General features: G+C 44.6%; 1 protein-coding gene across 1 annotated transcript; it reads right to left on the reverse strand.

Annotated features, from left to right (window-relative positions):
- Window positions 1-33471: 33471 nt before the first annotated feature.
- On the reverse strand, window positions 33472-60680 carry LOC129380212 (uncharacterized). Its single transcript, XM_055076642.2, has 5 exons — window positions 60398-60680; window positions 58767-58918; window positions 48382-48449; window positions 35636-35722; window positions 33472-33669 (listed from the first exon to the last, which is right to left on the reverse strand). The coding sequence occupies exons 1-5, from the start codon at window positions 60512-60514 to the stop codon at window positions 33533-33535; spliced, it is 561 nt and encodes a 186-aa protein (XP_054932617.1). The 5' UTR covers window positions 60515-60680; the 3' UTR covers window positions 33472-33532.
- Between the last annotated feature and the right edge of the window lie 268 nt (window positions 60681-60948).

The raw sequence follows: 60948 nt of genomic DNA on the forward strand, positions 1-60948 counted from the left end.
CGGCGTCATGTTGCATCTATGAAGTTTTTTTATCTCCTCTTTAACGGACACATCAAAATCAGAAAAGATGACTATATTCAACCGCCTGGCCATCGGTCTAGTAGGACCAACCACGATAAGTGCATACTGCCATTTAATACGCATTGCAATACGTTTAAGTTTTCTTACTTCCCTCGCGCTGTGAACGCTTGGAATGCGCTACCAAGCGAAGCTGTAAATAATCCAAATTTTGATCAGTTTTGTTCTCTAGTGAAGCAGCTAATGGACCCTGTATAACTACTTTTCCTGTTGTAAAACGGCAGAAGGTATCTTGTAGTGTTGTATTGTTTTCGTCTGTACACTTTCCTCATGTATAGCATACGATCTATAATGCTAGATTTCCTCTTCTCGTGTACGCGAAACGTAACCATGTAGGTAATATTATATTGATGCACTTGTTGCTAAAAAGTGTTCTGATCTACCTCATATTTTCCTGTTGTCTTTTTTAGAACTTGTATCTTATTACATGCCTATGATGATGTAAGCCCACTCCCTGTATGGGTCTGCAGAAGACCTACAGTAGTGATAAATAAATAAATTCGCAACTAAACATTTATTTCGCAAACAGCAACGGAGGGTCCTGACTGCCCATATGTAATGCAGCATCTAGTTCGTTAACTTGTCTCCACTTGTACGTTAACGAGAGCAATATTGCATAAGGATTCAGGTAGTGATATTAAACGACTCACCGGTACTGCTGTCCTCAATCGCAGAATACGGTTCCCGTTTCGATGCGGATGCATGGCTCACGACCGAAACGTAGCTTTCGAGCTTACATGTCCGCTTGCAAACACGTCCGTTCACCACAAGTTAAATAACTGGAGACATCGAAGCGCAATAAACTAGTTTTAGCAACAAAGAAGCAACCAGTCTAAGTGTACGAACGAATGAATCCGTGCCGCCATGCACTCGAAAATACCGGTAAAAATTTTAAATCCAGGCCAGAGGTCACGTTGAAGATCGATGATGCTGAACGCTATTTACGTTTATAACGACAAAAACAGTAAACTTACCAATTAAAAAATACAGTATCTAATTAGCAATGATAAATCTATGGCCTATTTTATGTGATAAATATGCTTCTGCAATTGTAAGAGAAAGTTTGTAAGAAAAAATTGCGCTTATTGCGGTTTCCCTAGCGGGAGATATTGAAACTAACTCGAGCATCCCTTGAGTGACTCTACTATGCTTGTTTTATTACCAGCGGCGCGCGGTCGATTTTTTCGCCCTCTGTGGCCATTTCTTGAACTTGAGAGTATGTGGGGCCTGCGCCCCCTGCTACGCTTCCCTTGCCTTGGAATCCAGTCCATAACCCTTAATGACCATCGGTTATCTTCCCTACTCATTACATGTCCTGCCCATGCCCATTTCTTTTTCTTGATTTCAACCAAGATGTCATTAACTCGCGTTTGTTCCCTCACCAAACCTTGGTTGAGGGAACAAACGGTGAAGGGATTGGGTGTAATAGAATGAACGGACGCAAAAGGCAAACCCAATTTCCAACTCTTAACTGCTCTCACAGTTTAAAATTTCCGATACCACATTCTGTCGGTATGGGTGTATGCCAGCTTTAATCGCTTCTTGCTCTGCTTGTTTATCGACCATTTGCAGATATAGAGCACGCAACCAACTTCGACACAATGTCACAGAGAAACGCTTAGCTCAGCATAAAATTGTGGCGCTCGAACATGTGTCTAATGCATGGCGACGGTGAAATGACGATCGCCATATTACGCCGACTGTGGCCGACGATGACATGACGATGACGACGTGACGATGATAGCATGACGACACCGTAATGGCTGCGGGAAAATGTTTTTTTTTTTATTTTAGCGGAAGTTTACATCTCATGCAAGCGTAGCTCTTGGTGCGATGAAGCATCCTTGTTTATACTAAAACATTGCATAGATATTATTTCCGCTCTTTTGGCTAGGAACCTTATTCATGGATTTTGCACGGCTACTCAGATCTTTGTGGGAGTCACATTAGAAGTACCCCAATGATCAGTATTGGGCTGATCTTATTATCACTATAGGCGAATAACATTCCCTTGACTCTGAATTTATATATATATATATATATATATATATATATATATATATATATATATATATATATATATATATATATATATATATATATATATCTTCACTCCTGTCATGTATGCACATAACAATCAAGGGCTCCTAAACGTTAAGAAGACGAAATATATTGTGACTGATTCTTCACGCAAAGCTTTCGCATTGGACTCGTGTGTGCTTGAGGCTGAAGAAAAAACTTTAGACAGAATAAGTAACCTAACGTACTTAAACACCGTATTAGACCCTCATTTCAGCGAGATAATGCATATTCATTTTGTATGCGAAAATTTTAATCATTTATTTATTGTCTGTTCTTTACGCTTTAGAAATGTCGCCATTTCCTAGATGTAGCGACTTTGAAAACGATCTATCTTGCCCTATTTTATAGCCAACTATCATATTACATAAGATCTTGAGGTGATACATACATATTTTACATAACACCAAGCGCAGTACTCCAAAAACGCACGATTTCTTTTATGTCAAACTCAAAATTCTGCAACCCCTAATAAACCCCGCGCCATAGTGTTTATTGACAAAGTACACAAAGAACGAGAGGCCGAACTTGGTGTGGTAGTTAGAACCCTGCGAGCAGTCAGAAACGCCTTGTGCGCAAAGCACTGGTGATGCGCCAGACTGACTGGCATTTCTTCATTGTATGTAATTTGCTGGAGCCACGCCAGCCTAACCGGCGGTTCTTCTTCGTTACATTTATCCCCCGGAGAAAGGCGCCATCCTGGGGATCTAAGCGTACAATACCACAGAGGGATCGGAGAAGGGATTGAGCCGATCTACGGGAACAGTTTAGCAACCGCGGCGTCGTTGATGAGAAGACGGCGACACAGGTTCTACGGAATAGTTCCCGAGAGAAGTTTGTGCAGTTACAAAGTAAAGGCCATGGTATCTTAGGAACAACTTAAAGGAAAGGCTGGTAGCTAAAGGCGGAAGGCAAGCTTGGGTGGTCAGAACAACCACGACGATCAGTGGTGGTAAGGCAACCGGCTAGTTGTCTGCATTCTTGAGCAGGCTGCTACAGGAACACATTCCGATAAATCAGGCTAGTAGGGTAGAATTGTATCGATGGCCCAAGAAGGTTCGCGGCCATACAGTAAGAAAAACGGAGAAAAACCAGCAGTGAATTGAGTGGCAGTATTATAGGCAATCGTGACGAACGGAAGCACAGCGTCTCAGTTTGAATGGTCAGACGGGACGCACAGGGTGAGCATATCGCAATAAGTACGGTTTAAACGCTCCATCAGCCCGTTCGTCTGCTGATCGTATGCGCTTGTGGTCCTGTGGATGATGTCACACTCCTTCAGAAGCGATATGACGACTTCAGATAGAAAAGCGCGGCGTCGACCACTAAAAAGTTCCCTAGGGGCTCCGTGACGAAGATGCCACAGTATAAGTGATGCAACGTCTTGGGCAGCTGCACATGGGAGTGCAGCGGTTTCTGCATACCGTGTGAGTTGATCCACTGCAACGATAATCCAATGGTCACCTGCACCAATACAAGGACTCGGACCGTAAATGTTCATTTGGACCCGATCAAGGAGGAGGAGTAGATTTCAGTGAAGGGAAAGGAGGAGAGGTTGCTCTGGAGAGCGTGTCTCTAGCCTGCTACTCTTAATTGGGCAAAGGTTAAGTGGCAAATACAAGGAAAGGCAGTTGGCGGATGATGATGTCATTGTACAAGGTGCTACTATATTAACGTTGTCCAATATGCGGGTGTGCACTCTAGACACAATGCATGCAAGAGTAATCTTGTCCACACAAAAAGTAATCTTGTAACAAAAAGTTGTCGCGCAAACACGTTTCGAACTGACTGCACGTCTCGGAGGTTCTAGAGGCGATCATCTCAAGCAGCCTCACTTTGAAAGTTCAAAAGTGACTTTATGGCACGTTGGGCACTGTCAACGCTTCTCCACGCGGATGTAAAGGCGCGGATGTGGATCTAGGGAACGACTTTCGGCGCTGGCATTGCAGGCAGCAGCGGGTGTACTTGCGAACAAACTTGTACATGCCAGGCCAGCAATACCGGAGCCCCAGGGGGGTGTATTTCATTAACACACCACCGTGTGTTAACACACCACTGTGTAACACACCACAGTTGCACGATCAGCGAGAAGCTCCAAAAGCGAAGAAATCAACGGACCTTTGCTCTCTTCAGAGCACATACCATCGATGGCGAATTCTAACAGGACGAAGTTTAGTGGGCAAAGACAGCGTACGTCAGATGAAATTTGTGAGTGGGAGAGATCATCGGTATCGGTGTGCTGGCGTCCAGAGCGGTACACAATCCGGATGTCGTACTCTTGCAAACGGAGCACCATGCGTGTGAGGTGGCCAGAGGGGTCTTTCAATTAAGAGAGCCAGCACCACATCAAATGGGTGGCCGCATAAGTAAGGTCAAAATTTGTAAGGGCCCAAAGTATGGCTAACGAGTCCTTTTCTGTAACAGAGCAGTCAGCTCCAACTCAGTGAGTGAGCGCATAACATAGGCAACGACGTATTCCTCAAGAACATGTTTGAGTTGTGCGAGAAGCGCCCCAAGGTTCACTCCAGTAGCATCTGTACGGACTTCAGCTGGAGCAGCGGGGTCAACATGTCGCAGAATAGGAGAAGAGGTGAACACACGGCGCATGGTCGTGAACGCGTCATTAGATGCTTTCGACCAAACAGAGAGGGTGTTATCTTCAACCAGCAGTTGTGTCAGACCATCGATTATCATAGCGAAGTTTGGAGGGTGGACGTGCAGTGAAATGTGGCCTTGCAGAAACGTCAGCGCAGGTCAAGGGCGCTGCGATGGTAGGCTGTTGAATAGCAGCTGGCAGGCACTTAGTGACTTGTTCCTTGACGACAGTCTGTATCCCCTAGGCCAATGGGCAGTTTGGTTGTGCAAATAACTTTGCAAATCTTTCGACAGTCAGTGCAGAGCACCTGCTGTAAATGTACATTGTGTACAAACTTCGCCACAAACTACGTCGTCACATAAACATCGCACGATGCATGCATATTAATCACTAAATGTAACCGACACGTGTTCATTAAACGCTGCAGAAAATAACATATTCAGACATGCTTTATCTTGATAAACTGCGTATCTGGACGCCGAGCTCGAACTTTATGGCTGTCCTTCCATCAGTCAGATTATTTTTTTCTGTAGCATAATGAAATCATCACAAAAGGAGTCATCTTCTATCTACTTCATAAATATATCTACCCATGAACGCAGAACTCTTGTAAAGATTGCTGTTGAGAAACCACGGGCACCTGAATAACATGTTTAACCAGGATAATGAAAATCTGGTTGCAAACGAAGAATGACCTCGGACGGCCTTCTCTTTTCTACAGCAAATAATTTCTCCTTAATACAAAACAGGCTGTCATTTTTCATATACCTTTTTTACGTCTACCGCGCGCCTTTGTATTTGTTTACAGTCAACGATAATGATGATGATGATGATGATACACTCAACGAAGGTCCTAATTTGTAAATAATGAGGCATATACTTTGCAATATTATAATTTGATTATGTAACTAAAAAAGTTGCAAGCATTGTCACGAGCACGGAGGATCGGTCGCGAATGGTCGCGAGCTACAAGCGAGATGAGATGACGGCTGCGGCTATGGCACTGCTTCTGCTTACAAACGGATTCCCACACATTTTGTGTCCGTGCGCGTGCGCGTATGTGTGCATTTGTGTGTGTATGGTCACCATAAATCCGGGTGTTCATCGTTAATGTGTTTTGTTTTTTCATCGCACCTCTCAAGAAAATAAAGTTGCCGAGTTACTTCAGTACTGATGTTAGTTTCTTGCAAGAAGACGAGTCTTATTTCTTTTAAATTTGTTGTCTCGAAAGTTAGTGATTTGCCGATGGTGACCTGCGTGGTAGTGGCATGTTCATTTTTTTCAAGTCTCGACAAGGATACCATGCACAGGTATCTCTGTAGATTGTCTAATGAGAAGGTGGCGAAAGAGAGCGAGACATTATTCAGGCACCTCAATAATGTCTGCGATGGCACCTCAAATTAAACGCTGGTAGATGATCTTCGGAAGCCACTCCCACTCTCCAGAGGGAAGCGGACAGCACGATGTCAGTGATAGTAGCGGCGACAGGGCAGATGCGAAAACCGAATGCGCCATGCCCATTTTCAAGCCCATACCATATCCAGAATGTGATTGTGCAGTGACTGGCGAAAGTTACAGAGACTCCTTACGGCACTCGGCGGTAGACAGTTGATTTATTATGAGGCTGCTCACTGAACAGTTAAATCGGATTATCCATCCGATGCAAACGACACGGGCGGCCTCCTAAGAGCTTCCCCGAAAACCGTTTCAGGTATTGCCATGGGCAGGCTAGTAAACCTATTCTGGGTTCGTGTCTCGCCTGCCGCATGCGCTAAGGCACGTAGAAACCTTTCCTCCAGTGGTCCTGCTCACAGTAAACGTGGACGGGATTCCACTGACCGAAAGCTCTAAAACCTAACTCTGTTCAATTCAGTGCGACATTCATGACTGGTGATCTTGCACCATTTCTACTAGGGGCATGTGCAGGTCTCTCGAAGGCAACTTTTGCGAATGAATTGCTGCTCATACGCACATTCGAAAACATACTGAAAAATACTTCTGAGGTAATGCCGCTAATTGTCAGTCAATGAAAACTGTTAAATAACCATGTATTAAGCCTGGCCTGTTATTTATCAATTTTCAGTGGCTGTGTTCCTATGCCTCCAACTTCCACGTACTTCAACGTGAAGTACTGCATTGTTTTCCACTCGAGTCAATTTCAGCTGCAGTGAGCTGGCTGTCGGATGGAATGACAGCTACGTTAGAGGCACATATAAAATTATGGCTGCAATGTGCTCTCGAGCATCTCACAGAATGACTTGAAAAAGCCTCATAAAGTCTGTACAGAAATTTTTAAAATCAAAAATGTCTAATGCTATCGATTCCACTTTTCCATATTACACAAGAAAAACATTCCTACACAAAGGTTTAATAACACATCAGAGAAAAAGAATTAATGTACAGACTTTATGAGCAACTGAAGCTGGTGTCTTTACTTGACTGTTTGTCAAATAATTTTTCTTTTTTTGCTACGTTGACATTAAAGCGGTACTCGCATGTTGTTGTCGACTGTCGTTCTTTTTCGCTAAGGGGATGACTTAGACCTCTTAACTCTAGAAACAATTGTGACAAACCTCAAAGTGCTCTAGATATTTTGTTATATTAGCTTTTCTTTCGCCAATTTCGCTTTCTTCTCTGGTGGATACTGTTTGACGTAATCACACGGTATGGGGTCCCGTCAAAGCAGGACATTGTGACGTTTTGACACTCGCTCTTGCTTGCTTGGCCGCCTCGTATGCTGTTACTCGTCCTGAGAACCATTGTGGCGGCATAGTGGGTGGTAGAGGGCCGAAGCGAGTGTCAAAATATCACAATGTCCAGCTTTGACGTGACCCGATACTATGTAACAATGTCACAATTCAGTAGAAACGAAACCAAGACTAGCGCTAGAAAAGCTATTATATTAAATTATTTAGGGTGTTCTGAGGCTTGGCACTATTTTTCTGGGGTTTAGAGGTACTCTGTCTTCATTTAAAGACAGAAGGGAAGACTTCGAAAATTGGGTGATTACATATTCAATTCGTCTAATACATGGACCCTACGCTACCTGTTTTTTTTTTTTTTCCTCGCATTTTAGTTTCACAACGAGCTAGCGAGAATATACTGCTCACGGTTTATACCTAACGAGCTATATTGCATGGCAAAGTGCGACGTTTACGTTCACTTTGTTACTGTAACAGTGCCCAGATGACAATATGTGATATTTCTAATTTTACCAAGATATATTAGTGTTTTTACCCAAAGGGTCTGTCACACATTATGGCTCCCGCTCTATATATACTGCGCCGACGAAAGCATTAGTCACTTTGAGGAAGGAAAGTGCACTTGTGGAAACGTTGGCTCCCGCTTTTATCTCATTCTCGTTTTGCTGGTTGTCACACATTATACCCCTCAAATTTTTTCTGTGACTTGTGCCTTCGTTGGCAGCCTACGGATTCTCTTCACGTTAGATCATATACCAAGTCATAAATCATGCATGTTAGCATCATGATGCGCCTTAATTCATTTATACTAAATAGAATATCTAACCGACAACACAGTAGAGCTAGTTGTGTTCGCAAGGGTCCTCTCATAGTTTTCAAATTGGGCTTCGTCCAGGATGCGAAATCTGTGTGGCTTGAATAGTTCGCCTACCTCTATATAGAGGGCCACAACATCACGAAAAGCAATAAGACTAGGATTCCGGGTTTTGGGATCCAGAGCAACCTGAAAGACTCCCCACACTTTTCAAACCCGAAGGTCTGCCACCAACCAGATCGCTCGGATTATCAAACGAATAAGAAGAAGCCGCAAGGGCATGCGTGAAGAGGACACGCTTCGCCTCCTCCAGGGTCTGGTGAACAGCACAGTAACGTATAGCCTGCTGTATCAATACCACTCGCTAAACAAACGCGACCAAGAACAAGTCGATGCCATCATCAAAGGCGCGTACAAAACGGCCCTGGGTCTCCCTGCCACCGTCTCAAACAATAAGTTAGCGGCCCTCGAGATCCAAACCACCTTCACTGAGCTGCCGGACGTGGTTATGGCTTCGCAAAAAGCCACACCTCCACCGGACCTCCGCCGAACCGGAACGACAACGCAGGTCCGTGCCCTCGATGGGCAACAATCACTACCGCCTGAGGTCAGAGGCGAGATCAAGGCGATTCCCATACCGAAGCACGAGTCACTAACTCCATGAAGGACGACGCAAAGCTCGCGTCGACAGACAGCGCCAACAATTCAAGGGTGACCCGCACGTAACTTACGTGGACGTGGCCGCGCACCCTGTCGGGGGCCTCTTCGCGGTAGCCGCCGTGAACGGGAGAGACAACTCTTTGACCGTCGCGGCCTCCGTCAGGGCAGAGACCCCAGCTGCGGCTGAGACCATAGCCGCAGCGCTAGTAATAAAGCAACAAGACAGGGGAGGCAGGAAGTTCATGTCGCTACCGACTCGCAACAGGCCTGCCGTAACTTTACCAACGGACGAACACCGCTGCTGGTGGCTCAGATTCTACGCCCCAGGCTGCAAGAATCCCATGAAAACACGTGGACGCCGTACCGCGTGGGAGTGGAGAAGAACGGAAGGGCGAACACCTTAGCTCGAGCGCTAATCACCCGAGCGGGGCAAAACCAATATCTCACCAATCCCCATCCTTTACCATCGTGCCCCTGCCATCCAATTGCTGCGAGCGACTCGAGATCCAGCGACTCAACCGCAGGATTTATCCTCCCCCTCACAGGAAGCTCAGCACTGAAGAGGCAGTAGCTCTAAGACCTATTCAGACCAACACATTCCCAAACCTATGCAGATACAGCAAAATGTACACACATACATATCGCGGCCTCTGCCCCTGGGGCGGCGACACATGCCCTACACTCTTTCACATCCCGTGGGGGTGCGGGGGCAAACCTCAACACTTAAAAACGCCTAGCACGTCATTTGAGCGGTGGGAGGTAAAGCTGACCGGCAATATCCTGGCGGGACAAGAAGCTCTCGTCCAGCAAGTACGTCGAGCAGCCATGGCCAGTGGAGTCCTGGAGTGAGGACACCACCAACTCGACCTCAAGAGAAACGACCTCGATGGTCCAAATAAATGCTTTCTCTCTCTCTCGCCAATTGCCCTGATTAGTCACTGTAGCAAATTTAATGTTGATACCGAAATTTCTCAAGGCGCTTCGCAACGTGCAAACTTTTCGGAATCCCAAAGGCGTGTTTGCATGGGGGGGGGGGGGGCAAAATGTGTCATTTGGTGCCCCCCCTCACTTTTGAAAGTGGCACTGGCGCTGTCGGCTGCACGCTCATCTATTAAAACTACAGCTGAAGCTAAATTTTCTTTCTCACTAGAGTGACCCCACAACTAATGCTGTTCTTTACTACGTATATCATTGCTTGGACAACGACGATTGTCCTTTGTGCCTTCTCGGGACCCCATATAGCGGAAGACGGGCGGGATTCGCTACACGTGCTCGCGTTGCGGATAACTCCTGGCGCTGGGCAGTTCTCGTCCTAACAAACTATCAGCTTCCGCAACTTGCATCATGCCCACTTTTTTGGGACCACTGTGTTCGTATTCTAAAATACAATCAGCTTGTTACATTTAATCTGCGGGAGAGGGTGAGGTCCGGATAATGTATTATAAACTACCATGCTCCGCGAGTGGCTAGCATTACGGCCTGAAATTGTTGGGTTATCAAATGCTCTAACTGGTTAATCTCTTTCCGTTGCAACATTTCTGGCTCCGTGCCTTATCACTATCAGAAATCTTACCAAACCTTTTACACGTATAACTGTCGAATTTAATTGTGTAATCTCAACTTATCGTACATATGCTCGTGAAAATGGCCTCAGTGAAACTCGCAGAGCCATTTCAATACCAATTGAACACTGACTTGAATTTTTTCTAAAATCATGTGTCACTTCTGACTGATGATTTCCTTTTCAGGCTGTTTCTTAATAAGAGCTACATTATTAATTGTTTCCCGGGAGGACCAAACACTGCAGATATTTCGTATTTTGAAAAATGAGGGGACACTTTTTGGTGTTCTGTATCGAAATTGTGCACTGTGTAGGTTACTTATGCACTCTGAAAACAGTAAGCGACTGATCGTTTTATCCCAATTTTTATACAATATACACGGCATTTAGTTATTTCCACCCGGTATCCACGGTAAAATTTTTGGGAGATGGTGTTTATATTTATTCGACGTACGAAACAATGTTTTTAGTGACGAGCAATATATTTTATTTCGTTTATTGTACCCTCAAGGCCTGTGAATCCTTACAGAGGGGAGTGGGTTACAAGTAAATTCAAACAGTGTGTCTTACAAAAGAAAAATATACAACATACAAGTACAATTTGATAAATAATTCAGTAGGAATACAATGAGCAATTACAAAAGCTATTACAAAAAAGGACATGATATACAAGCACATTAAACAGCATTCTAGCAAGTATTGTTGGTTGAGGAATCACGAAACAAAAGATTATCACTGATGGATACAATGTTTGCGGAATAGTGGTTCCACTCTAGTGATGTCCGAGGTATGAATGACTGGGAAGTTGTATTTGTGCTGCAAGAAAGGACGTGAAGCTTGTAAGAATGATCGATGCGACGAGATACGTAAAGTGGAATATGGATGAATACATCACGCAGCGTTGTGTTTTTAAAAATTTTTTGAAATAATGATAAACGGGAGACTTTACGTCGAGCTGCAAGAGATGGAAGAGAAAGGCTAGTTTTCGTGGCCGTTGCGCTGGCAGTTCTGTTATAATTCGAAAAAATAAAACGAGCAGCGTTATTCTGAACTAAGTATAATGCGTTAATTACGTTTAGGGTATTAGACTGATGTAGCGTATTCTAATTTCGGGCGTATTGGTGTTTTATAAAGCAATAATTTCAAGTAGTAGGGAGCCTTAAAAATGTTTCGCCTTAAGTAACCAAGAGCGCGGTTAGCGTTGTTCACTATATTAGTAATGTGAGTTGCCCAGGTAAGGTCGTATGTAAGAGGAATTCCTAAGTACTTGTACAAAGTTACCTGCTCTAAAGAAAGGTAATTTGAATAGTACACCTGAGAGATGTTAGGCGTCCTAGATACACGTATAGCTTTACACTTGTTAACGTGTAATTGCATTAGCCATAAACTGCACCAGTTAGATATTATATCAAGGTCCCATTGAAGACGGTTAGTATCGCGATCCGTAGTTATTTCTCTAAAGATAACACAATCATCCGCGAAGAGATGAATGTTAGAAGTTACTTGGGAAGGAAGGTCGTTAACATACAAAGAACAACAAACGACCGAGATCCGATCCTTGGGGCACTCCGGAAGCAACAGAGCACACAGGTGAATTGCAGCCGTTAGCAGTAACGTATTGTGAGCGATGAACAAGAAAACATTCGATCCATTTTGAAAGATTAGCATCAATATTCAAATGGGTTAGTTTGTGGACTAGAATTTTGTGACAGACTTCATAGAATGCTTTTGAAAAGTCTAGAGATATGCAGTCGGCGCATGATGAATGATCAATAATTCGATGCAACTGATGAGCGAAGGATATGAGTTGAGTCTCACATGAATGTGATTTCCTAAAGCCATGTTCTGCAGCTGAAAAAAAAATGTGTTATCTTCAAGAAAGTAGACGAGGTTTGTGAATACGTTTCCTAGCAGTTTGCAGCATGTGCTGGTAAGTGAGATGGTGCGATAGTTGGTTGCTATGTTTTTGTTACCAGATTTATAGAGCGAAACCACCTGCCCGCGCTTCCACTCATAAGGTAAAGCGCCTATGCTGAGTAACTGTCGAAAATTTTTGGTTAGTATAATAGAACTGTACGCGGAACTGTTCTTTTGGAACTTAGTGTTAATTGAGTCAAAACCATGTGAAGAATTGTACTCGAGCTTGTCAATAAGTTTAGCCACACCAGATGCATGAACTATTACTGGAAACATGACTGGATAATATTAGTTACGTAACTCGGGAAGTTGCTTATTTAGAACTCCCGAAAATTGTTGAGAAGGGCTTCGTTAAGGCGAGTTGCAGCACTTTTTAGGAACGGGCTGCCCAGTAGAGTAGTTTAATATAATTAAGTTGTCAGAAAAAGGTCTAATCATTTTACAAATTTTTCAATGGTAGTTTTAAGAATAGATGGAAGAGTGACAGGAAGAAAAATTCGTTTCGCAAGTTTTAATGCTTGAATATATTCGTTAGAAGCCGCTTTGTATGCCGTCTAACGAGAAACACTCGTGGACAACTTAGCTGAGCGGTAGAAGCGCATTTTACAGCTAGAAAGTCGTTTATTTTTATGGTGTGTAGGTTCATTACAGCCTTTGTACAAAGTTACTTATTGAAGCGTTCCAGGGTGCCACACTGCCACTAATCTGGATGTTTCCTCGACTTCTAAAACAACGCACAAGAAATGGACCTGAAATTCCGTGAAAATACGAAAATGTTAAGTGCATAGCATTGCGAAAAAATGCATGTGTCGCAGATAATTACTGAACCCACCGTTTTTTATATATTTGCTTGAAATACCTTCAGTCATGAATTACGTTGGACTGTCGATAAATGTTCGAAATTTACATGTTATCCCAAGGTGCTCTGGGCTCCATATAAAAAGCAAGTCAAGGTGAGAGAATGACTCTCTGCGTTTTATAGTAACCTGTCATAATTACATAGTAGTTAAATATTCATTTATTGCACAGTCAGTCATGCTACGTTTCTCCGTCAAATAGATTTAATCGTCCGTTTGAATTACATGGACAGGTTAAGTATTGGGGACAAGCATTACAACAATCGAGGAAATAATCCTTCGCGATTACTACCGAAACGCCCCGCTTCAAACATCTCGACAAAGGCGATCGTGCCTTCATGAAAACGGTCGTGTGAAGCGATACCTTTCAGGGGGCAGTGAAATGGGTCTACGTTAAGAAAGCAGAATGTTGAATGTATTGAAAGCTTAAGGTTCATTGTCTTTCCCTTGTAACCACTGCACAGTAATACAAAAAAAAGTCGCGTTCACAAACGTGTACGCCGTGACTAAAAGAGATGTTACGTTATTCGTAGTTATTTCTCCGGTGTCATCCGTGAGCTAAACAAGGCATCTTGTATATATCTAGGTGAAAATAGGGGCATGGTATGAATGAGATGTAGGCAATGTTTCGAATTGGTGGGTCAAATGCGCACTTTCCAGAAGAATACGTATGCAAGTGGTACAAAGCGTTATTATTCTTTTTTACTTGTGGTGTAAAACTTAGACGGCTGCGCTGGCACAATTACAAGAACTGAGGTGAAATGTTGCGAACATAAGAGAATATAAGTTCATGTGCGATGGTAAGTACATGTTGATCAAGTACGGCGATAAAAAATTGTAAGCATATGTTCGAAAGTAATACGCTACTGCGGTTCGCTAGGTTTCCCAATGTTCCATGAGAACTCTCTGCATTTCAGGTATTTTATAGTTTGGAGGCAGCATTTTAAGTGCAGTGTGTCACGTAGTTTTAACCCTTCTGGCTTATTGAGAAGCATTACGTATAATTATAGAACTCTAATCTTTTTTTCTTTATTTTTACTTCTCCATGCGTGATATATTAATTTCGCCTGGTGTCCTCACTGAACTAAAGGAGAAACCTTCGTTATGTTTGATGACTGCAAGGAAAAGTTAATGGGTGATGTGGAAGTGAAGCTAAAAATATATGGGTAATTGGGGCTTTCGCAATAAATTACATATTCAAGCACTCTAGAGTGTTTGAGCGTGTGTAACGAACGCGATAGAATTACTCCCGCTGCCCTGGCAGAACTATAAAAGCCACAAATGCCAAATTTAGCGAAAATTTGTGGTACACTATGGAAGCTCTCTGTGTGAAGGTAAATGTGGTTGGATCAATAACAGCCTCTGCTCAAAATGTCTTATTCAGTTGTTATAGAGTGTGATATGGCCGCTATCAGCTATACTTCCCAGTGTCCCGACGTAGCTGTAGTTTACAAGAGGCTTATATTTCTTGAAAGGAGAGAAGAGGCACAGTAACTACTATGTGTGACAAAGTTTTTAAGATCCTGGTCCATTTAGAAGCATTGCAAATAATGAAAGAGCGGTCGTTTTTGTTTCCCTATTTTCAGGCGTCGTAACACGTTCCCTCTTAGTTTCAGCAGTGTCCTCGGTGGACTAAGCAAGGCATCTTGCTTATATTTGGCGAAAATAAAGGGCGCATTATGGACAATATGTATGTAAAGTTCTAAGATAGTGGACTTATTATGACATTTGTATAGACTAATTTAGCACTACAGGATGAAAGCGGTAATTTGATTCAAGAATAAAAATGTGCCGATGTTTTAAACAAGTACTTTACATTCGTATTCACGATTCCTCAAATATTCCTAGTATTGCTGACGTCAATTACAGGTATATGAACCGCAGTTAGTTAATCCTGGAAGGGGTCACTGCCGTAATAACAAAACTTAAAGTATCCGCAAGCTCCGGTATTTATTGAATCAGCACTAAAATCCTCAAACTAACAATAATCCCTTGCAGTTCAATCCTTTACCGTATCTTCACTCAGTCATTATCTGCTGGTACACTTGCACATGATTCGAAAATGGGCAAAGTGAAACCCATCTTCAAATCTGGAAATAAATGTAATGCAAATAACTATTGCCTCATATCGCTGACTAGCATTTCTTGCAAAATACTTGAACACATAATTGCCTCTAACTCTGCGCAGCATCAAAACAATAACCATTTCTTTTTTCACCAAGAACATTGTTTTAGATAAGGCTTGTCGTGTGAAACCCAGTTACTACAATTTACCCATGAGCTATATTCTAATACGGAAGGTAACACACAGACAGACTGCATTTATGTCGTTTTTTCTCAAGCTTTCGATCGTGTAGCACATTGCCGTTTAATTACTAAACTGTCGTTCCTTAACCTTCATTCTGTAACTAAATCTTGGCTCCGTAACTTGTTATCCTCAAGCAAGCAGTTTACTTTGGGTAATAATACCTCATCTACGTTAGCTGACGTTACTTTTGGTGTTCCTCAAGGCAGCGTCTTGGCTCCTTTATTGTTTCATATCTAGATTATTGACCTTCCATCTCATATAACATCTAGAATCCTTTTGTTTCCTGACGATCGCATAATATACCGCAAGATTATGACTCACACAGATCATCTGCTACGACAACAGAATCTTGACAAATTCACTTTCTGGTGCTCGCCGTGGCAAATGACAGTTAACACTGACAAATGAAAACTAATGATGTTCAACCGAAAGCAGTTAAACCCGACTTACACGTACTCTCTGAACAATAACTCAATATTGGTAACGCCCAGCTACAGGTACATTGGTATTAACTTCACTTCTAATCTTTCTTGGTTAATGCACATTGAAAAAAATTACTGCCAAGGCATCAGGCACGCTAGATTACTTGAAACGTAATCTTCATGCGGCACCTTCCTTAACACAGAAACTGGCATACCAGACATTTGTTCGTCCACAACTCGAATATATATCATCCATCTGGTCCCCTCACCCAGTCTGTCTAATCAACTTACTGGAATCTGTGCAAAACCGCGCCGCACGTTTCATCTCTCCAGATTATAACCGACACTCCCGTGTGACTAACATGAAGACTTCATTATCACTACCATCCTTGGAATCACGTAAGATGAGAACCAGTCTCTGTTTATTGCATAATATAGTCTACAGCGCGCACGCAAATACCTTGCCACTATCAAAACCACATCGCATATGTCGCAGGCTTCATAATCAACATAGTTTTACTCGTCTTTTCGGCCGTACCACAGCCTTCAACACATCTACGCTTCAACGCGGAATTGGTCAATGGAATGACCTCCCTGATGCTGTCGTCTGTATTCATGAGCATGTGCCACGTAGAAATAAAATACTAACCATCTATGACTGTTTTTGCTAACCATATGATCACTGGAAATCGTCTTTATCTATTTTAGAGGGTTATCATGTAGGCCCACTCAATTTCATATGAAACCTACTAAGTGTTTTATTATGACAATCTTGCGTCATATCTACGAGTACTACATTTTACCATTGTATAATACCTGCTTGTTCTATTTCTTTTGTTTGTTTTCGTGCTCTTGTTAAACATCATTGCCCAGTCCCCCTCCAATAATACTCCTACATGGAGCCTGTGAGTTATTAGTAAATAAATAAAAAAGATAAAAAAGTACGCATGTAAGCTATCCGGATCATTATGAATGTGTTAAGCGAACAAATAATTTATCCCGTTGCCTTGGAAGAAATGTGAACTCAACAGATATCAAATCTAGTGGAAATTGAGGGAGGAAGGAGGGGGCGTTATAAAGTGGGGACAATAAAGCATTACATACCCTCATCAGGAGTTGTAGTGGCGCTTTCCAGTTTGCTGAATATCCACTGTCGCAGCGTCGGGATGGCGAGTCAATATTTTTTGTGAATATTGCAAGTAATTTATGTTGATTATACGTCGTTGCGTATAACCTCGACAGTACTATTACTTAAGTTAATGATACATTTATGCTGTAGACTTAAACAGCAAGGACAATTCTTTGTTGGATTATTCAAATTCTTTGTAACAAATATGCGTTTTTTATGCACGCTGTACTGCTGTTACTGGCCGAGATGCGGAACACATGTGGGTCACTCATTGCCTATTGACCCTGTATTATCTTCAGGTTTTATATAATTTCAGGAAATAAATGGAAACTCAGATAATTTTTCGGGCCCCCATGGTTCACCATGTGTGATTGATAAATAGGTTCCTGTCTGTCAAATATAAATCACACACAACACACCACTACCACACGAGCGCCGTGGTGTGGTGTGAGTTCTTATCCTGTGTCCTCCTTTTTTCGCGGAGTTACAGGAAACGTCTAAAGCTATGAACCAACTAGCCCGCCAGAACGTCCTACTAAGTTGCATTAGGTGCATGTTAAAGAACCTGAGGCGGTAAAAAATTATTCCGGAGTCACCCCAGCAACGGTGTGCGTGGCAATCATATCGTGCTTTAGTACGTAGAAACCTCACAATATTTGTTATTTTCACATATTCACGTTATTTAGTCAAGGTATCTAAAATATATTATGCCACTCGTGTTTTTATCTGATTTATGGCATCTTTTCCTTCTAGTGGTCCTCTTCGAGTGAGATACTATTGTGCCACGTCATACCATAGATGTCGGTATCATATTTTGTTCTCTTAATTCACTACTTGCTACGACTTTGTTTATACAATACATGTTTATTTCTCTGGTGTAGCTTGTAATCAGTTTTCAACATTTGGCTTTTTTTGTCAAACTGTACCATGTGTTCAGTCACCATTGTTTGTAGTTTCTGTGTGGCCGAGAGCTGAACCACTGCACATATAGCCGCAATGCACCATGTATTGAATAATTTCTCTTTATGTAGTAAGGATTTATTGCTTGGCTACTCACCGTCTACTGTTGCTGTTTTTAATAATGAAAAGATGTGTACCTATTTTAGCTTGCTGATTTCTAAATTCACGATATAAATGGTTGTTTAGACGTGCACAAACCCCTAACAGCAAATACATAACTAAAGTTTGCACAAGCCAATAGTGGCTAAATATCTACCTGAACTGGGACAAGAGCTCTAGTGATAGAGTAAGCTGCACTATCCAAAAGGACTTCTTCTTGGGCAAGTTGGTGCTTAGATCTCCTAGGTATACTTTGTGGCGCAAAATACATTTTTTGAAAATTGATAGAAGAAAGGAAGACATTGAAGCGCCAAACTACCAACTGTTTATTGACAGCCTGAACAAACGTATAGAAAAAAAGACAACTACCGCTCGTGCGCAGGGAGCCAAGGTGTGACAGAACAACATGGTCATGATAACATACTTTGGATAAAGCACATTTCTGGGGAATATAACACGATAGATGTATCGCTGACAAAATCAGACCCTTTCTTTTTAATATAAAACGCTTTCAACAACTCCCTTGCAGTTTGGTCCCTACTTTTGCCAAGAATCAATACTTGTTCAAAGCATGGCGTACAACGACAGGCTTTGCAGTGCGCAGGAAGATGCGCCTTGTCACACTTACCGATACTTTTAGCGTGCTCCCTCAGTCTGTCATTTATACAACGTCCTGTTCGTCTGACGTATCATTTGCCGCAATCTAGGGGTATCTCGTAGACCACCCTTTCAACACAGTCCCTGAAATGTTTGGCGTGCTGCTTCTGGCAGCCCCACGGCCCCTCGCGTGTGATCCGGGGGCACAATTGAGCTAACTTGTTGGGAGCCGAAAAGACAACCGGAATGCCATATCTGGTAGCTACCTTCTAGAGGTTATGGCTCACACGGTGCACATAAGGCAGTACTTCTGGTTTTACTCGCTCCCTTTCCTTCGAGTGCGTTTTCCCACTCGCAGCGGTAGTTTTTAGCTTCTGTAGGAGGGACTCGACCACGGAATTCAAGACAGACTGAGGGTAGCCTGCTTTTAGAAGTCTCTTGAGTTGATGGCAAAAACTCGCCTGCATCCCATGCACACATGACTTGCGCAGAGCCGATTCCAGGCAAAGTAAGGCGATTCCACGCTTCACAGTCTTAGAGTGTGCTGAGTCATATTGTAGCAATTCTTTTTTACCTCGAGGGAGGTACGCACAGCAAACGTGATCACTCTTAAGTGTTAGGTTAAGTTCTAAAAACTGCAGCAAACTGCCTTTCGGAAGCTCGTTAGTAAAAGTAAGTCATTTTGCGTTTGCTCTAAAATCTTCTAAAAACTGCTCAACCACATCATGGCATGGCAAGGGGCACCTATTGTCAACAACAAAAAAATCATCAACGTATCTAAAAACTTTAAGAACATTAGGATGAGATGAAGTGAAAACACACTGTAGTGCATGGTCAAAGTAGGATAAAAAGAGGTCACATAAAATGGGTGCTATACGTGAACCAATGCAGATGCCCTCTTTCTGCGAAAATATGCCGTATTCAAAATTTACAAAAGTGCGGTTGAGATAGGCTTCCAAGAGGGAAACAAAGTTCGAAGCCGACATCTCCGTTTTAGACACAAAATTAGCTTCGCCACTTTCGTCAATGCACTGTTTAACGGCTTTTAGAAGCTCAGGATGCAGAACCGAGTAAAAAAGGTCATTTAAATGAACGGAGAACACATAGCCTATTTCTTGGCTGCCACGGAAATATTCAAAAACTTCATCCGAGTTTCTAGTCAAGAAAGGGTCATTGTGTTGAAGAAGCTGCAGGGATTTTAGCAAAAACTACTGACTTGATATTGCCACGTGTCCCGTTCACTAACAATCGTTCGAAACGGGACATCAACCTTATGAGTCTTGGCACTGACGAAAGCTGTAAGAGAATCTTTTATACTCTTTCTGACCTGTTTAGCTAATCTTTCACAGCCAATTTCTTCACCGAACAAAGTCATGGTTTTCTTAATTTTTGATAAGCTGACTTTTACAGGCTTAAAATTCTTTTTGACTGCCTCTAATGCTCTTTCGTTAAAGGCTTGCCTAGGAAGAGCTACAAAAGCGCCTTCCTCATCGGACTGCATTAGACAGAGTTCATTGTCTTTGAAAAAAGGCACCACACGTTGCGACATTCGCACCTGTCGACCAGTTCCGGCCTTGGGGGCACCTCTCTGTAGGCTGTCTACATATACGCCATCTAGCAGGCAACGCTCGCGCTGTTCCTGGGGCGCTTTTCTTGCGACTTGCCTATTCCATGCCAGAAGCTCTTGTGCTGGAACCTGGGGCTGAAGTCCGTATTTCGGTCCCTTGTTGAGAAGGTTGACTATACGGTTTGGAATATTGGTTTCACCAATAACAATCAGTCTCTCTGTCCGCCTGTTCTTGGTGGTTGCCGCGTTCACACTCCTCAGTAGGCAAGATAGCATACTGTTCCGTGTGGTTTCTATGGCAGTACTCACCACGTTCCGGTAGTCTCTTAAAGAACTTGTAGCAACCCACGCAGTGTAGCACCCACTCGCTTGTAGCACGCGCACTTGCGCACTTGTAGCACTTGTAGCACTTGTAGCACCACGCACTTGTAGCACCCACGCAGTGTAGCAACCCACGACCATGTTTTTCTGTCACACCTTGGCTCTCTGCGCATGAGCGGAAGTTGTCTTTTTTTCTATACGTTTGTTCAGGCTGTCATTAAACAGTTGGTAGTTTGGCACTTCACTGTCTTCTTTTCTTCTGTCCGTTTTCAAGAAATGTATTTTGCGCCACAATGTATACCTAGGAAAGCTGCAGTATATGCAGTAAATGCTCAGTAAACATTGAAGATTACTACTGCCAAATAGGAAAGTAATTTTTACTCTTGAGATGCAAATTATGTATAAACTAGAAGAATAGCACCGTGCATAACAGTATGTTTGCCGCTATTTTCATACGAATTCTTGCTCTTGTGCACTGCCTTTTTCTTTTTACATATATGTACTAGTGCGCCAGCGCCTCTTCTATGCTTCATTCACGCTTTATATGGTGGCATCTAATTTGCAACAGTAAGCGTAAAAACACTACAACGATGTTAAGTAAAGGTTATGCAATCTGTTCACGTTAATGCAAATTTCAGTATTATTGAAATTTTGCCTATCGCACATGTAAGCGGTGACTTGTACAAATATTCTTGATAATGACTGTATACTCGAGCAATAAATGACACAACACAACCAGCGAAAAAAAAGACACAGCTGGCTCTGACAGAACATAGAGCCTGTGCAGAAAGACAGTGATGGACAAAGAAAAGAAACTGGTGTTTTATTGGACAAATTTGTATGGAAATTCAAAAAACAACAGTAACCATTATTTAGATTACTGCGACTCTTCTGGTGTGCGCGTACTTTTATTATAGAAAATCAGTTTCCCAGTTGGCAGCTTTCCTGTCCACTCGTTGCCGGTCATACATCATGCTTTTTTAGCATACAGATTCTTCATAAAAACAAGCTCTAAGCGTAGCGAACTTGGCATTTCTGTAGAGGAGTTCCTATGTGAGCCAGACATACATTGCCCATGATAGCATTAGTTTTAGAACAGTTAAGAAACTTGTTCTAGTTTGCGTTTTTATTAGTGTTCTCAGGATAGTTAGACTGACAAACTTGCAGCCAGTCAAATTTTAATGCACCCTGATAAAAAGAATGTATAAATTAGCGCCTCACTCAAGGTATTCACCAACGAATTTCAACGCTCAATCCTGGCAATATCGAAAACAAGCACACCGGGAGCATGGAAAAAGCAGCCCAGCTATCATAAGAGATAGAAATGCTCCGTATCGAAAACTGGGAGCGAGTTCGTAACTAAACATCATGACAAAAGCTTATATGGCACGTTTTTCTGGGCAAACCTATACCGCAACGTGCAGTGTCATTATTTGTCTCCACACGCCATCCTTCAAACTCAATCACAGGACGTTTCCGTGTGACGTCGTAGCGAGGCATGCTCGATTTCGATATTGCTTGGATGGGACTTGGCATGCAATTAAAAATATCATGAATTAGGCACGGTTCTAAGGATTAAAAAAAATGGGAGTGCATTAATATTTGACTGCGTCCAACTGCCCCCACAGGCAATAATAAAACAGTCATTATTAATTTCGGTTTATTGATCTGTAATTCACATTATTAGCGGCAAAGTGCGTTCGTCTCGCCTAGACCTCCTTTACAAGTGTCCGCAGAGGATCCGCTACTTTGACGTCCTCAGAATGGACATTCGAATATCCCACGGATGGTGGTTGGACGTGGTGAAAAGCGCTAACAAAAATTTGTAAACGTCCGAACGTCCGTTTTTGAACTACGTCGGACCAGCCCAGGATGTACAATTACTTTGCACCTTATGGTCTATCGGAGGTCCATTAGTACATCCCGTGGATTTTTTTATGCATCCCGCAGACGTTCCGGAGTGATTCGGAGGATGTCCCAGGGTCATCTGTTGTCCATTGAGTTATAAATTAGACAGCTGCGATGATGACACTTAACTTGTTAAGTAGCGATCATGAATTTCACCATTCGAGTCTTATGCCATACTAATTCAAACAAGACGCTATGAATGTGGTACCTTTTGAGGTCACTAGCAAATAATATTGCAGGAAAACAGACGGCTTTATCGTGTTGTTTGTTTTTACGGAACACTCTTTTGTTGAGGTAAAACAAGCTGAAAACTTTTGTGAGGCTTAAAGATCAAAACAAAGGATTGTATTAGTTATATCAGGATGGGCAGGTGCTTTAATACGAGGCTAACTGAGCACAATTATCACTACACGCGTCTAAAGAAGATGGTCATTTAGCATTTCATTGCAGGGATTGCGGCTGCAAAACCGTCCTGAAAGATACGGAATTTGTGCGCAGAGAACACAAAAAACAAACAAGGGAAATTCTTGAAGCAATAGAAATTGACAAATCGGAAGATAGATGTGTCGGTCGCCCTTCGGTATCATTCCCTGAAAAAGCGTGCCGCTACCTTGCACTTTGATTATTCATATAGTGGAAATCCAAAAATGTTATCTTTGTTTTTGTGCTTTTCTGTATTTTTACTCTGGGTCTTCTTCACGCCTCCCTGCGATTTGAGCACGTGCGCTTCTCAAGGGGCACTAAGAAAGGCTGGTCTTGGAGCAGTAAAGCAGTAGTTGCAGTCCAGCACCTGTGTATGCCCTTTCTATGTGTGCGTGTAGGTGTCAGATGGAAGTGTGCTGCTTCAATATTATGGCTCACCAACTAGCCCATCAGTATCTTTTAAGCAAATATTAGTTGATATTCTGGTCTTCTTGTGCTAATCGGAGACACTGCTATATATATATATATATATATATATATACATATGCTGAGTCGAGTCTGGACGGAAGAATGGTATCGAGGGTAGTCGAAGGATCGCAGCCATACCAGAGGAAGAATGAAGAGAAGTTTGCGGTCGCCTGTGGTGCAGTGTTGTAGGCAAACTTGATGAATGGCAAAATGAGGTCCCAATTAGTGTGATCAGAGGCGACGTATTTGGAGAGCATTTCGCCAAGGGTGCGGTTGAATCTTTCCGTCAGACCATTAGTTTCAGGATGGTAGGCGGTGGTGGTGCGATGAATGATGCGACATGCAGCAAGGAGCGCGTTCATGACTTCGGAGAGGAAGACACGTCCTCAATCACTTAAAAGTTAGCGAGGTGCACCGTGACGGAGAATAAAGTTTTTCAGGAGGAAGGATGCTATATCGCGAGCGGTGGCAGCAAGCAGAGCGGCTGTTTCTGCGTATCGCGTCAAATGGTCGATGGCGACGACTATCCAGCGGTTCCCGGAAGCCGTGCTCGGAAGGGGTCCATATAGGTCGCTGACAATGCGATCGAAGGGCCTGGCAGGACACGGGATTGGTTGGAGTGGACCAGAGACATGCTGAGCAGGAACCTTGCGGCGTTGGCACTGAGGGCACGACCGAATGTACTTGCACACAAACGTGTACATGCCACGCCAATAAAACCCGGAGCGAAGCCGGGTGTACGTCTTGAAGACACCCGCATGTGCACACTGTGGGTAAGTGTGGAAGGCAGAACAAATTTCACCACAAAGCTGTCGAGGTATGACCAGCAACCACTTGCGGACGTCAGAGACATAATTCCGGCGATAGAGAAGTCCATATCGAATTCGGAAGTGAGATGCTTGACGGCGCAAAGCTCGAGAAGGTGAAGGAACAGTCGATGGGTTTGAAAGGAAGCGGATAGGAGTACTAATCCAGGCATCCTTGCGTTGCTCCGAAGCCATGTCGCAGCCCGCTGGGAACGAATGTACTTGGTCAACGGCTACCCGCCGTGGTTGCTCAGCAGCTATGGTGTTAGGCTGCTGAGCACAAGGTCGCGGGATCGAATCCCGGCCACGGTGGCCGCATTTCGATGGGGGCGTAATGCGATAACACCTGTGTACTTAGATTTAGGTGCAGGTTAAAGAACCCCAGGTGGCCGAAATTTCCGGAGTCCTTCACTACGGCGTGCCTCATAATCAGAAAGTGGTTTTGGCACGTAAAACCCCATAATTAATAATATTAATTGGTCAACGGCAGAGAGGCAGGCATCGCTGTCGGTTGACGCGGGCGAACGGTAAAGCGCGTCGTCATCGGTGTGGCGGCGGCCAGACACGTAGACAACGCGCACGTTGAAATCTTGCAACCGCAAAGCCCAGCGAGATAATTGACCTGAGGGGTCCTTCAACGTGGACAGCCAGTAAAAGCCAGTAAAGTGCATGGTGGTCTGTAATCACGTCGAAGGGACGGCCATAGAGATAGGGTCGAAATTTACCAAGTGCCCAGATTATGGCCAAACATTCCTTCTCCGTAACGGAATAATTCCTCTCGGCTTTGGTGAGGGTGTGGCTTGCGTATGCGACGACGTACTCGTCGAATCCAGATTTGCGCTGCACGAGCACAGCGCCGATTCCAACACCGCTAGCGTCGGTGTGTACTTCGGTCGGAGCTGTCGGGTCGAAGTGACGCAGTATAGGCGGCGAGGTCAGTAGACGACGCAACTCTTGGAAGGCATCGTCACAAGCGGACGACCAGGCTTAGTCATTCAAGTTGCTCCGTAGAAGCTGATTCAAGGGAGCGGTGATGGACGCAAAATTCATAATGAAGCGGCGAAAGTAAGAGCACAGGCCAAGGAAGCTGCGAAGTTCTCTTACGGAGGAAGGTTTGGGAAAATCAGCAATTGCTCGGAACTTGGCGGCGTCAGGAAGAATACCGTGTTTAGATACTACATGGCCAAGGATGGTGAGCTGACTGGCGCCAAAGTGGAATTTCTTCAGGTAGCGCTGAAGGCCGGCGGCAGTTAGGCACTGCAACACTTCCTCCAGCTTACAGAGATGGGTGGGAAAATCGGGCGCAAAAATAACCACATCATCTAAGTTGCACAGGCACGTGTTCCACTTGAGCCCACGCAAAAGATTGTCCATCATACGTTCAAATGTTGCGGGGGCGTTGCAAAGCCCGAAAGGCATGACACGAAATTCATATAGGCCATCTGGTGTTACAAAGGCCGTTTTAGGTTGGTCTCCGGGTGCCATGGGGACTTGCCAATAGCCGCTACGTAACTCGATAGAAGAACTCCGCGCCTTAGAGAAAGTCAAGGGCGTTGTCAATTCTCGGAAGAGGGCAAACATCCTTACGAGTTATTTTGTTAAAACGACAGTAATCGACACATAATCGTATAGATCCATCCTTCTTCTTAACAAGAACAACGGGAGATGCCCAGGGGCTGTCCGAAGGCTGAATGACGCCGCGCTTGAGCATGTCAGCTACTTGGTCGTCGATAACACGGCGCTCTGTCGCGGATACGCGATACAGTGTTTGTCGCAGTGGCGCACTGGTACCCGTGCTGATACGATGACAAACAGTTGACGTGCGGCCCAAGGGAACATGCTGGCAGTCGAAAGACGAAAGGAACCTGTCGAGAAAGCGTAGAAGCTGGGCGCGTTGATCAACAGCCAACGTGTCGGCGATGGAGCTATGTAAAACATCGGGCGAAGTCGGCTCCTGCATGGGGTTACAGGTCACTCCAGCGACCTCATGAGTGGCGATGGGACCAGTTGGAATTCTATGTGCACACACACACACACACATACACACACACACACACACACGCGTGCACACACACGCGCACACGCACACGCACACACGCACGCACACACACAGACACACGCGCGCACACACACACACACATGTTGCAAGAGTGAGTAGCATGAAGCAGTATCAACAGGATGACACTAGAGATGGATGAGGACTAACTTTCGACTAAGGTTCATTGTAAAAATTTGCCGATTTGCTTTGAAGGCTAGATAAAAATTGGTGCTTGATGTAGCCAAATACGAATAAAAATGCTACAGAAACAAAATACAGAAAATTCCAAGTGTAGGAAAAAAATGATTACAATCGCCAATCCTGCATGCCAACACCTTTCAAGAAACACTGTTCTTATTCCAATAGAAAGACTGACAGGTTGCTTATGCAAGGCACTCTTGCAGTTCCATGCCATTGGAAAAAGAACTTGAGTTTCTTGGAAGGTAGCCACATGTGCTCTTCGTGATCACAATGTTTTCTTTTTCCCTGGACTTGTATATTTAAACGTATTTTCTGTCTCTCCTGTTATTATGTTTGGTTTCATCAAGCACTAGTATTTATCAGGATTTACTGCTGTACTAACTTCTGGTAACCTTTATATATCACTACATTTTCACAGTAAACCTTTTAATCAGAAGTTAGCGTACCCTGTTCTTACTGCTTTACACTATACATTCTTGCTACATTGCCCAAATAAACGATTTTCTAAGGTACAAAGCAGCATCATAAGGACCTTTAAAGTGACTTGTTGCTGAGTAAAAAAAATAGAGAATAGCCTGCCTGCAAACGGCACCAGAGAACACATAGGACGAACAAGAAAACCGAGATGATCTAACAACCAAAAGTTTATTGTACACGCCAAGTAAATGCTGGCTGACAAGCAAAAAACCGAACCTACACAAAAAGGAGAAGCAAAAATTAATGTGTGTTTCCTGGCACGAAATGCATCCATTTCTAACGGAGGCCATTCTGACAAGATTCTCCCAGCATTTCTAAATCTACAGCTTCCGTAATTTCTTTAGGCAGCCGATCTTCCATGTTGTACAGATTTTTTGTACATGCGAATTTTCGCATGCACGTAGGCTACAGCGCGATCAGGGGTTCCATCCTCTAACAGTTCGGAAACCGAACCATTTGCTTGCCATAGCGGGATTGCTGAGAAACGTGCTATCGAACGTACCATTCACTTGCCCAAACGTCATTGGTCAAAATCGTGCTTGCGTCAGTGAAAGCACCATTCTGACCAATCCTGCTACAGGGAAGCGAACGGTTTGCTTTCCGAACCGTTATGCAGATGTACTCAAGAAGTCTCAAATTAGCGTCTGCCACTGGCATGCTTAACAGTGCACTGTTTTGTTTGCCCCGTATTCGACAATAGCCATGCACACCGCCAGCAAGAGCTCCGCGGCTCGCAGACAAGTCGCATGTTTGCAACACTGGCACGTGATCGAAAGGAGTTGGTTCGACAATGCTGGCATCAGCTCATCGTCACACACTTAAGCCGTTTTCGCAACTTTTCCCACATGGTAATACAATAAAACCAGACAAGCGAAGTGCTACCGCTAAGGGCAAGTCCTGCCGATGATTTGACTGAGCACTATAACAAAGATTAGCAAGACTTCAGCCACTACACAGATGTCCGTAATCTTCTCCTGTTAGCTGAATGTCACGGTGAGCTTGACACATGTGTTCCAGTTGAAGCTGCTCGCGTTATACGTATGTTTCACGTCGCAGTCGCTAGAGATTCCCTGTGGCTCTCCGTTACAACTGCCGTTCGAAGGAAGTCTGTAACAGCTATTCAAAATCATTTGTTTAGCACAAAAGTATTCTTGATATGCTGTCATGCGCATAACTTGAATCATGAGGTTTCTCAAAGGCATTTACTTCACATGTTGCACGGGCTTAGGCCATTAGAAGTAGTGGTCGTAGAGCTGCGGTCGAGATGGGCAGGTGGAAGCAAAACCTTGCTATGCAACTCAACATGTGCTTTTATGTCCTCAAGAGGCCGCAAACGCTCAGCAAGTATCTTTTCTCAACATGACGGCCTTATTCAGCTTTACCACTTGAATAAAGAATAGAATAGAATAAAGGGAATCCAATATTGAATAATTTATTATGAAAGCATTAGCTTTTCTTTGCTCGTTACTCAGTTTCGAACCGTCAGCGCCATCTGCTCCGAGAAAAGTGCATTAGAAGGCACGAGGCATCGCGTTGCTCGCTGATGTTGCCGTTCGCATCGGCAGACTTTGCTAGCGCACCAGAAGGTAGCTTTTCTGAGCGTCATTAGGTAGCTTCACTTATTGATGCGTGCGCTCTCACCAATGAAAAAAGACAGTTCGTTTTACGGGACGCAAAGCTCGGTTACCTTGAACACCACCATATGGCCTTGCTCATAGTGAGCATTAGCAATTCGTAAACGGAAACAAGTTGACAAGCCAACCGATTGTTGCCACAGTATCGTCAAATTTCATGGAGCAACAGGAGCCTCACAGCCACAAGCGGTCAAGTCAGTTCGAGATCTGCAGGGGAAAGGCCTGTCCCGCCAGAACAGTCGTGCCTTACATGCCATGAAAGCAGCCGCACAGTGACGTAAGCGCGATAACTGATCATATCGAGCCATAGAAGCACAAATAAGCCGACATTGAATCTACAACCCGGCACTTCGAGCACCAGTGTCTATCCCGCAGGCCGCAGCATACACCCAGAGTTAAAGACCCTGCGGTTTCATCAGCCGAGGCAGAAGCGAGGTGCCGGAGACGGCAAGCAATTACACCGCTCAAAAACAGACGCTTCAACGCTGGCACTGACCAAACAGTTTGTGTGCAAACCCTTCGGCAGCAACGGCTCGGTGGGCCATCGGTTGCTGTTCAAAAACGATCTCTCCGCCGTGACCTGTTGATGTTTCGGTTGTACTTGCTGTATATGCAATCTGTTTGAAAACAGGAACTACCTCATCTGTCCACAACCGATACCTTGAAGTAAGCGCACAAGCCTCCTCATCTCCATGATCTCAGATGCATAGGCGAGAGATTGATTTCCGCCAAGAGCTCTGCGTTGAGCAACAGCCACCCAGCTCAGAACCATTATCACGTCTACATGAACGTGCATCGACCTGGCTTTCAAAACAACGATTTAATCTAGCCCATTCTATATATAACGACTCGCTATAGCGATCGAAAGATCGCCATCGCTACTTTAAAATAAATAAACGCCACAAAAGTGAACATGTCTACAAATGGTCCCCTCCTCTCATACAAACAACGTTCTCGTTACACATTCGTATTCGTCCAGTGAGCTGTTCTACCTCTGTTTATCTAGTAGTGTTTGCATAACTGTAAGAGCGGTAGGAGATTCCTCGAGGCCGTAGAGCCATGGTCGCATAGCATGTCCGGAGCTTAAAGTCTTTGGACGGTGAAGAAACTTGCTTAAAGGTTTGCCTCTTTTCCTGTGTTTGGCGTTCTTTGTCATTTCCCCTGCGGATGTGTTGCGGATATACAGCTGTATACGAAAATACGGAGACAATTTTCACTTAAGATGTTTTTATTACACACATGAAGAGTGACTACACAAATGAATTCTTTGATATATGCTTTCTGCATGGCAATGTATTTTGGTAATTTGCGATCAGGTTCTTCATCCTATCCGTGAGGGAGTGCTGGGCTGTTCATGAAGCTATGTTCACAACTAAGCTGAACCTCGTTCTCTCACCTGAACCAAAGACCATGCACTGCCTCAGCTAAAGGGCCGAAGGTTTTTTAATTCGATGGGGCCATATCAGCGCTGTACGGATGAAGGGAAGCTCCAACAGCCTACGGTGGATGCTCACTGCTTTGGCTCCCTCTGACCACAGAAAGTCCACTACGACTCGTTGTTCCTCGACGATAGGCTTGGGGAGCATGCGACCCCTTGTCTCCGCTACACTGGACTGAATAAGGCCTACATACAAACTGGAATATTCACGTCACTCCAAATATGCGCGAAGTAACGTCACGCGCGCCCACTCTTCGTTTATTCCCACAAAAACACAAATCTTCCCTTAGTTTTTTTTTTCATTCATCTTCTTATCTACAAAGTTGGCCACTGCATATGTGCCACTTTCGCCTAATCCTACTTAATGGGTGTGCCACAGTGACGCGAAGGCTGAAAAGCCCCAAATACATTTGTATATGTGTCACTACACTATGCCATGTACCTCTCATTAACATTCTTCTCTATATTGTCGCGTATACCCTGCTGGAGTATACAAGCTGAATCAAGATACAGGCGGTTGCACTTTACGAAAACGCAAGCGGCGACGCGCGATGCCGAGACGAACCTCGTTCTCCTCTTCTTCAGTCTCTTGCTGCGCCACACCATGTGGCATTACCCCCTCTTCAAAAAAAAGAAAAAAAAAGAAAATAAGGAAAGCATACATAGGCTATACCTGAGAGCGCCGAGATGGTCTAGGACTAACACATACGCTATAGTCACAATCACTGTGGTGTGTGATATAGTCACAAGGCACTGATGGACGAGCAACCACAAAACTAACCGGAGCGGCTGAAAACGTCGAATATTAGGGGCTATAGTACGGTTTCAACCGCACAACTTGCACAATATCAGATTTCGGTTGTCGACGTCGGGAAGGCAGCCTTCCGTCAGGAAGGACTTCGTAGTTCACGTCACTAATTCGCTGCAACACTTTGTAAGGTCCAAAGTAGCGACTCAAAAGCTTCTCGGATAGTCCTTTTCGGCGCACGGGAGTCCAGACCAAAACTTGATCACCAGGTTTGAACTCGACATGTCGATGGCGGAGATTGTAACGGTGCGCATCGATGCTCTGTTGTTGCTTTATGTGCACTCGGGCAAGCTGACGGGCTTCTTCCGCGCGTTGCTCGAAAACTTCGGCATCTTGGGCGAGATCGAGATGATCGACGTTGTCGCACGGCAGCATTGCTTCTAACGTAGTCTGCACTTCACCGCCGTAATTACGAGGTAAAACGGCGTGAAGCGTGTTGTTTCTTGCGTAGCAGTATTATAGGCAAACGTTACGTAAGGGAGTATCTCGTCCCACGTCTTGTGTTGTACGTCTACGTACATAGACAGCATGTCAGTCATCGTTTTGTTCAGTCGTTCGGTCAAGCCGTTTGTCTGCGGATGATAGGCAGTTGTCCTTCGATGGGTCGTGCAGCTGAGTTTAAAAACGTCTTCAATGAGCTGTGCTGTAAAGGCTTTGCCTCGGTCTGTGATGACGTGCGATGGGGCGTCATGCCGTAGGACGATGCTCTGTATGAAAAACTGGGCAACCTCGAAAGCTGTGCCTCGAGGCAGCGCCTTCGTCTCAGCACATCGCGTTAAATAGTCCGTGGCGACGATTATCCACCTGTTGCCAGAAGATGACAGTGGAAACGGGCCCAGAAGATCCATGCCGACCTGGTCGAAAGGTTTGCCAGGTGTGTCAATCGGATTCAGTAATCCCGCTGGCTTCACAGCTGGCGACTTTCGCCGCTGGCATTCACGGCAGGCTTGGACGTACCGCTTAACACTCTCGGCAAGTCTCGGCCAGTAGTAGGATTTGTGCACTCTATCAAGCGTTCGCGTAAAACCCAAATGGCCAGACGGAGGCTCGTCATGACAGGCGAATAAAACTTCGGCACGGAGGTCTGCTGGAACGACCAAAAGGTAGGTCTTGTTGGTGGCAGCTGAGTTCTTCTTGTATAAAACGCCATGTCGTAAACAAAAAGACGACAATCCTCGAGCGATATGCCGGGGTATTGATGGGTTTCGTCCTTACAGATGTTCGAATATAGGCCGTAGTGCGTCGTCTGCGCGCTGCCGTGTGGACAAATCAGTAACGCTTACGGTCCCAAGGAAAGCGCCGTCGTCCTCAATGTCGTGGTCGGTAGTGTCGATAGGGGCGCGCGATAGTGCGTCAGCGTCTTCGTGTATGCGGCCCGACTTGTACACGATGGTCACGTCGTACTCATGCAAACGTAGACTCCACCGTGCCAATCGTCCAGAAGGGTCCCGGAAATTTGCAAGCCAGCATAACGAGTGATGATCAGTTACAACTTTGAATGAGCGGCTGTAAAGGTGAGGTCGAAATTTGGCCAGCGCCCATACGACGGCAAGACACTCTTTCTCCGTGGTGGTGTAGTTGGTCTCTGCACGCGATAGTGTGCCACTTGCGTAGGCGATCACTCTTTCAATACCTTCCTGCCGTCGTACAAACACCGCACCAAGACCAACGTTACTGACGTCTGTATGAACTTCCGTATCCGCCTCCTCGTCAAAGCGGGCCAAAACTGAGGCTGACACCAGACGCTGTCGAAGCTCGGTGAAAGCAGTCTCTTGCTTTGAGGACCAGACGCACGATACATCGTCCCTCGTAGGCGAGTCAGCGGCTCCGCCATCTTCGAAAAATTTTCGATGAAACGCCGCTAGTATGCGCAGAGGCCCAGGAAGCGTCGGACACCTTTCTTGTCGGTTGGTGTTGGAAAAGAGGCTACAGCGGCAGTTTTCGCGGGATCGGGGCTCACGTCTTCCGCGCTGACCACGTGTCCGAGAAACATCAGCTCCTTCTAGCTGAAATGACACTTCTGAGGCTTAAGGGTGAGGCTAGCCGATCAGATGGCTTCGAGAACTTGCCGCAGTCGTTTCAGGTGGTCGTCAAATGTCGCCGAAAAAACAACTACGTCATCAAGGTAGACGAGGCAGCTTTGCCACTTTAGACCAGCGAGAACAGTGTCCATCATTCGCTGGAGAGTTGCTGGTGCCGAACACAGACCGAAAGGAAGTACTCTAAATTCGTAAAGTCCATCTGGAGTGACGAAAGCAGTTTTTGGACTTTACGAAAATGCAAGCGGCGACGCGCGATGCCGAGACGAACCTCATTCTCCTCTTCTTCAGTCTCTTGCTGCGCCACACCATGTGGCAATATAATCATCGCACATCGCCTTCGTCGTCGTAACGCAGATAGGTAGCAACGTGGTTGCGCTCTAGTTACCCACTACTGCTGCTGAGCCGCCAAGTTAAACAAGCTTCGCGTCATTTAGTTTCTAACAGCACGTTGGATATGCCTGTCACCTTTTTTACGGAGGGGTTTCGCGGACTGTGTGGAGAAGGGGGACAGGAATTAGAAATGAGTAACTGACGGGAGAGTTTAGTTTTCTGTGATGGGGCAATTTATTATTCGGTACCAATGACCGAACACTCGTGAAAATACAAATGCGTGAGAGGTGCTCTAGATATGGTCGAACACACCCTTGCACGTTTCGTCGTCGAACACCGCGACCGCCTTGTCGCAGTTGTCCTCAAACTGGTCAATGCATTCCTGCGGGTAACTGTGCAACACATCTTTCGTGACCCATAGACCACAGCCTGCAAAAAAATACAAAAAACAAATGTGGTTCCTGCTGTGAGTGCTGCTCGAGCGTAAGAGAAAAAGAAATCTAAATACATGACCTCGTGACGACACGAATACGTGAGTTATGCATTATCATGCGTCACTCCCATGGATTTTCTTACAAGCCCTTACCTCCCTTTCTCTCATGACTTCTCTCTCTCTCACTCTCTCTCTCTCGCTTTTAGACCATCATTGCATGGTCTTTACCCATTTCTGATTTGCTTATTTCATTAGACAACAAAATGTGATTACGTATATGCTGCATTCTTTTTAAGTTGTGGCTTTTTCTCGTGTATAACGTGAGTAAGCGTATTCTGAAATGATCTTATAATATTTGAAGTTGCTGCCGACTGGCTGCATATATTACTGCGGTCCATGGGCTCCTCAAGCTGGTTACGCAATTCTTTCCTCTCCTCTCTCTCTGCCATGTATATAATGGGCAAAATTCAAACTTCAAAGCTAGGTCACGTCCTTACTCGGAATTTTCAAGGTTAGGCCATTCGCAAGTGCAAATTTTTAACACAGTAGCCCTACTTTTTAGAAAATTTATGCCTTTCCTTTTCTGAATTTCTTTCCTGCTGGCTGGACAACTTAGTTGCTTGAGATAGAGACTTTCGTTACCCTGAGTCTTGCTCATTACAGCGCACATCTTGACTGTGGCATCTCGGTGCCTAAGGGCTGCATGCAACAGTTTATAGGCCATGTTATTGCCCCGTACAAATGTCACGTACTACGTGACGCGTGTGCCATGACGATGCTCCCCATTCCACTGCCTTGGTCTCTATAGGCGCTACCTAATACTAGAAGGAGAAACATACTATTACATGTTATATACATTTTTATAAAGGTACGCACATAAGTTGACGTAGGGACAGCCACCGCCGTGGCTCAATTAGCAGAGGGCTCCAATCGTCGTGCGTAAATTCTGTGATCTGCTTCTAGCGGCTGCAAAATGGATTTTGTTTCGTTTTATTTGCTTTTTCTTGCGATGTCAATTAGCAGGCCACTCACAGCGGACCTACCCCGTCGGCGTCGGTGGCGTCGTGAAGTTGATTATAAAGTACAAGGGCGATATCATCGCGACGGCACGCCGTATGCTGCAGGCGTGAGAGATAGCTTGCGAGGGTCAGCCAAAAAGGATGGTGGCTTCATGTGGCAACTTCTTCCCGCACGCGCAAAGGAGGAATCTGGGAAGTGTGGGTGGTCAGCTCACGCGCGCACGTGGGCGAGCAGTGGATCGGGGAGATGTGCGCGCGCTAAGAAGGGGGCGGAAGGGGGCAGGTTGGTCCGCATCTCCTTTTCCAGATTGGCTGCGGCGGCTGAGCGCGGCCGTCCTAATTCTACCTTGGAGGCCATCTGCGATGGGTTCGAAGGCTATGCCGCCCGAGATGGCTGACAGCTCCGTGTGCGCTGAGTCCTCATGCGTCTAGTTCGCACTCAAGTGAGAGCTAGCAGAAAAGGGAATTCTCTCGTCATTGTTGCCGCTCTTCACCCCGCCAGCGTTCGGACAACGAGTGTGTGCTGTCATTGACTGAGAGGTGTTCATGCTTGCCTGTGCACGTGTGACAGTGTGTTTGTTAATTTTGTTAGCAAGGTATAATGTTTATGGCAGCTTACGAAATTGATAAAGCTACTAGCCTTACTTCGTATAACTGTCCAATAATTCACTATCGCAATGAATGCTTCGTTTCAGTGAAAACTGCGACTTTTTTTCATTGTTAGGAAATCGAAGTCCATCGCAATATTCAATCGTCACTCGTAGCTAACTCAACAAATCAATGAAAACAATTAGTACATCCAATGATCTCGTCGAGCTCTCATAGTTTGTTGGCTTCGTGTGATTGCAATGAAATTGTGTACCATGAGATGCCCCTCCTACGTGCTCCCTGCTAAACAATGACCACTACGGGCCGGTTGGCCTAGTTAAATATAGATTCTTACTTTGTCTCTTCTTGAACGGGAAGTCCACCACGGCGCAATTTTTATAGTTGGTATATATGTAATTCGCCGTTCCCCTACCTTCGGCTCCTGAAAACAAAAGAAAGATAACGTACAAAGAACTGCATATCTGGTGTCCCATTCGCAATGAGGTCTTACGCTATCATTCATCGTAAGAACAATTTCCTGCCATTCATGATACCCACGAGAATATCAGCGACGGTGACCAGCCAATATTAAATAGCCGATACAAACAAAAGCTTTAAGAATTCCGTCCATGAATTGTCTGTTCGAGAATTCAGCTGCTCGGCACTACAAGTATATATCAGAATTAGAAATGTGATTATTACCAGTGTTGCTGTAAAATAGGAAGGAAAGTTTTGACAAGCGTTGAGCTTATCTCACGCTTTTACGGCATTGAAAAGGCGGTCTCCTCACTGATATACAACATTCCTGGGCGTTAACTCAAAATTAACATCAATAAAATTTGGTGTACGCTTAAGCTTCTTCTTTAGGAGTGGAATGCGATACCATTCAGACATCTCTGACTCTTTTTGAATCCAGAGCAACCTGAAAGCCTCCCACACCTTCCAAACCCTGAGGTCTGCCACCAACCAGATCTCGCGGATTACCAAACGAATTACAAGACGCCGCAAGAGCATGCGAGAAGAGGACACGCTTCCGCTCGTCCATGCTCTGGTGATCAGCAAAGTAATGTATATCCTGCCGTATCGCTACCACTCGCTAAACAAACGCGACCAAGAACAAGTCGATACCATCATCAGATGCGCGTATAAAACGGCCCTGGGTCTCCCTGTCATCACCTCAAACGAGAAGTTAGCTGCCCTCAGGATCCACAACACCTTCGCTGAGCTGTCGGACGTGGTTATGGCTTCGCAAAAAGCCAGACTACAGAACACGGCGGCGGGCAGAGCCATCCTCCACCGGACCGGAACGGCAACGGAGCTGCGTGCCCTCAATGGGCAGCGATCACTCCCGCCTGAGGTCAGAGGCAAGATCAGGGCGAACGCCATACCGAAGCACATGAGTCATGAACTCCATGAAGGACAACGCAAGACTCGCGTCGACAGACAGCACCGACAATTAAAGGGTGGCCCGTACGTAACGTACATGGACGTGGCGGCGTACCATGCGGGGAGGGGGGGGGGGGGGGGGGGGCTCTTCGCGGTAGCCGCCGTGAAAGGGACAGACAAATCCTTGACTCTCGCGGCCTCCGGCAGGGCAGAGACCGCAGCTGTGGCTGAGAGCATAGCCGCTGCACTAGCAATAAAGAAAGCAGACAGGATAGGCAGGAAAGTTCATGTCATTACCGACTCGCAACAGACCTGCCGTAACTTTACCAACGGACGAACACGACTGCTGGCGGCTCAGATGCTAGGCCCGAGGCTGAAAGAGTCCCATCAAATCACGTGGACGCCGGGCAATGCGGGTCTGGAGGGGAACGAAAGGGCGAATGCCTTAGATCGAGCGCTGATCAACCGAACGGGGCAAAACCAATCGTCTCATCAATCCCCGCCCTTTACCTTCATGCCCTGTCATCCAATTACTGCGACCGACTCGAGATCCAACGACTCAATCCCAGGATTTATCCTGCCCCTCACAAAACGTTCAGCACTGAAGATGCAGTAGCTCTCAGACTTATTCAGACCAACACATTCCACAACCTACACAGATAAGCGAAATGTTCCCACATACATATCTCGGCATTTGCCCCTGGTGCGACGCCACACGCCCTACATTCTTTCACATCTCGTGGGGTGCGGGGGCAAACCTCAACACTTAAAGACGCCTAGCACGTCATTTGAGCGGTGGGAGGTACAGCTGACCGGAGATACCCTAGCGGGAAAAGAAGCTCTCGTCCAACAAGTACGTCGAGCGTCTGTGGCAAGTGGAGTCCTGGAATGAGGACACCACCCACTCGACCTCAAGAGCAACGACCTCGATGGTCCAACTGAATGCTTGACCATAAATTCTGAAAAGATTGTCTGATCATATATAACGCAGGTTTGATTCCGCCCAGCACCGCATGTTGTGAAGTTGGGGGGTCCGTGAGGGCGAAGAAGGTGCCATGGCTGGTGCCATGCCAGGCTCCAGGAGAAAGAAGGGTCTGGAGCAATGTTTAGGAGCACAGAAAAAAAGGCTTATATTCAAAAGTACATGATTCAGTTTTACAAACACGTCTCCAACTATCGGAGCACACTACATGCTAGAGTCTTTGCGTATCTGAGCGTCTCCTTCTCTACAGCCGTCTCGATCCGCTTTTATACCTTTTCTCCTCCCCTTTCCTTCGTCGAGGGAATTTACTGGCCAATCACAAACGTCGAACTGTTCACATTCTATCACGGCCCCAATGGCTCACCTTTTGCGATGCTCTTACGTTTATTTCGTTTTTTTTTTTTTTGCAGTATTCCTACTTGTCTCCAACCTTACACAATACGAGGTAATCACGTGGCAAACTGTGAACCTGCCGTCGACACTTTTCCCCAAGAGTTCTCGACAATGACCCTGTCACCGATCAGTGGCCTCTTCGTGACAGTCAGGAGGGAGCGACTTTGTTGTCTTAAAGCGAGCTGTCACTTCTGAGCGCTCGAAGCCGACGATCTGGAACATGACTGACTTCCGTAAGACTTAGGTGACGCTGATTGAGCTGCCTTGAATGAACGATGAGGCATCACCAGCACTCGCGATAGCCGCATGTCTGCCGGTGAATCCTCTTTTGTTCTGAGGAATCGCCAGACACAACATCACCCCCACCGCCAGATGGAGCATCGGGGGGTCGAGTTGTTCAATGCAGCTCGGCCGCCTTGATGCCTGTATTGCTCAAAGCCATGGGGCTGCAGCTTCCGAGAATGAGGATCTTCTGGTTAAAGGCCTCTTGATAGGTGGGCTCTGACTGGACTGCATAAAAGCAAGATGGCAAACTTCAAGGAGCGACCTTTGTCAGTCACACAAAATGCCGCAAGCACCGCATGCAAGCCACCCTCATCGCCAGACTGTGCAAATTCAAATAAGCTGACAACCTCCATCTAAAGGAAAACTGCGAAACACAAGTTTCACATTGATCCGGACAAGTGCCAATGAGCTTTCAACTATGTGTTCGTGCAAGTAGACACAAACAGGCTTGATGCAATGAAGCTAAGAAATCATGAATTACAGCTATTGAAGATCAGGAAGTCGAAAGTAGAAACGACCTAGATTAATTCACATCCGTAACGCTTAGCACAAGAGAGCTACATGATCATTACATTATACCAATTCGCGAAATAAACAAAAAGGAAATCCATCTTAAACCCCTATCTCTTTCTTAAATGGGCTCAGAAGCCCAGCGCTCTCCTAAATTGTGCTACTGAGAAACAACGCTCAATTTGGGCAGGTGACCGTCTTTATGCGACATCCCTTTACATAATCCGACACAGCGTGATTAGAAGAAATCACCAAATCTGCCAAATAATAAGAAAAGCTTCCAGAAGGTCGGGCAAACTATCCAAAACAAGTCGCAATCAAAATTACACTAAGCTTTTTATCTTCAGCCTACATCTCCGCTTGACTAAAGAACACGAAAACACCGACGCTTTCTTTTTTCGAGCGTTCAGCTGTCATATTTTCATCAAAGTAAGCATCAAAGTAACTCAAAAAATAAATCTGCCATACCAGGAGCAGAAGAGACCAACGATGTCCGCTGTCTAACAAAAGCTCATGAAACAATATTGTTTAAAAACATTATTGTTTAAAAACATTTGAACATCGTTGACAAAATGAAACCTGAGCTCAATCTACAAAACGTACCTCCACAAAGCACCACTGCCAAATAAACACCGCTCGTAATCATCTCCTGTATCAACATAACTTATGAACCTGGGCGTGACCTTCCAAACTGTATGCAACACTGACACTGTTTGCCTTTCCAGGCTACACTTGTCGTGACGTAAACTTTCCCCTTTAAATTCCGAATCTAACATGAGACCAAAATGCTAATAACCTAACAAAATTTTGTAATATTCCCTACGCTTGTCAAATTTTCAGCGCGATACAAATCTCTTACAAACTGAATACAAAAGAACAAAACAATTTTGCAACGCATCTTCGTTATTTCCTTTTCGAGCCTCAAGCGTATCCTTTCAGACCACCTCCAGACGGTCGCGCCTTCCAGGTGTCCAGCAAGGCACGGTCGCCAAGAAGGCAAAAGCCGCTAATTGACCTGACGCACCTCGTAGCTGCAACTTTAGGACAGCAACCTCCAAGTACTGGGAGAGCGGTACCTTCACGGACCCGCACACGTACTGTCCCCTTATGTGTTGTGCAGTTGCCTTTCTTTGCCTCAGCGAGTGACCGTCCCTTGAAGACTATACGACGCTTCCCTTTGTCTCTCAGTTTACAATGACATGCCCGCAATGCGGATAGGCGACGGTTACTACGCCTCAGTCTGCGCGAAACACTCTTTTTTGAAGTGTGCATCAGGCCGTTCCCCGATCTCGGCAAATCTCTAATCTTAGGATTTACCCTCATTCGCTTTTTAAGTCTCCGGCTGGATCCTGACCTCCACGCATTTGCCTCTGTCGCCTTGGCGCTTCGCACGTTTGATTCTAGACGGCTGGACCTAAACCATCTTTCTCATCTTGGGACTACGCCTTTTCTATATGGCAACCTTTGCACACGCACTTGAAAGTTCATTACTCTCTGGGTTTTCGCAGATCTACCCTGACTGGAAAGACATAGGTGACTTTTTCTGGCAGTCTGGCCGAACTTGCCACTGCCGCACCCACTTTGCCTCAGGGGCCCTCCGTTTTTTCTGAGAGAAAAGCGCCGCTCTCTGCTGCCTCCTCATCAGTTCCAGCTGCTAACACCTTTGACTCGTCAATGTGCGCAGTGGTCTAGGGAAACGTTCCATCGTCCTTTGACCGCTGCTCAATAGGGGATACGCCTGTCAGTCTCTGAGTCTCTTCTCGTGTTCTCGCCCTGAAATATCCCATATTGGAGAATGATTCTCCTCATTCTGTAAGCGTTTGCTCCGACCTAATCGAAGAACACTAGCTGACTTGCTCTGGCAGGCTGGCCGAAATTGCCGCCTCCGTCCACGCCTGGCTGTTCACTGAAAGCTGTCTCATATGCGATATGAACAGCTGCACTTCATATCGGAGTCTTCTGTTGAGTCAAATACCAGCCGCTTCTCACAGCTCCTGGCCATGTCGCCTTTTTCTCCGCTGATGTAACAAACAACTCTCTTCCACGGCTCCAACGCGCGCACACCGTGAACGGGCACCATCGTTTATAGAGCTACTTCCAAGCGTCACCCTCTTTCTCCTGAAGCGAGCCGGGGGAACTTGAAATATGCGGTTTAAAATTCCTATGGTAAGACTTGTTACCCTTTTACTTTCCGAAACGAACTACCGTTTTGTCGCTTCTCTCTTATCGTCGCGGCGTACTGTGGAATCTTTGGCGCGTGCAGCTATCTTCGGCGAGTTTTGCCGCTCTCTCGCTTTGGCCTTCGAAGTCGGCCTGAAATGCTAGACCGAAGTGTCTGAACAAAGCCTTCTTAGCCTTATCGTAGTCACGCGCTTTCTCCCCAGACAAGCAGTTCATGAAACACTTAGCGATACTAAACGTGATTAGCCCTGGTAATCTGTCGGTCCCCAAGTCCCGGCTGACACCCTCTTTCTCACACGCTCGTTCACAACCGGCGAGGAAATTTACTATATCCTCCTCTGCCCTGAAATCTAGGAGCCGGTGTCGCGCTATCTGCCATCTAAGTATCTGACTTTTGTGCTGAAGCTCTTCTATCCCTAGAACGCGCCGTTGCGCTGCCTCCTGCTCCCGCCTCTCATGCTCGTCTGCTTCACGCTTGCGCCTTTCTGCCTCCTCGTTCTCGCGCCTCTCGCACATTTCACATTCATGCTTCCGCCTTTCTGCCTCTTCACGTTCACGCTTCTCGCACTCCTCTGCCTTTTGTTTCCTTTTAGCATTGGTTTCCCAATTCCCGTCAGCTTGCTCTACAGTCACTTCTCCTGCCTTCACGACATCGAGAATGGTTGCTTTCGTTTTTGCGGAGCTGGCGGAAATTCGCAACTCCTCCCAATTTAGAAGGAGGCCCTGCTCTTTGTATTTCTCCATAGCGAACGCCGCCACTGCTTCTGCTTTTTGCTTTCTTTCAACGATGATTTCGCAAGCCTCGTCAGCTTCCTCGACCGTCACGTCTTCTGCGTTCATGATGTCGAGAACTACTTTTTTCTCTTGCGCAGCCGGCGGAAATTGCCAACTGCTCGCTAATTAGAAGGAAGTCTTACACTTAGAATTTCTCCATGGCAATTTGTTTTTCTTCAAAGTTCACCCTTCCTCAAAACGGAAATTCGCTATTTAAAGAAGATAAATTTCCTAAACAGTGCCCACCAGGAAACACAGAAATACTGTCCTGGCATCCGCTTTCTTATATTAGAGAGAGTTCTGGCGAGATGAACAGCAAACATGAGTCACTAGCTAGCCCATCCTTATGGCTACCTTCAGGAGATTGCAGAATTTCTCAGCGCTCCTGCCTTCCAAAGTAATTCTTGTGGCCTCACGGGCCTCCTCCCAACTCCTCTCCTCATTCTGCAAGAGCTCTTATTGGTCCCTCTTTCCTTTCGCAGAGCCAACCGAAGTGCCCATCCGCTCATAACTTTTGAGGAGTTCTTGGATTGTGAACTTATCCATGCTTACAGTGCGCCTTTGTTTCTTCCCCAGTAGTAATTCAGTCCGCGTAACACTATATTGTTGGTCTACGAGATAAAATCACTAACATCGTACATCCTTGCCGACTGCCTTCGCTAATAAGTCTGGCGAAAAGAGAGACAAGCACGCGGGACTCACCCCACTAAAGTAGCCCACGCCTACCGATCCCATACACCGCCAGCCACTGTTGCTAACGTCGAGGGTCCGTGTGGCCGAAGAATGTGCCATGACTGGTTCCATGCCAGGTGCCGGGAGAAATAATGGTTCCGAGCGATGTTTAGGAGAACAGAAAAAGTTTCATATTGAAAAGTACATGATTCAGTTTTACAAACACGCTTCCAACTATCGGAGCATCCTACGTGCTAGAGTCTTTGCATAACCGAGCGTCTCCTTTGCCACAGCCGTCCCGATCAGCTCCGTATGCCGTTTTTTTCCCTCTTTTCCTCGTCGAGGGAATTCACTAGCTAATCACAAGCGCCGAATTGTTCACATTCTATCCCGAGCCCAACGTCCCACCTTTTGCAGTACTCCCACCCTTTTTTTCCGATGCCCCCACTTTTCTTGCAGTAACCGCCCCCCCCCCCCCCCCCGTTTTTTTCATTACTCCAACTTGTCTCCAACGTTGCACAATACGAGGCAAGCACGTGGAAAATTGTCAACCTGCCGTCTACTCTTTTCCCCGGGAATTTTCAACAATGATTCTGTCATCGATCAGTGGCCTGTTCGTGACGGTCAGGAGTGGGTAACGTTGTCTTCAAGCGACTGTCATTTCTGGGCGCTGGAAAAGTCGAAAATCTGGAACATCTGTCCGCAAGACTCAGGTGACGCATATTGACCTGCCTTTAGTGAACTATGAGGCGTGATCAGCGCTCATGATAGCCACATGCCCGCCGGTGAAGCATCCTTTGTTCTGAGGGTTTGTCAGGCACAACACGGAGCAACTTTAAAAGCTTCTATTGCGATTAGCATTCTTAGGATATTTATTAGCCAGGTTGGCGTCAAAGTGGTTCGCTGAAGAACAGCACATTCCAGGTGGCACAATGTGGCATTAACGAATCTCATTAAAATTCCCATTATACCTAGTAGCGCGTATCCAGTGACCCAAGTTCGCGGCAGAGAGGCTCAATAAAGAGCAGCACATACTTGGGGATCCAATTTTTATGCAACGGCAGGCATTGAACCCCATTTCCTGAGCACAGCAGCCCGATGTTCTTCACATTAGGCTATGGTCTACCAGGCGACACGAGCTTTTTGCATTTCCTCTTGAAATTATCTTTCCCCAATTGATGTGAAAGAGATTGGGCGTACACAAACAGACAAATTAACAGACAGTCAAATCTCACAAATCGATGAACTTTTCAAAGAATGCTGATTGCAACAAAAGGAGGTCGTCAGAACCAATCTCACGATGAACCTCAACGGTAATTCGCTAGCATTGAGTCAATACAAACACAAACGTATTGCCTCCGGCGAAACGAGTTATGTAGGAGATGTGTGCTGCAGCGAGACTTCTTTCATGCTTCCCAGAAGCAGTCTGCGTCATCTGGGGCCGCTGCGACGAACCCTGTGGTGATATTCTAATTGAATGGCGCGCCGGTGCGTACGGGTACTAAGAAACGCGTGATGCCACAGCTGGTCTCCTCTCAAGCGCTTACTTCTGGACATGCAAGGTCATCTGGCGGCACGGCCGGGAAGTCCGCACGTGGCCTCCCAGACGAGAAGCACAGCACCGGCTCCTGCAAACGCTGAGAATTCTTCCATCGCTTGCCGCACACTAAGTAGCACATACTCAATGACCAATGCTGGCGAGGCTTATATTGAAGAGCGGCAAATATACCTAGTGCATTTGTGCCGCAGCCTGTAAATGCAAGTTAGTGTCCTTGAGAGGAATCCTTGGGGCGTGGGTATGATACCGCTGAGAATCGGATAAATTTAAGGGATCTTGTTGTTGTAGAGCGGCATATACTTAGTTACCCAAGTTTTCTTGAAAGACGTTCATTGAAGAGCGGCACACACCTTCTGGCACATACGGAGTGACCGAAGTTGTCATCTAAGAGTTTTGAGACCAGCACAGACTGAGTGGCGCACACCCATTGTTCCAAGTCGGCGCCAAAGAGCTTCTTCGAACAGCGGTGCCTACTGTTAGATACGGGACCTTTTCCTGAGCCTTCTTCGAGTTCACCAGATCACAACGAATCGCCGTCACACCTAATTAAGGAGCGCGGAAGCACATCTACCACGTTTCCGAGGCGCAGCACGTCCAGGCAAGTGGGCGTCCCCAACCTCGTGCGCCGCATAGGGAGTTATTGTCCCACTGTTTGACTCTTCCTGAAAGTGAAGCGGGAGCCTGGCACGATTCCAGATAACCTGCGTCCCGAGCAAAGCTGCTTTGCGGCTCTGAAAGGACGCTCGAGAACAACCCGCCTCGCCCCGCTGAGTTGCAAACCCGGAAGAAACGACGGCTCTAAGTGACCGTGAAGCCCTCGGAACCCCCATCCGCCTAGTATGACGGCGCTTGCAAACCTGGAGGGAACGACGGCTGTAATTCACCGTGAAGTCCTGGGAGCACCCCCCCATCCGCCTATTGTGACGGCAGTTGCAGACCAGAAGGGCACTACCGGAGGCAAGTGATCCCTCGGACCGTAAAGCCCATGCAGCGACCTTCTGAGCCGAATGTTACTACACTCGCACGGGTGCCTAGCAATCAGCCGAAAATGACCTCAAGACACCGAAGCGGTTAAAAGCCAGAGACCCGGAGCAGCAAGAAAGCGTTGCTTCATTCATCTCTTTCGGGCTTCTTTCCACGGTCCGCAGCGTCCGAGTTGCTGCCGGCCAGCAATGAGTTTATCACTGTTAATTTCTTTGTATCTTTAGTGTAAATAACGTAAATAAACCTCCAGTTTTTCATCACGAAGTCCTCCTCAACCATGGCCAGCTCCCGCACTCAACGGCAAGGTCCAATTATCTGGGAGACAGCAATTGGGATTGTCCTTCAGATCCAACACTACGCAGTCCCGCATCTACTGTGACCAATGACAGCGTGAAAGAGCCTCGTCGAAGAGAGGCACGTATGTACACATTGGCACAAACTCAGTGACCCAGGTTGACCGGATGTTTGTCTTCGAACCTTGTTACCTGAACACAGCAGACCGATGTGATGACCATTCGACCACAGAGTACCCAGTGACCCAGGCAGGCAGAAAAACGGTTAGGTGCACACATTAGATAGATAGATAGATAGATAGATAGATAGATAGATAGATAGATAGATAGATAGATAGATAGATAGATAGATAGATAGATAGATAGATAGATAGATAGATAGATAGACAGACAGACAGACAGACAGACAGACAGACAGACAGACAGACAGACAGACAGACAGACAGACAGACAGACAGACAGACAGACAGACAGACAGACAGACAGACAGACAGACAGACAGATAGATAGATAGATAGATAGATAGATAGATAGATAGATAGATAGATAGATAGATAGATAGATAGATAGATAGATAGATAGATAGATAGATAGATAGATAGATAGATAGATAGATAGATAGATAGATAGATAGATAGATAGATAGATAGATAGATAGATAGATAGATAGATAGATAGATAGATAGATAGATAGATAGATAGATAGATAGATAGATAGATAGATAGATAGATAGATAGATAGATAGATAGATAGATAGATAGATAGATAGATAGATAGATAGATAGATAGATAGATAGATAGATAGATAGATAGATAGATAGATAGATAGATAGATAGATAGATAGATAGATAGATAGATAGATAGATAGATAGATGCCAGGATGCAGAAAAGGTTTCGTAAAGAAATCAGACGCAGATGATTCCTGCAGACTACGCCCAATGTTCAACTAGGATAGTCGAACTAATAAAACTTAAATCAACATTTCTGAAAATGCTTTTTTGACTTGTATAAGGAACATTTTCTCTGCATTTAATGGACGTATTTTTTTTTAAATTTCAATCAATAATTCTTCAGCGGTCATTGCAGCGACTGAACTAAAAACATTATTTTTCTAGGAATGTTTTTTTACAACTTTCTTCATCCAGAAACCGACTTGTCAAAATGTAAAATCTAAAAAAACATTCTGTGTCAGGTATGCAATTATAAAACGCATTTCTTTTAATTCAGTAAGGTTACCGTGTTGTAGGAAAGATGTGAGAGCACATTCGTTGTACTAGAAGGAATCGTTATTTTTCAAATTTTCCTTTACCGAAGTAATAAAAATGTTTCCTTTATGTTTTTATACACTCCATACCACTGAACCTTTTCATTGAAATTTTGACGTAGAAGAGTTGATACACATTTAAATAGCTGTGCAAATTTCGAATTCCTTGTAGCGAGTTCAAGTTGAGATATTCGCCAAAAACTTTAAAGTCCTCTGTCCGGGTACCATCCCCCTTTAACGTTTCGTGGAAAATTCGGCGTCGGCGTCCGGCATCGGCACCGGAGTTGTTCTTCCGTCACGAATGTTCCTAATACTTTGTCTTACATTGTTTACAGAGTTATTCCTGAGAACTTTGAGAATGGCAGCCTACAAATAAATGTCATGAAACAGAACACCGGCAGCGCATGCCTTTTATGTTAAATGTTCTCGCACTGTAATATAAAAAGTGCGAAAGAATAACAGAAGATCCTCTCACACAAGAGGCCGCGTTTCTACCTGAAATCTCGCCTTCGTGCATTCAATTCTCCGCCAGCTATTTCCGATAAATATTACGGCTACATATTGCAGTTGCCAGGAAGTGTCAGAAGCAGTCAGGAATCTTTGTATGCTACCGCGTTCCGCTCTTAAAGGCGAAGCTTAAGTGTCCCACAAATTTTACATATGCCTTTCACGCACTGGATCTCTGAACGCGGGTGTTGATAATGAGTGAACTTGCTAATGAGGCAATAAACAAAAAAAGTCCTTGGCTGAATGCTTTCAATATCAGGTTTCTGCGCCATAGATCCCATGTTTGAATCCTGTCGTCGGATAATTTTATTAGTGTTAATTTATTAAAGTTCATTAAGTTTTTTACAGCACCGCACTGATGAATTTACCAAGTCGGAACTTTGTTTTAAGCAATCCATGTAATAAACATCATTCTCGTGGTGACTGAATTGCCCTCCTTGCAGCTACCGTCGACACTATAGTACCACAGCTTCCTCTACTAATTATTGTCTTAAACTCTATACTTGAAACTGCAAACTAACTCGCTTGAGCGTTCCAAGATGGCAGCACTATCCCGTTGAACGCGTTCACCGTTATGATCAGGATACGTATGAAAAAGTGTCTCAAAATCGGCAAAAACGCTTGACTTTAAGAACCTCAACGTCAGGAAAGGTGTCCTGAGTTCAGAGTTCGGAGACGTACAAAAACTGATCTTAGCCAAAAGGACAAAGATTCAACGAAAAATAAACAAACAATTGTCGAATTCCGCTCCCCCTAGCTTGCCTTCAACGGGGAGATGGTAAAACGCGACGCGCGAGACAGAAATTACGGTTTATCTGCTCAGATTAACTACGCAAGGAAGTTGCTGTCCATTTGTGTGATGTATACGCGAGGTCGCCATAATTTTGAACTCTTTATAATTACTTTCTGAAACGAATCTGTGCGCGAAGTAGGCTGCGTTGCTGGCTGTTATTTGATTGACACGTGATGCGGGTCAGCCATCGCATGACGCCGCCGGCCTTCCCGACCGCCGTATGAAAACTGTTGCGGCGCTACCCTTAACAGATTTGCGGTCAAATGAATTCCTCTCAAATGCTGCGCGAAAACAGATGACCCGTCAAACCGTGTAGCCAAATGCGTGGACATATCGTTATTTTCGTAAAGTATACTATTCACAGCGACCATTAAAAACTTCGTATCAATTAGAGTGCATTTCCGTCGTTTCCAAGTGGTAAAGATGGCATTGGCGATTTTGAGCGCCAAACTTCTCAGGTTACTTCAGTTCAAGCAAAATATTTGGAGTCTTACTTTACTACTCATTTCATATTTACCGTCATCCAGCGTGAAGAAAACTGTGTCAGTTGCTGGTCCTTCTCTTAAATAGTAGGTGAGGTTCTCTCTGAAAGACATACAAAATTTACATCTCATGCATCTCCAAGGCAAAACAAAATCAAGTGTGTTTTAGGCACAGTAGAATACTTTTATTTTCGAAGCACTCAATCATTCACACTTCTCAAATAAACTGAGATATCTGTCTCACTTCCATTGCTGTAAACTTCGCTCCTTTCATTATTCCCAAGGAACGTTTCGTGCAGGTACTGCCAGTTGCGAAGTGTTTGGCACACGGTACATATTGTACCAATTCCATGTGCACTTGGCTTGAAATTCCAACTTGTCCCCACCCTTTCTTCTAAGCTAGCGCATCAAAGGGTGTTATAAAGATACTGAAGTCGGAGTCCCGTTTTTTAACTGTGCATAATTTGGGCATTAAGAAAAAGACCCTTCGAGGATCGTTTTTTTACTGATAAAAGAACACTCAGGAACTTGGTGTTCTATTTAGGAAAGCCTTAAATGACAATAAAGGTGCCGTCAGCCTTCACGGATGTTTCCAATGCCGGAACTTCCATTCGAAAGAACTCCATGTTCATTAAGCTATATATACGAATATATATATATATATATGAAGTATATACTGCAGTGTTAACTGACGATAAAGGTGCCGTCGGCGTTCACAGATGCTTCGAATGCCGACACTTCTATTCGAAACAACTCCTCATTCATTTAACTTAATAAATACTGCAGTGTGCTTTGCTCATACTTTGTACAAGTTATATGGCACAGCAAATAATAATTTGGCTCTGCCGCTCCAGCACTAGAATTGTAAAAACGCCTTTTGCGATCCGTTATGTTTTAAAGGAGTGGAAGTTGCTTCGGAATAGTGCTTTACCTTTTTCTTTTCCTTAAAAATATACGTGTCCTCGTCTTCATCACACTAAGCAAATGTCCGAGTTTAATCATTTGGCCTTTGACATTAAATTTCAGTATTGGACATCAACGACCCGTTATCCCCCAGAGCACTCGTAACTCTATTCATGTGCCTCTTTGCAAGCTATGTTCTTGTCATTTGCACGAGTACAGCACCTCAATCTACCGCATACGTTATGTGCGTTCTAAACGGAGCTGCCTCTGCTGCACGAATTTCCTACGGTAAAGGTGATGTGACGCATCGCTGTCGCATTGATGAAAGCACAATTACCGCAAATTGCTTTCATACAAACATATCACCTGCTGCGCGTGAAACCAGCAACCCAGTACGTTGCGTGCAACTGCACGAAACCTATGTTTGAAATTCTAACTTGAAGTGTTAGGCTGTGTACACCAGGCCTAATAATACGGGGCTCCGAGTCATCACGCATGGTGTCAAGGCTGGCTAGATGCATCTGCTAAAGGACTACAGGGATCTTACGCCATAGCCTTAGTTGTGGTTGTGGGGATATTCAATAAGGAGACGAATTTTGAAATGTGCGACTTAATCATGGGTTGACCCTCTTGGCCCTGCATTTTTTTCCTTTAGGCAGGTATCTTTTTCCTTTGACATATTTTGTGTGACAAAGCTCTTACAAGCATGATACAAAAAGAAAATTTTTAATTTTACAGCTTTTAGCCAATTCGCGGATATTGTGTGAAATGACACCACCAGGGCTCAAATGTTGTCAATCAACACATGATGTATTCTTTCAAAAACGCACAGCTTTCTTATGTTTTCTATTGCAGGGGCTGGAAATGTTGGATAGAATTTGTATTTTATTACCTTCAAACGTAATTCTGGCCCGTGTAATGTTCAAACTAGGAAACAACTGTACCAAATAAAAATAAGCTTATCGCAGGAGCTGAGACGTCCTCACCTGAGTCACAGTTCGCGCTGAGTTCTTGATATCCGTAGGCCGAGCTCTTCGAAGGAATTCTTAGTTTATCTTCTTATTTAGCGAAAAGGTTTGGCACATGATTTCAATTCTTCTTTAATTTTATTGAAGAATAATCAACATGCAACTGAAAGTGGTCATTTTTGTAGATTTTTAAACGAATAACATTCCCGAACGACTAAATATGTAGGAAATAACAAACGTAGCACATTGTGCTTGCAGAAAGTGGCTGGGTAAACATGAAATAAAACGAATTGGCTACTCGAGAACTCAATTTTAATACCACTGAGCCCTGGTGGCGTCAAATTCGCCAACAGCAAAATGAACTGTTAAATGAGTAGCGAAAATCACTTTGCTCATATTTGTTTTCATGAACTGCTATTAAACATATATATTTACTGTAGAATAATATTGTGAAACCGAATACCCAAGTTGTTTGGCGCTGACGACGTCGTAAAGCGAATAGAAGAGTGTTACTGCTACTATTGATTTTCTTAGTGGGATTTTTCTGCAGAACAATGGTTGTCTTGCACCATTCGGCATGAGCTTCTAGCGTTGCCTCACCACTTTGCAGGCTGCACGTTGAGCGCTTAATTTTTTTATATTTACTTTGTTTCATGAATTGTGTGCTGTGGTCAGTTGATACCACCGCAGCCTTAAAGATTTAAATGAAAATGACTGAAAGATCTTTCTCACTCGTTTAAAGGCGTGTGAAACGCTTGAAAAGTTTCCCCGCTTCCATAGGAGGACCGAAATAGGCATAAATTTCATATTTACAGAGAATGTGGTGACTCTATGCTTAACGCTTACGAAAAGATTGAATTCAGTAGATCAATTAATGGGCTTCGAAAATTATAATTCATTACACATCTTCTCTAAATTATCATGCTTTATACGACGAGTGTGGTTGGTTTGGCAGGTCTTCTACGGTGAAGTGTATGAGGCGCGTTATTTATACCTCGTTATAATAGGAAACATGTTGGATCACCAACCATGGACGCTACAACATAAAGCTATTCAATACTTTTCTATTCCAAATCTGCCCTCAGCCCACCGCTATAGTTCAAAACCTCCTTGGGGCAACCCCCCTTCGCATATCTGTCACGCGACACCACGAAAACCGCCATAGCTCCACATCTGATATGACATGTACAGAATGATTATGCATGATTAGACCAAACGGAAGAAAAACTATTTCTGATTCGACGCCTTTTCGCCATGAACCCTCTGCTATAGGTCAAAAGTTTTCGGGCGGCGCCCACTTCGCCTGTCCAAGACGCGACGTCACTAAACCGTGAAAACTCAACGCGTCAAACTGATGTGTACGCGTTAAAAATACATCATTATGCAGAACAAAACGGAATTTATTTCTGAATAGCCGGAGACTGCCCTATTCCGAAAGGAATAAAAGATGACTGCCTGCCGATCGCTCAGGCACTGGCTACTCGCACATGCCAGGGAGGATGGGTTTATTCGCGACCAATAAAGCTTTTTTTCTTGGCCGTGTAACGATATCGAGCCCTTCCGGCATGTTTGTTACGTCGCTGTGCCAACTATTCTTTGCTGGAGATCCGCTTTGGTGGCATTCTTAAGCTTCCTTTGCACACCACCGCGACTTTTGATCAGCCACCGCAAGCGAAGTAAGGGGAAGAGGACCCATCGCAGACATCGGCACCGCTCTTTTCATCCGGTTAGGTATTTTCTCTGCACTGGCTCCTCTCTATCGAAACTCTCCACACTTGAGCGTGCTCCTCGGCTTTTGTCAGACAAATAGAAAAAAAAGCGCTGAATGTAGGCAATGTTATTAGTTTTTAAAGTGAACAAAATGGACCTCCTTTAAACGAGGGGAACGTTTGTATGGGCTGTTCAGACAACTCTGCGGGTAACGACCCAATGCTTCCGTCGGCGATTAATAAGTTTGACGTCAGGAAATTCGAATAAAATCACATTGGAAGTTTTATTTTATAAGGTCTCATAATGGCTTATTCTGGCTAAGCTATTTACAGTATTTGTGGAAAATTACTTACTCAGGCATTCCAGATACTCTTACTTCCGTCTTCCGCAATGTTTTCCAGAGTCCTCAAACAACAGTTCAAGACACGCAGTTTTAATTTAGCTGGGAAAAGGTTAACTCTAGTGCATGGCGACACGTTCACGTCTGTCGCTTAATTGGGAACATTACAAATAATTACAGAAGGACCATTCTCTATTATTACATGGTATACGAAGATTGTAGTTGGCTTCCACGGTGTAGTAAGAGGAATAAACAAGCCACGTCACTTATATTTGACATAAATATGGGCTACGTTATGGATAATGTGCACACAAAGTTCGAAGTGCGTGGGTTAATTGTGTTTTTTGCAATAAATTACGTGTGCAAGTGCTTCGGACCACTTTCTTTGTATTTTATGAGTCGCGCGAAATTTATTCCGCTGCCCTGGCATAACTACAAGTACCACAGGCATCAAATTGAGCAAAGTTTGCGGAAATAGACAACAAATTTGGTTGCGAAGTTAAATGTGTGTGCATCAACTACAGCATTTGTAATAAATTACGGAGGCTGGTAGTTGGCCCTGCTACACCCTTATATATAAAGCTAGCAGTATGCATTAAATAAATAAATAAATAAATTTCTTTAGCAGTTGCTTGACGGTGCTGCATGGCCATTTCATCCTGCATTTCCCAGTGTTCCAAAGAAGCTCTGCGTTACACCGAGATTATATTTGGTCAAAATATAGGTAACGTGAAGGCAAAGTGCAAAGTGGATGTTCTAATTCACGGCATTTGAAGTAAATTACGTTTTCGAGCACTACGCAGTCTTACTTATTTATTTATTTATTTATTTATTTATTTATTTATTTATTTATTTATTTATTTATTTATTTATCTCACCCTCAATGCCAAGGGCATTACAGAGGGAAGGGGGCAACATGGAACACAATGACAAGAAATACAATACAGTGAATTTTGTTAAATCACAATATCAACATTCTCCAAAATAAACAAAGGTCGTTAGTGCATCGTGAAGTCGTTGATTGTCTCCAATGGCTGCATTATCGGGAGAAAGGCGATTCCATTCGCCAGGTGTCCGGGGCAGGTAACACTGAAAAAAAGCTTCAGTGTCGCATTTTTTTATGCGAACCCTGTGCCGATGGTCAATGCGACGAAAGATGTATTCCGGTGGTTAAATAAAATCGTCGTCTAGCGTGACGTGATCATATACCTTGTGGAATAGAGTTAGGCGACTGATTTTTCGGTAAGAGTTTAAAGGTGGGAAGGAAAGATTAGCTTTCATAGCTATGATAATTGCGGTACGGTTGTAATTTGAAACGATGAAGCGAATGGAATTATTTTAGATAAGTTCGAGAGAAGATACAAGATTTTCATGTGCAGGGTCTCGTATAGATGACGCGTATTCAAGTTTAGATCGTATTAGTGTTGTATAAAATAGGAGTTTTAAGGGCGATGCAGCAACAGAGAAGTTGCGACGTAACTGCGCTAACATGACATTAGCGTTATCAGTCATTTATTCAGTATGGGCATTCATGTTAAGTTACGTGTTACATGTACGCCTAGGTATTTTTATGATGTGACGGTATCAAGAGGAATGACACTAAGACAATATGGAGAAGTGTTAGAGCAGTTCGAAGTGCGCGGACTAATTACGGTCTCATCAGAAAATTATATATGCGAGTGATCAGGAGAGGCATAAGTGTGTTTTACGAACAACGATGAAGTGAGACCGTTGTCTTGGGAGAAGTATGAACACGACCGAGATCAACGCGGTGAAACATTCGCCGATCAAATATCGGCGAATGTTTTGGTGTAGGGAAAAGTGTGTAGATGAATTTCATCAGAAAATCCTTCACAAATGTTCGAGAGCATCGCATACGGGAAAAGTTTTACAAGGGCCAGTCTCATAAGGGCAAAATTTTAAATTATGGGCTTCAGTTACAGATAACTGAAATTTTAATTCTAACTTCTCAAAACAACCCGCTTCGCAGGAAATTAAGTTGTGTTCTTTGCTAGGCCACACAAGGCTGCTGCCCTTTTTTAATGTCGATTTGTATAGGTAATAACAACCAGATACATTTTGGAGCCAATGAATTCGTTGTCATCAATGTTTTGAAGTAACGCAAGTTTCAGACCCTCGGTCTATCAGGTCCGACTGTTCTGAAATGCCGCACGTCTACGCAACCACATCAAGTCAATGGGTTTTGAAGCGAGGAAGAGCGTAGGGAAAAAAACGTTACATTACTTGACGTAGAAGATACTAAGAAAACGGACGTAAAAGTGGGCGAAAATACAGCTTTTTCACATTGCTGCAACTTATCGTTTCATGCACTTTCCCTTCCCTTTTCTCTATAATTGCGACAACAATAATACGGATGCTTGAAGCCGGCTCATTGGTGTTGGCGCTGTTGGGTTGTTCTGCTATTGGCAGCGCACGCGCGGATTGCGCGTGGAGGATCATAAGGCCTCTAAAGACGTGGGGCGGGTTTGTTTGAAACGGCGACGAAGCCTAGCATACGCTCCGTCACGCTCCACTGCATCAGCTGTGTCGGAGCCAAGGAACGAGTACAAAGCGCTCTGGCACTGTGATCAAATACATTCGCTCCTGGCATATTAGTGTGTGGGCGCACATTAGCGTTGCTGTTGACAAGCTGTGCACATGTGTGGACACGGCACCATGGTATGTACAGTGTTCTTAGCAATACAGACAGTAAATGTTAAACTAAGTATATGTGATCATTTCTTTTTACAATGACAAAGGCCGAGAGATTTTGTTCGTCCTGTTCTCGTGCACAGTTGAGGCGGAACAAGTGCAACACCTTTCATAACGTCAGCGTTTTAAGAACCCTTCATCACAAAGATACAGCTCGCTACCACTTTCAATGCTGAATCTTCATGCGAAGCTGCCAGCTCCTATTGCTACATTTAAATAAAAATAAAAAGTAATTTCATTGCTGACTGACTTTAGTTATCTCCGGATATCCAAATTTTACAATACAAATCGAATAGTTTTGCTTTTTTTCTTTGTACTCGATTCCAGAATTCACGATCCGAGTTTTTCATATACTCGTGGCGTTCGAGTGCTATAGGTGATAACATAACTTTTTGCCGTGTACAGGGAGAAAGACTGACGCAAGTGAGAACTCTCCCAAATGATTCTATTGCATGAAAATGCAGTTTTTGTGCAGGCACACCATCTCCTCAGCACACGGAGGAAGTAACTTAAGCACAGTAGTTACCATTCGTTCAATAATCATGTCGGAAATTAGGCACCCTGCAAACTGTGTGTCTTGATTTAGGCATAGCAATTAATCCTTTCGTCAGCATGGCTACGCTTGCATTTCTGAAAACAAATATGTGGTGCTGTACTATTGCTCTTAGTTCTTTCGCAGAGCACTAAGCTTTACTGCGTTCATCTGGTTGGTGGCATTGTCTCTGTTTTAATAATGTTATTTATTGGCGCACAAGATACGAGTAGGTTTTCTTTCTTTCTCGGTTGCAAGCTTTATGGCTGAGGTGGAGTTTAGTTGAAAAGGACAACAGATGTCTAAAATAAAGTAAATAGGTGATTGCATGCTGAACAGAGTCCGCTGAACCTGCATTTTTCAATTTAGATAGAGTTGAAAATACTCAATATTTCATCCGATGTGCGGGGGTCATTTCTCTCAAATATTGTGATTCGTTTTTCAAAAAATTTTCTTTTATAACTCGCCTACCTAGTGTTGTGGAATCTAACAAAGCTTCTGTCCCACAGTTTTTTTCGCTTCCGTATACACAGACGCACACACACACGCATGTATATATATACAGGGTGTCCCAGCTAACTTGGACCAAGATTTTGAAAAAACCTATGCGTTCTTCAGAACAGAAATCACGTGGATGCTGTTAGCTTTTATCTGAACTTACAGTACCATTTCTTTCTCGTCTTCTTTTTTATAATTAGCCGAGATAAATTAACTTTTTAAATATAGCTTGAAACGTTCAGGCGTCAATAGTAAAGGTCTAGAACTTCACAAATATTACCCATCCAAGGTACTTCTAAGGAGACAGACTTAGCGTGGCCGTTTATATTCGGGAAAAACGAGAGCCCGTGGAGCTTAAAAAATACCACGTGACAGCGCGCTCTGTGCGCCCGAATGCGCAGCGATTAGAGCGCTCTCATGAGTGATTTGTAAAAACATCACCAGCGCCGCGCTTTCCCTTCACTACCGAGAAAGGGCTTCAACCTTTGCGCGAATCTGACATTCCGACAGTGCGCTTCGTCAGCAGCTGCTCGCGCCTGTCGCCGAAGAACGCGCCGTCATCAGCCGTTTATTCCGATATGACGAGGAGATCGTTTTTTTTTTTAGCGTTCAAGTCGATGCGGAATAGAAAAAATACACACAAAGCATGCATCATACATCTAGAACCTGTGCAAGAGAGTATCATTTGTTACAACGCAGCTTTTCTTCCAAGCTGTGCCAGCGGTTGGATGCTTGTGAGCTCCACTGTCTATTACTGTCGTGCCGAGCAACAGTTTCGAAGAATTTCTTTGCAGCGCCTAAAGCATGCCGTACTTAAGCGAGCAGAAGGCGAACATGGTCTCAGCCTCGGGAGCAGCCCAAGGCTACTACAGGAGAGCTGCCGAGGTATAGCGAAATTGGCAATGTGGGGGAACATCAAGCGCGAACACAATTATCAGGAGTTACTTGACGCTGAAAGAAACAGGTAGCTTCAAGAAGACACGGCACAGAAAGGGGACCATCAGTGAAGAGGCTGAAGGAGATATTTTGGATTTCATGACTGCAAACGCTTATTCCAGCGTGCGTGATGTGAGTGGTGAGGTCGGCATTTCAAAGTCTTCAGTGCCAAGATTTCTTAGGAAGGATGAAATGCATCCGTATCACCTCCAACTGCACCAAAAGCTGCAAGAAAGAGACTTTCAATGGCGGCCTGATTTCTAAAATTGTATCCTTGTGAACCGAGACGAAATACCAGATTTTGTTGACAAAGTGCTCTGGACAGATGCGGCAACCTTCTCCAGAAATTCTCAAGTCAACATCCATAATGCGCATTACTGGAGCGACACGAACCCGCATTGGGTGGAGCAGGCCAGACACCAGTACCAATGGTCATTCAGTGTGTGGTCCGGTATGTTCGACGAAATAATAATTGTCCCCATATTTTTTAACTGCCTGCTCACTGCTCAGCGGTACATGAACGACATCTTGGAAGGCCCTGTCGAAGATTTTCGCTGTGATCTTCATCATCCGTTTTTAAAGCGAACTTGGCATCAGCACGACGTTGCACCAGATCACAGCATCAGCCTTGCCCGGGCCTGGCTTGACGAAGCCTTCAAACGCCAGCGGGTCGGGCGACATGGGCCAGGGCCATGGCCTGCAAGGTCACCGGACTTGACACCTCTTGACTTCTTCATGTGGAGACTAGTGAAATACCGAGGGTACCGCAAACCTACAACTACAACAGACGTGGTGAAGGCAGAGATTCCTGAGGCCTGCAGAGAGATACCGCCTTGTGTCATCGAAAAAGCTCCATCGGACGTGCTGAAAAGGTGCCAATGCTGCATTATGGCAGGGGGCTTCTTTGAACAGATTCTTTAAAAAGACATCACAGCAAATAAATCTCTACAACCGTTATCCATGATAAAAGCCATCTGTGTGAAACATTTGTACGATGTTGAAAAGGCACGTAAGTAATATGAAACTACAAATTCTCTGCGGACAAGGAATGGACATGAAACTAAATATCAACCTTCTGTGTCAGTTTACAATTTTTCCTTTTGTGACAACCAACGTAATTCATACGACGTTATCAAGCATGTTATAATGCGTGTTTGTATTTTGGGGTCTTGGCCCCAAATTCGAACTCATGAGCTCATCATTTTACCTCCGCATTCATTCTGCTAGCGCGAGAGTGCAATTATCACCGCAGAAACGGGAGCCGCGCTGTATTTCAATTGTCCCCCGAACCCACTGGCGTTTATCTCGGAACCAAACCCAACGCGAAGCTCTGTCGTGAGCAGCACGAAAGGCGCGAAGCGAGCGATGTTTTTTACAAAGCACGGTTGAGAGCGCTGTAATCGCGGCGCATTCGGGCGCACAAAGCGCGCTGTCACGTGTTATTTTTATACTCCGCGGGCTTTCGTTTTTTCCGAATAAAAACGGCCATGCTAAGTCTATCTCGTGGTAAGTGCCTGAGGTGGGCAATATTTGTGGAGCTCCACAACGTTCCCATTGAGGCCTGAACGCTTCAAACTATATTTAAAAATTAATTAATTTATCTCGGCTAATTACTCAAAAAAGACGAGCGAGAAATGGTACTGTAAGTTTAGATAAACGCTAACAATATGCACGCGATCTTGTTCTGAAGCACGCATAGGTTTTTTCAAAATCTTGGTCCAAGCTAGCTGGTACACCCTGCATATATATATATAAATATATATATGCACAGGCACCACAACCATTCCAAGTGCTCGCCATTTGCACCACGTGTGAACTCACGCTTGACGTCCGTTCAAGGATGGCAGCACAATCACGTAGGTAGCAGCCTTCCGATTCTCATCGAGATCTTGCCGCACGACCATCACACAGTCCAGATCTCCATCGTCATCCGCATCAAACGCGGCAATGGCGTAAGGGAAGACCTCAAACATCTGCAATATCAAGCGAAGACAAATGTATAATTGATCCGAATGTGCTAGTACTAATAGTAATATGATTCTGTATTTTGTGGCAGAGCAGTTATGCAGATGCATTGTACCAAACTACTTTGTGTATGTAACTCAGAGTTTTTAAAAAAGGCTAAATGCTTATTCTTACCGATCTCAAACTGCGTCGTTGCCCCCTGCTGCTTGCGAGAAATCTAAATACAGCGTAAAAACCCCCTGTGAGTACTCATAAACTATTTAGGTCTGGCTTAGGGGTATAACATTTGAATGCCTGCATCTATCAAATGTTCTCCTGTATTACCGCCTACCTCGCGACATAGAATGAAGGTTTGAGTTCCACTAAGCGGTTCCTAATAGTATATGGAGAGAATAGGGTCCTTTCCTTGCACGTAGGAAAGCATGTTTGCACGGTGAATGTCCTCTGCTATTCTGGGGTAAAATTCTAATTCAGTTCCTTTACATGCCAAACCTGGAGCTAAAAACTACGGTTTGTTCACTTCCTGTTCATGCAAACCAACTTGTCATTTTCAGCGATAGCAGCCAGAGTACTAACATTACCTTCCAAGCAAATTTCATATCGTACTGAGAACTAAACCGTCAGCCAAAGAGCCGATTTCTTTGGAACAATTATTCTTAACCGTTTAGTATACACAGCTGGTAGCTCAAAATTGATTACCTTTCATTGCTCAAAAATATTGGTTTCACCGATTTAATGGCAGCAACCGTAGTAGTATATATGCTTCATTGCAGGTCATAGGTCCACGGGCCACAAATATAATTCGTGTGTGTACTCTCTGAATAAATCACTTATAGTCACTGTAAACATGAAAAAAAAAAAAAAACATTGGGGGTAGTGCTCCCCATTGTCGGCATGCTTTCTCACACTTCGAAATGTTTATGCACTTTTGAGACTGCTTCACTGCATAAAGTAAACGAGTATTTGGAGTTTGGACGGAAGTCCTCTGCTTTTAGTGAGACATCATCTGTTATTTCACGCTTGTTTTGAAGGATGGGACAGAATCGACAGAATCCCTAACCTTAGACCATCCATGTTTAAGAGCACATATTTTCCAGCGTAAATTCTAGTACTAACGTTAGCGTTTAGGGAGGAATTACCCATCAGTGCCATCTTTTACCTTTGATCAGTTGCGCCAAAGGAATTGCATTTATTTCACTGCCCAATATAATCAGGCCAATTGATCACCTTAGCAGTGAAGCGTTAAACGCGTAGTTTGAAAAATTTCATGCAGGCAATACAAACATTAAGCTCTTTGGCTAGAATGTAACGGAATGCTTGCCGTGTTTTACGCTAGAGTATACAGCGATTGTTATAGAAAATGGGAAGGCTCAAACAGAAACGCAATGTATGCTCTGGTTTATTCCGGTGCCTAATTTAAGTACACATGGTCCGTTCGCCGCTCATATGTTAGAATCTTACCGTAGTCCGCTTTCTTGTGTACGTACCTTAAATGCATCCGTGACATCGTGTTTCAGTTGGTGTTTTGCTTTGCCTGAAGCGATAGGTACTTCCAGCAATAATGCTGAAATTAACAGTAAGACACAAGAAAACAGCGACTGCATGTTTGCACAGAAAACGCGCGTCCCTTTAGCTCTTTCGCTTGGCTGGCGAACAACCAACGATGAAGTTCAGGCCCCTTGAATAATGTATTTATAGTTTTCTTCTACATCTCCTACGTTTTGACTGTTTCGTTCCTGTGCACTAAATACATTTGATTTATTTATGATACAGTGTATAAGCGCGACTGAACGAGGATCTACAAAGAAACAGATACACACAGACGGCGCTTAAATCCATAGCCACAGAGACAGCGCCTAAAGCGCTGTCCCTGTGTATCTGTTTCTTCCTACGTCGTTGTTCAGTCGCGCTTATACACTCTATCATGGATTCTAACGAACGAACAAGTTGATTTATTTAGCCGTCCGCCACATTGAAAGCCTGCACTTGGATTCAACAGATTCCAGTCGTAATTGGACTGAGCAGAAAATTTTTGACA

The sequence above is a fragment of the Dermacentor andersoni genome, chromosome 2, assembly GCF_023375885.2.
Source record: "Dermacentor andersoni chromosome 2, qqDerAnde1_hic_scaffold, whole genome shotgun sequence".
Lineage (NCBI taxonomy): Eukaryota > Metazoa > Arthropoda > Arachnida > Ixodida > Ixodidae > Dermacentor > Dermacentor andersoni.

Bases quoted from the DNA above. Each gene is read 5' to 3' on its own strand.
- LOC129380212 (XM_055076642.2), bottom strand. From the start codon at position 60,514: ATGCAGTCGCTGTTTTCTTGTGTCTTACTGTTAATTTCAGCATTATTG. The intron at 35,723-48,381 runs GTAAATATGAAA...TTTTGTTTTCAG, and splicing joins TTTCTTCACGCTGGATGACG to GAGCCGAAGGTAGGGGAACG. The intron at 33,670-35,635 runs GTAAGAATCTAT...ATTTTTTTGCAG, and splicing joins CCCGTTCAAGAAGAGACAAA to GCTGTGGTCTATGGGTCACG.